Below are 71,630 nucleotides of genomic sequence, written 5' to 3' on the forward strand. Positions count from 1 at the left end.
AGATGCCTTTGATCGTGCCTGCGGAATCCGGGCACACCCCGGGACCTGCGGTGCGTGGTCTGGCAGCGGCTAGTAGAGCACGCCGACACGACGTCGTGGCCGCGTCTTAGAGGCTCGCCCCTTCGGGGCTCGTTCCTAATTGCAGGCATTAATAAAGGTTGTTCTCTCTCTCTCTCTCTCTCTCTCTTCCGGTCTTCGCGTGGGCTCGTAGCTAAATCGGTAAGACAACGGGCTTTCGCTTTGTAATACCCCTGTCACACGGCAAATCTAATGTCATTCAAAGTGAATGACATTTACTGTAAATGACATTCGGCTCGGCCGTGCGGGTCTGCACGGCGAAACAAATGTCATTTGATTGTGATAGCGGTGACGATTAGCGAGCTCGCAAAACCGCAAAAATTACATTTCAAGCGCATCTAGAATGTTTTCACACGCAATATAAAAAAAAAACGTAACAAAGGATTATTTTTTATAATAAATAACAAGAAAACCACGGATTTAAGTGGCATCAGTAGACCTTACTAGCCGAGACAAGTCTGCAAAAAATCCGGATTAGGCTGGCGCGCGCACTGGGTACGAGATTTTCTTTTTTTGTTAGTACTTGTTTATCTTTCTTTATTTGAACAACAACACAAAAAAGAAAATATAGGTTTACTGACAGTTTTTAGAAACAATATTCTCTGGTTTATTGCTGAATTTTTCTGTCGAGGCACGCGCTACTGCTGTCGAGGCTACTCATTTGGCCACTAACTGAGGTCCGGGACCTCAGTTAGCCGCTAAATGTCATTCGCCTTTAATGTCATTCGGTATTCTCGTGTAGCGCCTAATTAATGTCATTTAGAGCAAATGACATTTGCCCTAAATGTCATTAGATCTGCCGTGTGACAGGGGTATTAGTCTGCCAGTTCGAGGTTCGATTCCCGGCGGTGCCCGTAAATTCTTTTATTTGTTCGCTGGAGTTTTCTGGTGACACCAACGGTCGAGAAAGAACCCTTGGGGGGTAGAGGTAAAAAGCTCTGCTTTAAAAGCTTTGCTTTAAAAAGCTTTGCTTTAAAAAATGGACGCCATCCCACCTGCGATAGTGGATGTCCAGCGCAGCTGTTGTAAACCACTATGCATGCTGATGAGGGAGGGTATTAAATGTTCCTCGTTGTCGCGGCGGGCTGTCGCTTGCACTCGGCTTCTCTGGCGGCAAATGCTGTGTCCTTACGCATGCGCTGTGCGTCTTGGGCGACAACAGCTGGGTCCTGCCCAGCCTGACGCATGCGCTAGCCCTTGAATGACGTCAACACCCCTCCCCTTTCCCCTTTCAAGAGCAGTGGCAAGCCTAATCTTTACCAGGACACACAGAGGGGAGGGGGCATTGTTCACCGGCGCCTTATCATCACTCATGTGGTTTAGATGGTTGCTTTGTGGTTTTTTTTTCTTTACAGGAAAACTGAGCTCTATGCTGCACGCCTGATTAGCCGGACGCATGCGCTCGGCGCCGTGGGCGAGAACTTCTAGGTCCTGCCTGGGTTTTTTGTTTACTACACGAAATTTTCCGACCAACGAGAGGCTAACACCTTCGCTGTAAAACACCCGTGATAAATGCGTTTATATACCGGTCAAGAAACAACAGACACACGTCGTGGGAAAGTCGGCCGCGGGCGGTTTGGGCTGGTTTGGACGAGGCGTGAATCGGCCCCGCTGTTGGCGCGTCGCCCCGGGCAGCGAATTTGGGCTGGGCGCTCTGGCACAACATGGGGGCCCGATCACGCATGGAGGTTCCCTGTGGTGAACCGTGTTCCGGTCTCTCGCGGTGGCAGCAACCGCGGCCCTCGTGGACGCACGGTCGACCCCTCCCGATGCTTGAGTTGATCACCGGCTGATGGTAGGTGCGGACGTCATCCGTCGATGACCGCTGCTATATGCTCGGGTCCGAACGCCCGACAGCTATCTGGTTGGTTGGTTGGTTCGATCCGGAACAAGAATGGCGCGTACCCACTCTGTGGGATTCGCCAAGTCTTATTGTGATTTCACTGTTGAAGAAGCTTAGTAGTTAGTTTCAAATGAGGGGAAAATAGGGTACAGTGATGCTAACAATTTTGGAGCCAAAAAAATTCAATACTAAAGTACCAACAGGTATTTCAAAAAACGATTAAAAATTGGTTGATGTGATTGATTAACAAGGCAAGCGACCCGTTTCGGCAATAAATGAGTGAAGAGCGCGAAAAACATCCCCGTTGCACCGACCAAGCCCGACTGCCCCAAATGACAATAAATTAGGCACCGACAAGGCGAGACCCAGGCGCCGGAGGGGAACCTCCAGGTAACGATTTCGGAGGGAGGTGAACCGCCGGCAAGACAACAGGAAGTGGTCAAGTGTTTCCTCCTCTTGACAGCAGCCGCAGATGGCCGATGGCGCTATGCGTGCGCGGTGTAGATAAAAATTCAAATTAGGCGTTCGACATCGAAAGCAAGTCAGTGTGAACTCGCACAGCCGAGACTACGCAAAGTCACACTTCCAAGAGTACCGGAGATGCTTAATGTCAGAGCAGCCAGCGATGCTGATTGGTGGGAAGCTGTCCAGCGAACTGTACCTTCGAAACCTAGTTCCAGCAACATAAGCTATCGGTGTCACAGTATCAACGAGAAGACCATTCAGTGCTACTCCTGCCAGGTAATCAGCGGTTTCGTTAAGTTCAACTCCTCTGTGCCCTGGGACCCAGACCAGACGGATTTATCTGACATGTGCCGGTATAAGCATCGACAGCGATTCGCGAAGTGGAGAAATGGTTGGTGAAGATAAAGCGGAGCAGACCGAAAAAGAATCGGCCACAATGATCACCTGGGAATGCTCTTCGGTGAGTTTTTGTAGAGCGAGCGCGATTCCCAAAAATTCTGCCAAATATATTGACGTGAAATTTGGAAGACGAAGAGGAAATGCCCAGTCAAGCGCAGGTGAAAAGATAGATGACAATCCTGTTCTATCCAAAGATTTCTTTTTCTACTCTCAATGTTTTTTCTCGTACATCTTTTTTTTTTCTCTAAAATAAACCGGGTCACAGCCTAATTATTACAGGCAGCTTCTTGGCCAATCCCCAGCGTGGGTACGCGCCATAACATAAGGAACCAACCAACCAACCAACCAACCAACCAACCAACCAACCAACCAACCAACCAACCAACCAACCAACCAACCAACCAACCAACCAACCAACCAACCAACCGACCGACCGACCGACCGACCGACCGACCGACCGACCGACCGACCGACCGACCGACCGACCGACCAACCGACCGACCGACCGACCGACCGACCGACCGACCCACCGACGACTGCCCAGTGAGCCCAACTGTGGAGGACTCAAAATGCTAGCACTATTTTAAAACTTTTCGATTTTGGCCAATAAACCCTCTCAACAATTTTTACAAGACTAGACGTTAAGCTTATCGGCCTAATGTTATCCAATGAAAGACCTAACCCAGGTTTTTTAGGCAAGGGAACAACTTTCGACAGACGCCAATCGAGAGGCACCCAGGAAGCGCGCAGAGAGGGGTTCACAATATGCAGGAGGTCTTCAGGCGACTCCGTAAACACCATCTTCATCATTGGGACAGTAATACCATCTGGGCCTGGTGATGCATCGGGTGCACGCTGTAAGACGTCGTATATAACTCGCCATTTGTAACCTCTTCAATGTTAAGATGAGCCGGGCCCAGGATAGGGGAGCCAGTGGCCGGTGGGGCCAGTACTGGGTAGCGGGAAGTCAAACGAGCCTGCAGTCCTACAGCCAACTGATCAAGAAGAATTTTTAAGGCTGTTGGTGTGTGTATGAAGGAATCAAGGTTTGGTGAGCTGTGGCCCTCACCGCAGCATTCCACACGCGTGTTCTTCCTCTTCGCCGTCATCGCATCCCCCCGTCGTTGCTGGCATGTTGTCATTGGATGCTTGGCAAGACGACGATGATGATGTTTGGAGACGACGATGATGATGTTCGGGATGTTTGGAGCAAATCCCGTAGAGCGCGTCTTCATTATCGTGTTCACTTCACCTCATGGCAGCGACCCACTAGCTCATTTCCCGCAACAGAACCTATCATGTCTTACCAGCCAGCTCTGCGATTGGCGGAAGCCGGCAAAAGCAAACGCATATTAGGCAGAGCTTATGAGCTTGCCGAACGAGCTAGTTACGCTTAAATTTAGGGCACATTCTTTTTATAGCTGCAAGAATGGTGGGACAAACAGTGGAAGCTACGAAAGCACACGTAAACATAAAATTACCGACACGTACTGCTGTTGGTACTGCGCGCACTATGCTTGGTTTAGATGCACAGCACTGCGGGGCTTTGGGGTTGTCTGAGACGACACTAGCCGACTGACGCAAGCGACGGTGTCTTACGTGACCATATATGTCGATCGAGCACTATGTTGCACGAAACGATTATTTTCTCTATAAACAAAAACAAGCCACGTTTAAATACGGTCATAAAGAAACCAAAGGCAGAAAACGGCTTGCCGCGGTGTGGTTGCACCATCGAGGGTGACTAATAATAAACAAGTCTCCGCTCCACAACAACATCAGCTGAAAGACCTGTTCTTATGATGGAATTGGAAACATCTTTTAAACACACCTTTTGGCGCTGTAATCGACATTTTAACTTAAATTCATTACTTTCGCAGAGAATAAAGCACCGTTTGCTTCCGGACAAACGCTGGGGGCACTATAGAACACGAAATCCTTCGCAACTTATATTTTGTCTTCATGGCCCCTTTAAGGTGGAACAAGAGTGCGTTGATCATGCTTAGGCTTTATTTTAGCGCCTGTCGCGTGGCCGCTCTTTTCGTGGTGTTTTAGGCCGGCTGCTCACCACCTATGAAAATACGCAACAGTATCAACAACGCACACGCACACACACAAACACACACACGCATGCACACACACACGCACACTCACGCACGCACCCACACACACGTACACACACACACACGCACGCTTGCGCTCACGCACGCACACATACACGGGCGCGCGCACACACACACACAGGTGCGCGCGCACACTCCCGTACACACGAACGCACGCCCGCACACGCACGCACAGACGCAAAAACACGCACACACGCACATACACGCATGCACACACACGCACACAGACACACATGCACACAAACATGCACACACATGTGCACACGCACACCCGCACACACGCACACGTCCGCACACGCACGCACACACGCACACACACATGAACACGCACACACACACTCAGGTGCGCGTGCACACGACCGCACACACGAACGCACACACACACACGCACACACACACGTACACACACGCACACACACGCACATACACAGGTGCGCACGCACATGTGCGTGCACACACGAGCGCACACGCACGCACACACACATACGCACACACACACACACACGTACACACACATTCACACTCGCACACACAGACACACACGCACACATATGCCCACATACGCACTCACGCACACACGCACACGCACACACATATACGCACATACACAAGCACACACACACAGGTGCGCGCACATACGCCCGCACACACAAACGCACGCACACACACATGCACACACACGCACACACGTACACATAGACACACACGCACACACACGCACTCACGCACACATGTACACACACATATACGCACACACGAGGTCGCGGGTTCGATTCCCGGCCGCGGCGGCCGCTTTTCTGATGGAGGCGAAAAGCAAAAACGTCCGTGTGTACGAGATTTCGGCGCACGCTAAAGATCCCCAGGTGGTCAAAATTAATCCGGAGCCCTCCACTACGGCGCGCCTCATCGCCTGCGTTGCGTCGGCGCGTTAAACCCTACAATCAATCAATCAATATACGCACACACACACACGCACACACACATGCATGCACGCACGCACATTCACACACACGCGCACACACACGCACATATAGGTGCGCGCGCACACGCCCGCACACACGAACGCACGCACGTACGCGCACACACACACACGCACACACGCAGGTGCTTCCGCACACGCCCGCAGACATGAACGCACGCACACACGCACACACACGTGCAGATACACGCACGCCCACATACCAGAACGCACGCATGCAGACGCGCGCACACACACGCACGCATGCAGACGCGCGCACACACACGCACGCACGCACACACACACACACACACACACACACACACACACACACACACACACACACACACACACACACACACACACACACACACACAAAGGGACAGATATAATTGTAGGCCGCCTCGGTATGCCATAGCATGTCTTTGCGATATAATTCATTGTAATCCGACAACAAAATAGCCGTAGGCAATATAGAAAGCACATTCACCGAAACTTTTGTTATGTGTAAAAAAATCCCGCTTCCAACAAATGTTATTTTTTTTACTTTGAGTTTCTCCCAAGTTATTGCTGCAACTCAGTTCATGTCAGTTCTGAAGAAAGGAAAATGCGAAATGTCCATGCGGTGAAAATTCTGTGTTAAAGAACGTTGTGAAGAGAATAGCTACAATCATTGAATTCTATTACAGAAGCCCTTACAGAGCGTATATTCTATAGTCGCACCAAAACCGGCGTTATTATTTTCAACGAGCGCCTTCTATCAGTTAAAAAAAGGTTACAGCTTCCAATTAGTCCCTTTGTCGCTGTGATGTCGATGGTTAAGTAAAGAAAAGAGTAATTAGCTTATGCTTCGACACGCGGAGTTAATAAGAATTCAGTGTCCTTGCAATCTGTGAAGAAGGGTGACCAGCGGAGCTGTGGTGCGTAATGTTAGAGTTGTCTTAGCGGCTAATTTTCATATAATTTATTTCCCGATAGTTTCGGTAAAGCAAGAGTTGCAGCCGTGTTCTGTAACCAAACTTCCTCCGTGGACGGATAGCAGACAGTAATTCTGTATTGTTTACTACTTCACTGTTAACTCAATAACACCAAATTTGGGGCCGTTTTCTGTAATCATACTCCCCCGACGCGGCCAACCAAGCAGCACGAGAACATCCTAGCCGGGCTGGGCTAGCTCCCGCGCCGCATAACGGTGCTAGGTCGGCCCACGATGGACTGCTCTCATACAAAGCCGCTATCCCCCTTGACCACACGTCCCTCACCAGCGCGTATGGTGACCCCTCCAGACCAATTCCCGCATCACTCGTTCCCTCTTGCAAAAGGTCCATCCCCCTCAGTTCCCTTCCCTTAACTGACCACTCTATGACTCCCTTGACACTCTCACTTACACCATGTGGCCTGTCCTCTCAAGTCTCAACCTATTCCCCCCCCCCCTCAATCTGTAGCATGGAGCAGTGGGACGACGCGCTATGAAAATCGCAAAGAGTAAGCAGGGGTGCAGTGCAGGTACTTAAGGTTGATTGAGCCGCCACCGTCGCTGGCACGGCGGCCACAACGCCTTCATAAGCCAACTTGTTCGGAAAATAAAGTGATTTCTCCCTCTCTCCCTCCCCCAGTAGATGGCCTTGCTTCACGGCGCAACAGCTAATGTGGGAAAGCCAGCCTACAAAGACCAAGATTACACTGATCTTCTGAAAGTCGGCTTTACATCTAAGCCCGAAAGCATTGTTCGCAGACATTGCTGTAGGGGAAATATAAGCCGTCTTCTATAAAACATGAAGGCCATAGGACCACTTTATGGTTTTATAAATTCTGTCCTCACGGGGGTCCGGTTTCATCCGAGCGGAAAAACCTGCTCCGGAAGGAGCGCGACGCGACACCACACCCGACTGTCGCAAAGCCCAGCCCTAGAACAACTCCGCTATTAAAAACACCTTGTCTTACTCTGTAGCAGCGCGAAACTTGCTTCAATGAGGCCGCCCATATTTCTGAGGGTACGTGAACAGAAATGGACAACGTCCAAAGTCTTGACGGTTCTGGATAACTTCGGTTTGGATATTTACGTAAGGCCACATGATAAAGCTTACCATTGCGTTCTCGTGACTAATTTGGGGCTGTATTTTCAATTTAATATTAGCACTTTTAGGAGTTCTTCATATAGTTTTTGTTTTAACATTTTTTATCTATATTTTTGTGCACTGTTACTAGTTAGTGACGTCGAGCACTCACGACGTCACATAGAAGCAGACGCCTGCTTTTGTAGGCGCCGTTGCTTGTCACCGTATGCCTTCGTTGCGTATCGCGCTGCTTGCGTCTGCATGAGCCCGTTTCCTTTCGTGGACATCGTCTTCTGTGGTTCGGGCTCCAGCGACTTAGCATGGGGTTTTATAAACCATTTACGGCCCAGTCATTCAAGTTAACGGGACTTGAGCGCGCCGCTTTGAAGCCGGTTTTGGGTGATAGCTCATATACCTTGGCGGCGAATGTGAATGAGGGCGTAAGGCAGCTGCTTTATGCGCGTGCGGCGCGGGTTTAGCTTCTTGCTCCTCTCATAAGCTGTTGGAAGCACACAATGCGCCAGCGTTCTCTTACCCCTTGGAGCCCCCTTTGAATGCGTGCGTATTTGAATGAGTGCGTACTGCCGTTCCGTGTCGCCGGAAAGTGCTAGGTGCTTGCGCAGCCGACAGTTGAGGTGCTTCTCTCCGGAGCTCACGCAATACGAGCTTCGTCATGAAGCCAATAGCTGTGCATTCAGGACCAAATTTCCGCCCACAAAATTTACGCTAACCAGATTATACATCATTGGCAGTATTGTTTCCCTCCAAAAGGCAACGGGCCGGGATTTCATTTGTTTTGTCAGCGAAGCCGGATATTTCTTGGTTTCCCCTTTTGGTGTGCGCGATGAACTCTTCTTAGGACGGACATTTTCACGGAGGGAGTTTGGTTACTGAAAACGGCTGCCGCGCTTGTCTTATGGAAACTATACAAAAAACAAAATACAGTAATTCCTCGTTAACTCGAAGTAGTAAAACCGGGAAAAATTTCGAGATAAGCGGTATTTCGAGTTAAGCAAAACGCCGAAAATGTTTGCCCAGGTCACTGTAAAAAAAAAGCCAGTGCTGCCAAGAAAAGCTCCACTGCACGAGGGAGCTACCGTAGTAAAGGCACAAGAATTCGCAGGGAAAAAAAATTCCTTGATTAACGCGACTTTTCTCGCCAACGTCAGAGATTTGCACTGCTTTGGGCGGGACATCTTGGTGATATTCGGAAATGTCCGTTGCACAGACCACTCACTACTAATCAAAACTGAACTCAAGATGGGTCGCGCGCAGATCACGGGGAAAACAAAGAATACCAGCTCGCACATGCAAGGGCTAGGTTGCGTACTGACGGGCGCACGCTGCACACGCCGCCCCACCGCGCATAAGTCGCGCGCCCATGGAGGAAAGAATACTCAGGAGAGGCCCCTAGCATCCCAATGCATTGCAAAAAGTGTGGAGGAAGTTACGTCATTTTTCTTGAGCCCATGGACAATGTTGCTTACTTGTTTACAACTGCGGCGGCGGCCAAATTTGGGCAAGTAGAACGGACAAATTTTTAGGGCGCTTGGTATTTCGCTGCCTCGCTACGCTTGCAAAGCGCAGTCGCTACGACAAACGTTTTTAGATTAGGCCAGTTTGAAAACTCCGCCGTCGGAGGCGGCCTTAACTCGTACCTCGGACGCAGCGACGCTTACGTCGCGTCGAAATCGGCGGAGCGAGCCGCTGCCGCCGCCGGCGACCTGCCGGGAAAATCCCCTTCGCTCAGCGTTCGCGAGAGCCACAGTTCGTTCTTTGCTCACTTTGTGTTTCTTCGTTATGAAGTGAAGTGAAATTTATCGCTGCTGAGACGTAGCGCGCAAAGACCGCAGTGCTGTACGACCCCAAACAATGCTACCATCGTCTGCGTTCGCCATCCCGCAAGCCTGTTGCTATGACGACGACAAACGCTACTTAAGAGCTGAAAAATCGTCCTTCTATCTAGGCGGGTAAAGCTGGCTCAAAAATGTGTCTAAACACAGATGCCGCCATGATGCCACGCTGTAGTTGCCAGATCAGTAGTTGAAGATATGGCTAACAATTTTTTTTTGAAAATGAGGCACAAATTTAGGGCCCTAAGCTAAAATTAGGCAACTTTTATGGCAATAACTGAGTTTCTTTACGAGTTTGTGTGCTTTTTATTAGTTTTCTTGAAGTATTCATGCTTGACGAACAAAAATAAATGAAAGTATAAGCAAAAAGAAGACGTCGGGCTGAGGCGCCAAATTCAGTTTCGGTATATTGTGAGGAGCGTCAGTCGTGTGGGCCTAATTTACAAAGGTTCACTCTAACACGCCTTAGTGTCTGCTGTGTCACTTCGTTGCTTGCGAAGACAAGCTTGCGAAGACTGCCGACGATACGGAATAAAGCCGCCGCCGCCTATCTTCAAGGACACCTTCTCTACTTGTCCGTAGTGGCTGCTGCCGATTTGAACTCGCCGTCAGCCGGTCATATCATGTTACGCGAAACATGTCTGGGCAGATCGGCTCCTTTTAATCGTATATGATTCGTAAATTAAAAACAAACAAATGTACGAACCATTTTTCCATACCAAGCGTATAACTAGGCTCTTGTTTACGGGTGCTGTTATACTTTCACTGAACGGTGTTTTACTTGAGTCAGAGATAAAACAACCGCCAACTAATAATAATAATGGTGACTTTATTTGCACGATAAGGTGGTTTTCTAGAGGAGGACAAGGCGAAGCCGAAAGGTAATCCCGAATGTAGGTGCAGAAATCTCCTGTATGGGTGTGTGCGATTGGTGCATGCTCCTTCGATCGCTGAAACACGCAATCTGAAATTTTCGAGAATATATTTGATGCTTTGCATGACACATTTCTTAAATTCGGCGAATCAGCGACGTTGTTTAATTACGTATACTTGCACCTCTGCTCTCATATGGCCCATGTATATACCTGCACCGAGGAGGTGGGGGAGGAGTAAACTTCGTTCATGTGAGATGGGCACCCGTGTGGTGGGGCGTTAAGAAAAATTATTCTGTCCTTCCCTGGGTGCCTTCGCCAATGAACGGAAACGGCCACTTCTGTTCCCGCCCAATTATCAGGACCACCCCGCCTGCAGGCGGTTTTGCCTGAAATGCCTGCGGGTTCGGCCGGAAATCTGTCTGTCAACAGAAACCGCCTAGAAAGCATGTTGAGGTAACACAATTATGCGCTTTCTTGGGTCGCGATGGGACCGTCATGTATTTTGTGCAAGGCGAAGTCGACGAAGGATATACGTCTCGCTTGAAAAGTAAATTAATTTGAGTGCACCTATAAATTGTTATTGCCGCTCATTAGTTCAATCATAGTGGTTAATTTTGAACCAGCTGCCAAACATAACTATAGCAGGTGAATCAGACTGCCTAGCATGAGACTATCAATCGCTAATATAGAGTATTCAGACACTTAATGTGCATTGCATATGGCAGTCAGTAAGAAAGCCGACAATAAATTGAACTCTCAATTTATTATTTGCGACAGTTACATCTGCACGTATCGGTTCAGCCAGGGCCATCTGGAGACGTTCTTCAGCTGTATACACTAGATAAAAGGAAGGAATGCGATATGCGAATGCCATACGCGATAGAACGAAGGAATTCGATATGTGTAGCACAGCTTTTTATTTATGCCAACATCAAATCGGTGGCCACAAAGGTGCCACACCAGACCTTGTAGAATTTCCACGTTTCCATTCCAGCGTGCTCACAGCAACAAGGATGATGACGAAGTTGCATTACCGAAGCTGAGTTCCAGTAATGCTGTAGCTGATTATGAAAGTTCTGGCTAATGCTCATTCAGATTGTGGTCATCAGCATTCTTATTTTCATCAAAAATAATGGGCCATCGCAATGCCATCAGTCCGTGTATCAGAAGCAAAAATAAACACAGAAAAAGCAAGAGGGTCATATGTACAAGCAATTCTTATCCAACAAATTTTATTTCACCACCAGTAATACCACCAGACCTCTAGGGAAGTTTGTGATGGTAAGAGCAAGGCTAAGATGATCTAATGTGCGACTTCAAAGAAAGGAAGAAACTGTAGAAGAAAGCTAGGGAGGTTAACCAAGGAAAGGAGAAGAAGAACTGTCCAGCTGGCTGTGCTACATGCGGAAATGGGAACAGGAAACTTGAAAGGAAAGGGAAGGACTGGAATAAAATAGAGGATAAAAAATTCGGGAGAAAAAAAAAACATGGCGTGGAAATGGCCAGTACAAAGACAGCACCATGGGCGAAAAAAAGATAGGCATAAAAGAAGCAGGCAAAATGACAAAATGGGCAAATGAAGGATACTGCATGCTGGTAACACCCCTACAGCACCTGTTTCTGTTTTTCTCTCTTAATCACTGCAATCTGTTTCTTCAAGGCAAGAACTGATTTGGCTACTTCAGCTCCATCTTGTCTAAAACCACTGAAATATGTCTGATTTTCTGTGTACATAATGTAAATAGGGTACATAATTTCTAATTTTTTAATTAAAATTTCTCCTGAAGTGTCTGCTCCTTTGTGGAAGCTTTCGTGACTATTTGCCTCGTAGAATTGCATTTGCTTTGTTGATTTTTTGCTCTTTTATGCTGCCTCTGCTTGTACTTGTTTATTTCGTTCTTCTCGTCTGCTCCAGTGCTTAGGTTTTTATCATGAAATTGTTTTTTCTTCAAAAAGGTTTTTTGGCTTTTAACCCTGTCTGTTTATTGGCTTTAAACCTGCCATAGCGTTGCTGGAAATAGTTAGTTCCTCACACAATTTTCCTCTTTCTTTATTCTGGGAGAGGGGGCATGAAATTTTAAAAGGTAAAGAGCCCTGCAGCGACTAATGAACACTTGCACTACTTTCTTTGTGGTTGGAAGTACTGAAAGCTATAGTTCCACAAACCCAGAATGGAAATGCGCGTTCTAAATGACATCTTCTAGTCTCTGGTTTGCTTTTGTCGAGATTTTGTTTAAGCTGCTATTAAATAGAATTATTGCGACCTAATGTAACCTGACAACATTATTCATGTACCTTGTGGGACGTCCCCAAGCGTACAATCAATGACAAATCTTTTAAGCGTACCTAGAAAAACGGAAAATCTCTTGAGAGAGTTTCTTGATGCACATAACTTAGTAATATTAGGCTTGGGTATTTCACGGTTATTGAATCTAAGCTAATGCAAGGGCCACCACCTAAAAGCATTTCAACTGGAGAAAAAAGTTGACACGCGTGCTGCAGAGGCCTCGTAGACAGGCACAGGCACAGAAAGCGTGTTTGTTTAGCATAAAGTGCAGTCACAAATACGATTTCCATTTGCAAGCATTTCTTGGAAGCTTTGTCCAGTTTGAACTTCCATTCGCTAGAAAAGCAAGTAGTTGTAAAGAGAAACTCAATAGATTGCGAAAACAATCAGCTGAGGCATACAGGGGGGGGGGGGGAGGCGTGTGAAACATGTTAAAATAGCGCTGTACAGACGGGACAACAAAGAAAAGACTACACAGGACTAGCGCTGCATATCAAATGAACTCTTTTAGCACACACAAAATGATATATACAGAAACAGCGCATGCGCGAATACAGGGGAAGCCACCAGAAAAAAAATCAGGGGGGAAAAAGCAATCAGGGGGAAGTGATTTCTTTTTAAAGGAAGCAGGAAAATAAATGGACTGGGGGTATTATTAAGCTCTCATGGGAGCTCAGCTGCATTTAACACAGTCCGGAAGCGGGAATAGTTGGGGAAATAGGATAGGAGAAAGTAAAGTAAAGATTAAAAAGGTGAGGAATGAGTAGAGAAGAGTAGTTCCACTGTGGCCGATTCCGTCGCAACAACACACCACGAACACTGTTGGCTGGCGTAATGCTGCGTCCGGGAGACGAGAAACCTCGAAGGGAACAGTGAAGCGCGGAGACGAGCATGGTGCGACGAAGAGCGAAGTCTGCGGCGGTCCCGACCGCTTTGGAGACACGAGTACTGGGGGGGGGGGGGGGGGGGGGGGGGGGGGGGGGGGGGGGGGGGGTGCGGAGCTGGCACTCGACCGCCCACACCAGCAGAGCGAAAGCCGGGCGACGTCCAACGGCCCGCGCTTGCAACGGGCCGCCGAAATGAAGCCCCTCCGAAGCACAAGAGCACGAAAAAACACGTCCGCTCAACTCCGAAGCGACGACCGAACTCGCCTGACGCACCCGCAAAAGCTACCTCTCCGAGCGTACGAAGTACCCGCTATTCTACGCGCTAGCCTTCTCAGTTGCGGAGAATGCAAAACTGCATCAAACGCGGCAGCATGGCACAAAATTTCGCTACCTACCAGAGGAAAAACTTCACACAACGTTTCTGCACAGCAAAGTTTTCACGGCGCACTCACAGCAACGGTGGCTGCCATGATGGAATGAGTTGGTTACTAGGTGAATACCGACTACTGCCGCCAACTCTAGTAGGCGAAAAGGCAGCGGGCAACGCTGTGAGGGTGGCATCATGTCAGCGCCCGGGTGTAGCACGGTTTCAATGCACGGGCTGGCCGGGCAGCTTTTCCTCTAGAGTCAGTAGTATTAACTCTATGATCTCAAAAACGAAGGCCGTTTTTCGATTGAAACTTTGGGTGAGGGTTAGAATGGACAAATTGAAGGCGAAATCAACAGCTTAGAACATGATATCGCACCGAGGAATTAGCGACGAAGCTGTTTTCGCTTCGAAGCGGGAGGGCAGGGCGACGCCATATTAGTCAAATCAAACCGGAGACAGCAAAGGATGATGGGATAGAGTTCTGGGCTCCGTGGGCTCAAGTCATGGCGGGACTCGGCGTCACAAATGTGACGTCAGGGCCTCTCCTAACCTTTTCTTTCCTCCATGCGCGCGCCGGTGCGCACACGTGATCACTCCCACAGTTGCTTGACAAAGCGGATAGGAAACGGCTGCGTCCGCGGGAATTTCAAATTCGCCCTTCACGACCGCGTTCGGCATTATAGTAAGAGCTAAGCGTTCGCACGGAGCCCTCGTTTTCTGTTCGGAGTGGACTTTGCCTTCTGCCCTCCCAATCAAGATTTCTAGATATCCGCTGTCCCCTCCGAAAAACGTGTCGAGATAAGAGGGGGCAAATACATAGCACCTATGGGACGTTAATGCATGGCGAAAAAAAGTTTTGACTTAACCGAGATTTCGAGATATCCGAGTTTGAGTTAACGAGGGTGTACTGTATATGACAATCGGCTGCTCAGAAGATTCTATCTTAGATCGAGTATGTGTCTCAGGCCCTCACCAACGGTCCGTGTTCCGTGTATGTGGGGGAAGGGGGGGGGGGGGGGGGGCTTAACGAGGGACTATTTCGGCCCTCTCATTAGGCTTCCTCGCCTTTTCAACTCGCCCGTATCCTGCCAAGTCATCGACAATGAGCTCATCCCTAACGCCCTGAACGGGCCCTTCAAAGAGGGGTGCTACATCTTACAACAAGCTCCAAGCCCCTTACGAACATTCAAAGCCGTTTAGCGGATACTGGAAGAGCGCGGTATGTGGCTGTTCGAGTGGCCGCCGAATGGGGCCGATTTGCACCCCATAGAGAACATTTGGGGGAAAATGAAATATAACGTTAGTCATCTCTATCTTACCACGGCGACTGCCGACTATTTCCGGGTGGCTGTAAAGGCAGAATGGGAAGCCCTCCGCAAGAATCTAGGGCACGCTGAGCAACTGTGCGCCTCACTGCACCGCAGGATTCATTGCGCCATTGGTGTGGAAGCCGTCGTTTGCTATTGAACGTGTTAATTGCACACAACTTTATGGTAATGTGTAAATTACATTTCTGTAAATAATTCATATCAGAAATTTTCACGTAATTTTTGTTTCAAAACATGCAAATTATTTTCAGCTATTGAATACGTAAATGAATAGGGCAGTCAAGGTTCGGACGCTGCTTATTTATGCTCAAGCCCCATCCAGAATATGCACCTAAGTGCAACTACTTTCGCGCTGCTAGAGGGTGAGACAAGGTGTTTTTAACAGCGGAGTTGTTGTATGGCTGCGCTTTGCTCCACCGAGGTGCCCCCTGTCCCTACTGTGGCAACTACTAGTCAAGTACATCCTGCAGGGAATTGGGGAACCAGTCAACAATTGCCTACCCCTGCGACGAAACAAGCAGCACTCAGAACGAGACTGAGGAGGAGGCTACATGCACTCAACGCCGCATTTGCATGCCTGAACCTTGTGCGTGTGTGTGTGCGTGTGTGTGTAGCCACGTCTATCTGTTTCCTAATTATGAACCAATGAGCCCGGCAACTTCCCTTGCTACACTTAACCCTCTCTGCGGCCAACGATATGGGTGAAGACAGCCCCAGAGACAGCGCGACAGAGTGACATTGGTCATTCGCCCAACGGAATAATTATGCTGCTGATGTGGCGACAGCGACTTGTCACTTGGTTCATCTGCTACTCTCTCTGAAGAGGAGCAGCCTCTCACTTCTCACCTGACATAAGTGTAGGATGAGTGAAACGTTACGCTTCATTCGGCCTATGTATGTTCCCATTCTCCCCACAATTAAAGGCTATCGCGGGGAGCTTGTCATTTCCTGGCTTGGGAGGAGCATACATGTCACGCTAGCGAAGACAAACTTAAATTCGGGCGCCACACGACCAGCAGAAGCAAGAGACGAGGCAGGGCCAGATCGTACCAAGACAATCGTCTCGGCCTGCCTTTCAGTGCCTTAAATGGTCTACCACAGCGACAGTGTTTCGGCGGACCAGCCCAACACCACACTGCCCTCATTGTTACCAACGTGACGCACACTTTCACACGGCCCATTTGCCCACTACCCCACGCCCCAAGACTGGTAAGAGGTCTTGGGGAGCTCGGATCTGGCGATTCAAGAAACTCTAACCGCACGGGCCCTTACGGTCGCCGAAGCCATGGGGGTCTTCGCCATCCCTCCCCACTAAATTCCAGTTGTAAAATAAAGGGGTTCTCTTTCTCTGGGCCGCTAGGGGGACGCCGACGAGTGTGGACATGGAGACATCGGCTCGCGCTTCTTGAAATGGTTTCGGCCGGAAATTCTCTTCACACCTTCATCATTTTGGTGTCATTCGATGCATAAAGTCTCCAGGACCGCGTCGATACCAAGTTTGTGGCAGTGGGTAGACTTTTTTCCATTTTCAAGAAACAGTTCTGTGTGACCACGCCGCGGCCGCATTAAGCCTACCGTTCTAGTCCCGGCTCCCCGGCGAACGGTCGGCGGGTGAGCTTAGCGCGGCCCAGATCGGCCCCGACACGATGGCTGCGGCCATGCAAATCACCGTGGAAGGTGAAGATATCTCCCCCGAGGAATTTAGTAACGGCGCCGGATGGACTACATCGATCAACAAGGGCAAGTCGGCCAGCAAGGACGCGCCAGAGCAATGTCCTCTATCAGTTTGTTCGATCCACATCGAAGAAGCCCCAAATTATTTTGGTTCAGGGAACTACGACAGACAAGGTTTCGCTATCTGGTTACAAAGCTCACACTTGTCTGGGTGAGGGGAAAAGAGGCATCAGTATCCTGGTAGCAAATCACCTCACTTTCATATTAGAGTTTGGGTTTGGGCTAGTTGGTTGCGGTAATTGATGACTTCGTGTAGCGCCAACAAAATGACAAGAACAAAGGGGGGCGACGGGCACAAGCCCTTGTGCCCGTCGCCCCCCCCCCCCCCCTTTTGTCCTTGTCGTTTTGTTGGCGCTACACAAAGTCATGGATCACTTTCATAGTACACGACATCGGCTGCGAATACTATAAGGTTGAGCCCTCGCTCATTGAAGTCCTACCTGGAAGGCATCTTAAAAGACAGCATTTTCGTTCTTAACAGCTCACCCAACGACCATGAACAGATGTTCATCACTATCATAAATAAGGCAGTCAGACGGGCAGGGTGGAATCCGCTTTTAATGGAAGGAGACTTCAACGTTCCGTACCAAGCGTGAGGCTACCCCAGTCCACCCACAAAGAGGTAGACTTGTGGCAGGTAACATCCAACCACAACCTTCTGCTTCTGACGGATCCGTCGTTTCCGACTAGTGACTGGGAATCCATGCATGTACGAGGGATGCTACTTCAGACTTTTGTTTCGTCAGGGGCTTCAATTCTGCATCCTGGACAAATCTAAGCGAGAATCTGGGAAGTGACCATAATATTCTCGCCACAACTCTGGAGGTAGGATGTAGGGCTCCCAGGGAATTCGTAGTCACTGACTGGGACACCTTCAGAAAAGTCAGGAAAGAGAGTATCAAGCATGAGCAGCAGGGCAAGATAGCTAAATTGGAGGAATGGACGCAACAAACCAGGGAAAATATTAAGGCGGTGACCAAGAAGGTCCACACCGACCTCGAGGTCGAAAGGATGGATAGTCGGCTGGTGCACCTGTTTGAAGCAAAGGAATCGCTAACCAACAGGTGGAAAACGCAAAAGCTCAATCGATGGCTCAGAAAAAGATTGCGGTGGTCAAAAAGGCAATAGAGGATCACTGTCGGTTATTAAGCAAACAGCAGTGGGACGAGGTAAGTAACTCTGTAGATGGACAAATGAGGGTGCATGTTCTAAATGGAATCTTCTCAAGCACCTGCTAGACGAAACCAATACTAGGTCCAACCAGAGAAGAGTGCTGGAGAAAACCGTGCACGAGGCCGCACGAAAAGAAGACGCGCCGAAAACCTTGGATAACCTGGCCTGCAGCTACCTCCCGTTGGGTACGACCGGGCCGAATGACCACCCAACGCACAGGGGTAGCTCGTGCCCCGAGCTAAACGCTCCTTTTAAAACCTATGAAGTCAGGGAGGCCTTACAATGTCTCCATGCCAGGTTTGCGCCGGGGCCCGATTACATCACAGATAAGGCTCTCAGGAACTTAGAAGACGACTTCATACAATCGCTCACAGAACAAATCAACAAAAGGCCTGGCAGGCGGGCGAAGTTCCCCGGGACTGGAAAGTAGCCCTAGTAATACTAATTCCCAAGCCCGGCAAACGTCCCAACTTGTCCAATCTGGGACCGATTTCCCTCCCGCCTGGTGTCGGGAAGGTAGCGGAGCACGTTCTTAAAGGAGCCATGAAGACAATATACAAGTTTAGTTTATTAGAAAGACTGCTTAGTCCCGATAACAATGATACCAATATCATCGCCATCTTCGAATAAACAACGGAGATATTAAAGAAAACGTGTGAAGCAGTCGCGAACCCTTAGCCAATTTCCCGCAACTTTTCTATGACCTCACGGAACCTTGTTTGTGCGATTGGCGGCCGCCTAACTGACCTGTAGTGACGACACATGACTGGACGTCTGTAATTGGGCCTCTAGTTCCATTTGACCGCATCACTTGAATGCTAACGTGGAGTTAACGCACTGAAAACTATGTTTTATTGTTGGCCCGTATGACGTCATTCTTGCTCATAGCACGTCACTGTGGCGCAAAATTTGAAAGTTTTTATATACTTCCTGCTTTTTTTCGTTAAAAAACATCTTTTGCGGCTGTAATGAAGCTGAGTGAGATACTGAATCATAGTTCTTTCAAATTAAACAAAGTTGTATTTTCTCTTCATGGCTCCTTTAACAATCGCATAGCCAAGCACGTAGAACAGAATGGTCTCCTGCCCTATAACATTGTCGGCTTCAGACCAGGCATCTCAACACAAGATGCAATGAAACTCATCAAAACTCAAATCATAGACAACGGTACGAGGAACGTGCGGGCAGGTCCGTACCCAGAAATTTTTTTCGGGGGGGGGTTATGAATTTTGGGAAGGAGGCAGTTTTGCTGAAAGCAAGAGTAAGTATTGTTTACGTGCTGCTTGGAAAATATTTCGGGAGGGGTTTGAACCCCCAAACCCCCCCTCTGGGTACGGCCCTGCGTGCGGGGCATTCTCTGGCTCGACGTGGAGAAGGCTTTCGACAACATATCGCACAGACACATCCTAGAATCCATCTCGGAACTCAACCTAGGCCACGCCTTTCACGGCTATGTCAGGTCGTTCCTGGAGGGCCGCAAAGCTACGTTAAAGGTCGGAGAACACAAATCGGAAGAGTACTCGCTGGGGCCCAGAGGGACGCCCCAGGGAGCCATGATCTCGCCCTTATTGTTCAACCTGGCTATGAGGCAACTATCGGTATCCTTCTCGGGAATCTAGAGAGTTAATCATACTATATATGCAGGCGACATCACCATATGGTGTACCGGAGGCAGCGAAGGGGAGGTGGAATCGAGTCTCCAGGAGGCGGTAGACCGAACCGAAACCTTCCTCGAGGGCACAGGGCTAAGGTGCTCGACGGAAAAGTCTGAGCTACTTCTCTACAGACCGGTCAAGGTCCCAGGCTCGACGAGGTTAACATCAAGCTTCACACCAAGAGTGGTGCCAACATTCCTAGAGTAGACACTCTAAGGGTACTCACAATGTTCAGTGAATCTAGCGGAGTTAACATTACCACACTCCGTAAAATCACAACCAAGACGGAGTGCTTGATCGGACTGATCACTACAATTTCTAATGAGGGGGGGGGGGTCTGAAGGAGGATAACCTTCTCAGACTCTTCTCCGCATTCCTCATGAGCCACATCATCTACGTGGCTGCAATGCACAAGTGGTACGCATCCAAAAAGAACAAGTTGGAAGCGCTAATCCGTAAGATCATCAAGAAAGTATTTGGAGTTCTGGTAAATGCCAGCACAGAACGCCTTCTCCAGTTGGGTGTACATAACACATTCGACGAAATAATTGAAGCCCAGGAAACGGCTCAAATATCACGCCTCTCCAGCCCACCTGTGGAGATGGAGATCCTCGTGGTATTGGGAGTTGGCCCCACCGTAGCGGAGGAACGTAAATATGCTATGTCGGATCACCTAAGGGACAACATCATGGTTGTTCCTTTTCCTAAAAACGTACACCCGGAACACAATGCGGGTAGACGCAGAGCACGGGCTGTGGCACTGCACCGGCAGATCAAGGACTCCCCTCACATGATCAGCTTCGTGGATGCGGCTCAGTACGGGCGCACATCTATCTTCGTCGTAACAGTAGTCAATCACGAAAGCCAGGTCACTTGCGCAGCCACCATCAGAGGCTCCACCCCGGCTAGGCCGGAGCAGGCAGCGATCGCTTCGACACTCCTGGAACTCAAATCTCCACTGATTCGAGGGCGGTGGTCAGGGCATTCGCCTCTGGCTCCATCGCCGAAGAAGCATATAGAATCCTCAACGGTTGAGTACTCCATCCACACACAACCACTTGGTTTCCGGCACATCTCGACTCCCAGCTCGATTCCCTCGCCAACCTCAACGACATCGCACACGTGCAAGCGCGCGCACTAACCCATCGCGCGGAAGCGAATGCGAGTCCAGGTCTTGTTGAACCCAAGTTTGTCGAGTTCCGAGACATTATTTACACCTTTAATGAGGTAACTAAGCACTACACCTTGATAGGAGAGTCTACTATCCTCCCCACGGCATAGAGTTTCTCACTATAACTCACCTAGAGTGAAATCTGGCGCTAGCGTCAACGTGATTCGGCGAAGGCGCTCTACGCCTCCATGAGTGCCGCCATAGTGTGTAGTTCGGCCGGAAGTTTGGCGTGGCATGACCGGCAACGACTTTGTGGCTACGCAAATTGAGTTTTTGTTAAAAAAAATTGGTGCCAAAAGTGCCGCTGGTAACGAATCTAATTTTGTATAAGACACTGTTAGAGGGATTATGTCTGAAAACAAATTTTGGGGTTACAAAGAAAAAAGAAGGCAGAAGTGCTGCCTTTGGCTCACGCCGCCAGATACAGCGGGCCGTCCCGGATTTATTTTTAAATTATTACATACTTCAAACAGGGTGAGGTTTTCTATGACTTTTTGTGATATTTAGCTGAAAAAAATTATTTAGGTTGTCTTGAACTGTGTTCTTGCTTCCTCTTAATACAGTATTATTATCGTATGCTACGTGCTTTGGAAGGCGGAACAGATGCAACGTAGAGATGCAGGAATGATGTAATCGCGTCGTATTTATTTGTTTTGTCCAAGCAGGTATAAATGAACTTAGACGAGGAGCCTATTACCGCAAGTAAGTCTTCAAGCACGCACGCAAAGCATTATGAAATTGCATGAAGCTTTAAATGACAAATAAATAGTGGCTTGTCGAGTAGCTATGTATGTTGCCTCATTGCGCCTGGCCAAGGCAGTGCATGCTTCAAGGGGTAAGTAAATGCAGCGGCGGCGACGAGCGATGCGAAAATTGTAACTGAATGTGTACTGAAAACGGATAGTGTGGCCTAGCGTAGCTTATTTAGCGGCTGTAGTGTGGGCGGCGGCGGCAAGCGGTATGAAGCGGTATATAACAGGCCGCTGGGACCCTCGCTCGCTTTTTGCCGCCCAGAAGTAGCCCACAAGCGAGCGGCAGCGGCGATACAGTGAACTGTAGCGACGAGCGACGAGCGACGATGACAGATGACATTGGCGGCAGTGTATTAATTTTTTTTCGCTTGTGGCTGTCACCCTGTACACTGTGCTGTTGTACCTTTTGAGTTACGTTTTCGGCGTCGCTTGTCGCCGACACTGCACGTGGTCACCCCTTCATTTTAAGAATGAAACTCGCAGCTAATGCGAGCACATGCGTTAAGTGCTAATCACGCTGTTATTTAGACATATCTGTGATAGCCATTGAATGCCAGAAATTGGCATCCCGAAAACGGAAAAGCACACCGAAAACAGAACTAACAAGCACTTCAGAGCCGAGAAGCCTAATCCATAGCCCTTTGTACTAGCCACTTGCTGCCAATCCGATTACCACACTGCCCACAATTCCCATGGCGGCGTGCGAATGCAGCGACACTTTCCGCTCTTGGTGATATTGAGAAACTCTATGCCCCACGGTAAACTAAACAGACCACAGGCTATCACACTGCGCATGCTTCAGACAGGATCGTATCCAAACTTGGCTTTATTTCACTCCATCAATCAAGACGGCCCCGAGATCGAACACAGTCGGCCCCTGGTGGCGGCGTGACGAACCGCTCCTAGTGTGTCACGGCCGGACTGGAGGAGCGGCGAGCGCGCACTTGAAAGTGCGCGCCCGCCGCTCCTTTAGCCCGGCCGTGAGTCTCGCGCTCTCGAGCATGGGCCTGCGGTGCTCGCCGCAAAAATCGCAGCTTCTCATCCTGCCGCCCCCGGGGAGGCACCGGAAGGCGGCAAGCCAGGAGGCCGCAAGGAGCATCGTGGTGCGGACGAGCGACGGTGCACCGATCCCGCACGTGCCCGGGCTGAGGATCCTGGGGATGTTCGTGGACGGGGTCCACACGAACACCACGGCTCTGAAGAACATCGTGACAAAGATCGGGATCGCCACCCGCCTCGTGAAGCGGGTGTCGACAAGACACCGAGGCATGAACGAGAGGGGGCTCCTGCGTTTGCTGCAGGCCTTCGTCGTTAGCCAAGCAACATACGCGGGAGCCTTCCACCGCTGGACCAAGGCGGAAGAAGGCAAAATCGACGCCGCCATCAGAAAGGCCTACAAGAGTGCCCTGGGCCTACTACCCAGTACGAGAACGTCGGCCTTGCTGTCTCTGGGAGTACAGAACACGCTCTCGGAGATCAGCGAGGCCCAACGAATATCGCAGCTGACCCGGCTGAACGGCACGACAACGGGCAGGAGAGTCCTCGACCGCGCGGGGCTCAAGCCACCGGGAGATCGAGCAAGCAGCGACGGGGTGCTAGAAGAGCAAGTCCCCCTGAGCGACGAGGCGGCGAGGGGCATCATTGTGTTCCCGCTGCCCAAGAACATGGACCCGGAGAGGGACCTGGACCGACGCAGGGCGAGGGCGGCAGCTCTGGCCAGGCAATACCAACACGACGGGGGCGCTGCGTACGTGGACGTAGCCAAGTACCCTGGAAGGAGAGACGCCTACGCGGTCGCAGTCGTCCAGGCATCTACGGGGGATCTACTCAACGCAGGCACCGTGCGGGCCAGTACGCCCGGCCAGACAGAGGAGGCGGCGATAGGCCTGGCGATGGGGGTACCGGGCACCCGCACGGTGCTAAGTGACTCAAAGACGGCGGTAAAGAATTTCGCCAGGAGCACGGTCTGGCGGGATGCCGAGCGGCTTGAGGGGCTCGCCAGGGCCTCGCGGGCTGTAGGGAGCACCCCCGCTAGCCCGACTACCGTTATCAAGTGGTTCCCCGCACGCATGGGGGAGCTGCCGAGCGTCGACAACCACAATGAGGAGGCGGACGCGGCGGCCCGTGAACTCGTCAGATGCCGGGACGCCAGCACCAGCCTCTCCGCGGATGCAGGTGAAACCAACGCCGAGGAAGACCTCGAGCCCCTGACGGACTACGGAGAGATCCTAAAGCGATTCAGGGGCGAGAGGAGGGAGTACCCGGCCCCGCACCACGAACTATCCCGTGCGGAGTCGGTGATGCTTCGTCAGATGCAAGTGGAATGCGTGCTAACCCCGGCGTTGGCGCGCCACATCTGCCCCGAGGTGTTCGCAGACCCAGTGTGTAGCGTCTGTGAAAGGGAACTAGCGACACTAGGCCACATCATGAAGTGCGGCGGTGAAGTGCGCGATGGGGACGGGCAGTCCCTGGATGCCACGTACCCCGAGCAAGTGGAACGCTGGTTGCGCTCCATAGACTCATCATCACAGAGATGGGCGATCCAGCGGCTCGAGGAGGCCCTGGCTAGGCAGAAGAGAGAGGGGACCAAGGACCCGGTTACCGGGTGCCGTGGGACCCCAGTACCGGACGCCCTGCCAGGAGCACACCCCGAGATCTAGGCCCAGTGCCCTAGGACTTTTAATAGACTAGGGCATTAGAAGGGAAGCCCCGAGCCCTGCGCGGCCGGTTGGCAACCCCACGCAGGATCTGTAAATAAAGTCTGTTCTCTCTCTCTCACGTCGTCTGCTCGTTCACGTTGCGCGCGCCGCTAGACGCGTGCTGCACACGATAAAACAACTAATATGTGTACTTACTTGGCAGTAAGCAATGACATAATTACCTGTGCTTGCGAATTTCCTCTACAGACGCAATAATCGGCGGCCGTTGCGGGTAAATGCGCTGGTTTAATTCCACAAAACATCTTCGCCGGGGCCACCGCGTGAGTGTAAAACGTGTTATAAACGTTGCTTCGACACACTGCACTTTTCTTATTGATGAGTACAATCGTCTGCTGTTTCGGGAACGTCAAAGAGTGCTTTTTGAAGGTGGCGTGGGAATTATTTAAAGGATGAAAGTTTAGTACATGAAACGGCCAGGTAAGAAGCGACAAGGCCTGTGCATACCCGTGCATTTGCCACAACCCTTGCAAAATTACTCTGTGTGCTTATTTAAAGAAGAAAGAAACAAAAGCAGTTACTCTGAACAAGACGCGTGCGCTCTCGCCCATACATTACCGGAGACGTATTTTACACCTGCAAGCGCATGTGTGATCGAATTCTTCCCGCAGCTTCTCGGAAATAAATATCATTTTTGTTTTGGATAGTCGTTGCTTATACTGTGTTGCTAATTTTACGCATTATTTAAAATACGTTTCTGTGGACACGCAAGAGTATTTCGGGAGGATTTCTCGGTAAAATTAAGCAGCTGCGAGTTGGCGTCTGTTCTGTGGTATTACGTGTCATTTTTATATATCTCATTTTGAAATCCCGACATGAATCACCTTGTCCAGAAATGTGTTTCACTCAGCATATCCAAACTGTGAAACATGGCTAAGTAGCGCGGTAAGGACGGGACAAAAGTAGAGACCACACATGACTTTACTTTTGTCCCTTCCTTACCGCGCTACTTAACCATGTTACACAGTTCGAGCCAACTAGCCCACATTTACGCGTTGACAAGCATATCCAAAATGCCTAATCTGGTCACCTCTTAACGTCTTATGGTGGAGCTAATTTTAAAGAAAGAGGAAAAATCGCGTAATATAATTCACGCTGTTGCCCACATGTGTGGAGAGTGTGGGCCATGACTCGCTGGATTTTTTTAAAAATTTTCCCACAAAGCTTGCTTTGAAAAGGTGACCCAAAATTCCTGGACAATCTCGGACCAAAAGGGGGGTTAACCAGTTTTGAAAATATTGGCTTCTACTTGTTGAAGTACTGCTTTTTCACCGCTACGGAACACGACGTCTAGCGTACTTTCAATTGCAAGTAATACTGATAACCAACGTTTCGCTTTTCGCGCGTTCTCTTCTCGCTGCTCTTGGAACGTTGGCAAAACCCCCCGCGCCCCCCCCCACCCCCTTACCCCAGAGAAAGAAAAAAACGAAATGCAGAGAAAACTTTTATATTTGCCTTTTTTAACCAATCCGCAAGAATTAAATGCAAGACCAAAGTGAGATACAGTTTACAAAACAAAGTAGCTACCGGGAACCCGTTGCACTGTTTCGTAACGAGAAATAAAAAGGAACTTTTTACTACATCTGCTCATCTGCAAAAGGGCAACTTCATTTGCCATCTTTATGGATCGTAAGCGACATTAGGCAAGAATGCAAACACATCTCGCTGTTCAAGGCCCCTGTCAGAATTTAAAAGGAACGCAAATGGTCAACAGCGCACCCGTCACAGAAAATCTGGGGTCACTGTGAGGTCCCAGAAGCTTGGTCTACACACTGTAAACCTTCTTTTTACTGCAAGTGTAGGCAAACATGAGATGTTGATTGTACTGCGTGCGTTAGCAATTTAGTTCGCACGTTCACTTGCAACGAAAGCCGTAAATAAGTGATCCGACACCGTTATTCATCAAACCTGCCTTCAAAGTCGCTAAAATTTCATTTAGCTGAGTGCAAAAGACCCATTAAAACGGTTGCATTTGCATCTCTGCGCTGGTTAAAATTCAGTAATTTTATGTTGCCTTTCGAACACACAAAAAATATCGTATGCTCTTAGAAAGAATGTCGGGCAGTTAAGTGGTGTTACCATTTAAGGGCATCCCACAAATGCAAGAATGCACCATGCTACCAGTGACAGCGATTGAAACTTCTGTTGAAAACTGAATTCCAGGGATCGAGGCTTCATGATTAGGTTCTATTTATGCTTTTATTGAAGGCTCAAAGCCATATTCTGGAAAGATCGAGCTTGCTACGAGCCACGGCGTACAAGCTCATTGTCATTATTGCGGCTGTTCGGAGATTGCCGATGGGTCGCCGCTTCTTTTTCGTAGTAATGAAAACTTATTGCCGCTTCCATGCTATCTATTGAACGTTGAGGAACCGAACTGCAGCATACCACTCTTCTTTACACCTTTAGTGCGCACATACGGCGCGAAAAAGGCACAAAGCGCGCCCACAGTGTGCATTTTTCCGGGCCGCTCAGCGGAGTATCCACACTAGCAGCGAGACGCTGTCGCCGCCTACATGTCGATCTCGCGGTGAATAGTCCGGACTGCCCGAGATGTGGACAGAAAAGCAATTTAGAACAAATGCTCTGGGGATGCCCCTCGTTACAGAGGGGTCCGAATAGCTGCACCGAATAAGAGTGGATCTTTGCGCTACGAAGCTCCGAGTTTTCACGTCAGTTACGGGCTGTCCATAGAACCCACGATGCGGCCGTGTAGCTTGGACATCCCGTCCCAACGTGGGAGCGGCCTGCGGCTTCATCATCACCCTGAAGAGGGGGTCATAGGAGTCTTTCAGGACCATCAATAAAGCTCCTTGCGTGTCTGTCTGTCTGTCTGTCTGTCTGTCTGTCTGTCTGTCTGTTTGTTTGTCTCTTCCTTACTGAGGAGACAATAGTGACCCATCATTTTATGAGATGTTCATCGGAGTCAAGCTTGGACGCTGAGCCTTTAAAACGTCACAGTAACCTTGTCAAGGGCTGGAAGCCCGTAGGCCTGCAGGCGATGCGGGCTGCAGAATAAATCTTCTAGGGGATTTTGATGCGCGCGAACTATATGATTTTGGATACAAAACTGCACAGCATACAGCAGCGTTCAGCAGGGCTTTTCAACAATAAAATCTAAGGTGCTGACCCGTACACCGTCGTTTACCGTCGACTCGTTAGGCTATGTGCAGGATATAAAACATTTACGCGCATTAGGCCATTGACCGCCATTTTTCATAAGCTTACAACGAGATAGTTACCATAGTTACCATTTCAGTTGAAACTCTGAAGATATTGCCTTTACCACTTAGACGGCTGTAAGAAGTCTGTTGACCATTTCTATAAAAAGTACGTTTAGTGAGCATGTCGGCTTTCACAAGTTTTTTTAGAAGAGCATTGCAAAACAACACGCAGCGTTAAGTTCGCCACCCACAATCACAATTTCCTTATTCCAGTGTAGTTTTCATTCGGCAATGTTTTTACGCTCATTAATATCGCCCAGAACAGAATATAACGCTTCCCGCATCTGCGTCGTCTGCTACAGGTCTCTTCAATTTGTCGTTTCGGAATGTCCACGACTGCTCCAGAGGTGCACCACAATTTTTTTTATTCGACTGGCAGAATTTATATTACGAGCGCTGTCCCGGATTGCCCACAAGCTGCTCAGAACTATTCTGGATTCGCAAACAAGAGAAGTCAAGCAAGACGCGTTTGCAAGGAGTTCGCCACAGCGCCAGCTGCTCTCCCTGTCGGTGGTGTGCAGACGCCGGGTTTTCGCACGCGCCTGACCGGAAGGAGACACCGCTGACGTCGGCCGGAGGAAAGGAACGCCGCCATACATCGCGTGTCCATAGAGTTGCGCGTGTCCTCTGCGAGAAGACGCAGTGTGGCCCCTCACGCATACGTCAGTGCGAGCTTGTTGGGGATCGGAGCTCACGATGGCGTCCTTCAACGAGAGGCTCATCCGAGAGGTGAAGAAGTACAATAAGCTCTGGGACCAGCACTCGAAGCTCCACAAGGAGGCCAGCTCCCGGGAGACTGCGTGGGCCGACATCGCCGAAACGCTTGGTGTGACCGGTGGGTAGCGCGGCCGCGTCGGCATTCTGAGCGCCTGCATTGCTTCGGCGTTCCGTAGTCACGGAGGCAGCGTCCCAGTTATTGTAATGCCGTTGCATGACTTCCGAGATCAAGGTTGTAACAGCCGTCTCGAACCAGAGTTTAGGCCCGACGGAAAAGCTTCTGTTGGACGTAAGCTGCGTTGCCCGCTCCACTGCGAACACGTGCGGGGAGGTACAAATTGCGTCAAGTGTGTCCCGCCTGTGCCGTATCAGCTGATGGCTTTCGAGGTGTCTTGCCTGTCTGATAGCGTGTTGGCCCCGGTCTCATAACGTGCGATTTATGCTTCGGTCTGGTGAACCCTTTGGTCAGGTATTCCCGTATACGAAATCGGCAAAGCGTCTTTGTTGTGCTGGTCATGATGGATGCACGACGAAAATGTACTATTTACTGCTGGCCTTTAGAGTGCCATGATCGCATTCTGTGGAAAAATAAACGCTGAAAATTTTTCGCAGCACGAGAATAAGCTTGCGCGCTCCGAATTCAAGTGCGTTATGGCTTTCCCAGGCGATACGCAAGTATGCATAGCTGCTTTGAATGCGGAAGCGTTACGATTTCCATTTGTGCTATATAAAGTGACATTAAGTGTTCCGAGAAATGTTTTGTTTCCTTTTTTTGTGCTATACGAACGCAGTCATCTTCCCTTCCCCAGAATAGGCGTTCTCCGCGGCTGGGGTGCAGCATTTTTGTTTGTTCGTGACGCCGCTGTTCTCCTCGCGTGCTGTGACGTATTCTCCACACGCGCTGCTCTCCGCGACGCTTTTTGGTGCCGTTCGTTGCAGGGCCAACGGCGGCAAATCTTTTGACTCAAGAGGCATACCATTGTTTGGCTTAAAAAATACAAATGCTGACTTTGGATTTTGAAGTGTACCAGGGACAGGAGCGGATCTATTTGAGAGAGCTCACCGCTCAGTCTGTTGTTTCGCGGGTATTTGACAATAATCATGGCAGTTAACGGCCGCTATAGTCGGTGACAACCTTAGATAGCAATCAAGGGGAAGCTACGCAACCGATGTACATCATCTTTGGAAGCAGAAATAGTCGCCAATTGGCTTTCGAAATTAGCAAATCACGTGGCTGTTTTGATATAGTACAAAAAGGAGCCCACGAGCTATGAACAATCATTACGTCCGGTTTACGGTTGCTAGAACTACGATTATTAGACGTTTACTCTGGCGTACTTGGGTGACCACGGGTGGGGTGTCGATGTGTGCCGCTGGCTTCGAATCGCGCATGGCTTGGCTGCACGTGCACGTGGAGCGCGTGCACCAGGAGCTTGCTGAGACTGTGTCCGGTACAATAACGCCAGGCGTAATAGGGACGCCTGACTTGGCGGAGTGGCTTCTGCAAAGGCTCTGCTTCCCCACCCCTAGAACCTTCCCTCGCAAATAAAAAGTCTCCGAACAAAGATAGTTTCGGATCTGCAGGGGCTATCAGTTACCGTGCCTTGTTGTGGTCACAGGCGTGCGTGCAGAGGGTCTTAATTCCGTTCTTTCCCGTGCACCAAACCCTCGTTTAGTGACGCCAGTTTTTTTTAAGCGACGCTTTCTCGGCCTCACTGATGGCGTCCACGTCCGAGTAAATAACACGGAGGAAAGCCAACTTTACGCAATATGTTTCACAGAGGGCCACGTAACATAACAATGGGATGTCGTGGCACACCTACAGAACTTCTAGTAATACCCAAAATATACTTTCGCAGCGCACACTGTCAGCGATGATGATGATGAAATTATAAGCGGGATCGGATTTTGGCTTTGGACTTTCGCAAATTTCGAAATCCAAACTGCCAGAGTACGCTCAGCACTGGAGAAAACGTCGCGTTCTAACCTTCTTTCTCTTAAGAAAGGCTCTTTCGACTTTTTATGCTGCCATCACAGATTCTTTTACCGAATTTCGGAGCCAAACGCGTTACCTAGCTACACTGAGCAGAGGGCTTCCAGCAAAGCTGTATCCGCGCTGTGCTTCCCTCTGCAACTGCCCGATGTTCTCATTGAGGGTGCGCCTTACATGAGCAAAAAAGAGCTATGGACTAACACTTATTTTAGTTTTTTTTAAATTCTGGAAGCCCTATTAATACTCGGCTACGTACGAAAAAGTTTGCGGTCTCTACTTCTTTGAAAGTGGGCGTGCGTTGCAGTCTTGTGTAACGCCGGGGGTTATGACCCCTCCCCTCATGAATTATAATCATGGTTGTATTCTGCTCCACAGCCAGAAAATAAAACGCCCGCCGTACTCGTGCAAAGCTCTGTCTGGCCATTGGAATAGAAAGACGCAAATATCTGGTAATTTCTTTTGAGAAATTAAACGAATTGTGGCACCTTTTCACTGAACAAGTTACGTTGCGAAGTTCATCTAACTTGGGCGTCGGTTACGCGCACTAATTCACATGTGGGGCCCCCACTCGCAGTGAAGGAGTGCCAGACCCGCTGGCGCAGCATCCGGGACATGTACCTGAAGCGCAAGAAGCGTCTGCCCTTCTCCTCCAAGGGCCAGGGGAACGTGCTGGAGCACGAGCTCAGCTTCCTCGATGGCTTCCTCAAACCCCGCACGTGAGTGCACCTCTGTGCTGCGTTGATTTCCATCACGTGGGAAGACTGTTCCGTCAGCAGCCAATGTAGGGAGAGACAGACGTAAGAACCAATTGCCGCGGTTGAAACAACAGTGCAAATGTAATCCTGTACTTACACGCGCGAACTTGTGCCCATAATCATGTGGCTACACCTAACGGCTCTGGAGTTCCTCGTTCTCCTGTTATTCACCCCATTTTCCCTGCCCACTTTCGATGTCGTCATCTGAGCTTCCTTTGTGCTACGCCCCGCAGTTGAGATTGTGCGATTACAATAGCAGTGTTCAGCTGCTTGCCAGCGGATGTGGCGGTAAAGTTCAAGTTTATGCGACACATGAGTCGAGCCAATATAGCGGCACGTGCACATCTTGACTTCGATACAAACTTCGCATTTTCGTTCGCATTCCTATGTTAGCTCACTGATGTGCGGAAGCCTGAACCCCTACGCTTGAATTTCGCCGACCGGTTTGGACAAGAGGGGTCGACCAGAGCTATTGCAGAGCGCTCGGTAGGCTATCGGCGTCATTGTGCATGCGCGCAGCAGGTTTCGCCGCCTCTGCGCACGCAGCACTGGCACCGGTAGCCTACCGGGAACCCTGCCGGTCCGGTTCTCCGCTGTGCTATAATTTTTTCTTGTCTCACAACCTGCCCGTCGCTACGTCCGCGCCGTGCACCTTAGGCGAGTTGGCCATGAAGGACGTCGTTCTGCGCATCTGCAGGCGGTGCCAGCTGCGGCCCGTGGTGTTCAAGCTCGGGCTTGATGAAGGCGGCAGCCCTGGATGTTCCTCGGCGTCGTCCACGGTTCCGCTGCCGTCACCCCCGGAGTCTCCAGACCTGCAGTGGGTTTTGGTGCTGGAAGAGCCGCCAATGGCTCAGCAGCTTCCTCCAGCCCCGCCACCTCCGACCCCTCTTACTCAAGGGGCATCACGTGACCAGGACGAGCTGTTCTGCCTGAGCCTGATGGATCACCTGAGGCGCATCCCGCCAATGGAGCGCCACGTGGCCCGGGCGAAGGTGCTGCAGACCCTGCAACAAATCGAGTTTGGCCTGCCGGACAACTCGGTGGCCCCCGCTCTGGTGCCGTAGCCACAGCGTGCAGATGCTTGCCCGTCGGATCCGAATACGACGGACGTCACAGACCGAAGGGTGTCGAGCAATAAAAGGGTTCAAAGTTGCAAAGTTGCTCTCTACTGTCAAAGTATCTAGATATTTCGGTCCGTTCAACCTTTTTAGCGCGCCTCAGGCCGCATCCTAACGGTGGTTAAAAACCTAAAACGCCAAATGTGGGGCAGCATCTTGTAGTGAGTAACAACGTCGTAAAGGACGCGCCTGGCCTTTGGTTCGTTTAAGTTCCCGGTACAGATGCACTCAATCAGTGGGATACTGAGTCAGATGACAAGAGAACTTTGGATCTGCGGGCCATAATCTGGTTGAGCAGATCTTTGGTGAGTTTCAGTGAGGCGGCTGAGGAAATGCGGACGCCAGTAAATGCGCACTCGAAACTATGTGCAAAATAGTTCATCCAGAAATGAGCACGAACTCGCACGAAAAAAAATTCACAGCATATCCACGGGGTGAATGATGATGAGTGGGCGAAGCTCTTAGGGGAAATCATCGGTAAAACCGTGACTCTTCAGTGAAAGTTCGCCCACTACATCTGTGTCCGAACGTAACGTCTAGAAAGTCTCGCTTAAACCGCGCGTCGGCACCTTGGGGCTGAGCTCGCCTGATGCGTTTTGCAGACGCCTCACGAGCTCTCACTGCATCGGGGTCTGCCTGCCGATACGCGCGCTTTCTCGCCGCTTCCCGTTCTCTGACGTTTTGGAGATCATCTTCGCCCCGCAGCCGTGCCGCTTCGCGTACGGCAGGGTCCTCGCGCCGTTGCCGTGACGCTTGGGCCTCTCGTTCTCGAACGCTGGGATCTTGGCGGCGTCGTCGCGCAGCCAGACGACACGCTTCGGCCTCCCGCTCTCGTACGGCAGGATCTTGGCGGCGGCGTCGCGCAGCTTCACGGAGCGCTTCTGCCTCGCGGGCTCGCACATCTGCAGCCTTATCCATCGGGAGACTCCGAGCGCGCGCCAACAGCGAACGGATTTTATTACAACGCTCCCCGCCATCTAGTAAACAATCCAAGAACTAAACTAGAGGTAGCCACGTTATCTAGTAAACAATCCAAGCGCATCTTTTCATCATATACAAGTACCGCCATCTAGTAAACAATCCAAGAACTAAACTAGAGGTAGCCACGCCATCTAGTAAACAATCCAAGAACTAAACTAGAGGTGGCTACATACATACGTCGAGGATGGACAGACCCACGCCTTAAGGAGCTTCGCCCCTAAAAGTCGAGCACATTGCTTTCTCTGGCGCAGCGTGCTGCGTTCAGAAATCTGGTAGGACCATTTTAAACGACGTTTTTTTGCGGGTGGCAAGCCCTCCCTTCAAAAAAAAAAATTGGGCCCATCTCCTTGCGAGGGGGACTCGAGTAAATGCGTCGCATAGGGGGTGGGTGTATTGCGTTAACGTTTAGTGTTTGGGGAGTTGGCGGTAGTGAATGCGTTGTACCACAGCTTCTTGACGTAGTTTGAATGAGTCAAGGATATAAGGCGCGTTCGTAGCCTTTCATTGTGTGTCGGTTTTGTGGCGCACTGGGAAGAGCACCATGTACCTCGCGTTCCGCCCACAGGTAGTGAATGCGTTGTATCAGCAGCTTCTTGACGTAGTTTGAATGAATCAAGGATATAAGGCGCGTTCGTAGCCTTTAATCCTGTGTCGGCTTTGTGGCGCAGTGGGAAGAGCACCATGTACCTTGCATTCCGCCCGCAGGGTCCTGGGATCGAAACCTGGCGCCGGTAAGTATTATTTTTTTATATAGTGTAGGGGGAGGGGGGCGGACCTGTTGTTGAGAGCGAGGAGGGTAGCGTGATGCGGGAGAGGAGGAGTGGGGGAGAGGGCGCACCTGCGCGCTGAGCTGTTGCGGACGAACGGCGGACGCTACATGTGAGTTAAAGAAATGCTCTGCATTTAAAAGTGTCGTAGCAAGAAATACAATTAAGAAATAGTTTTTTTGTAGACAGTTGGGAATAGCTGACACCCGTAGTAATGCGTCACATCTCTCTGGAACTTAGGAGTGCTACTTCTGTGTACTGACGACAAACGCAAAAGAATTTTCTATACCTTCAATATTAACTGCTCGATTAAACTCTCACTGACGAACTTGTTTGCGTACCATTGCCCATAAAGGTGCAATGTCCTGGTAGAAAAGGGGGACATGTAATCGGGAAGTAGGCGTGGTTGTGCGTAGCCGAGATTGGCTGTCCTGAAAAACCTGAAAACAGTTTTCTTTGTTCTTTTGAAGGAATAGGTAAGAACTACGAATGTACAGAGTGTTACATTGATAATTGTAATACTTTAAAAGACTTTCGTGAAACGCTTCTCGGTTCGCACTTAAACTTCACACGAAAATCGCATTTTGTGGTCTATTTTGTTTGACACTGAGGACAACCACGGTACTTGCATGTTTACTCTGAAAATAAATAAAAACGATTTTCGCCTGCGGCAAAATGGCGGGCGATTTGGACCTGCAAGCCAGTGGAAGTTGATGTTAGAACGATGGCGCCACCTGCGGTGTGTAGAGCGAAATGCACGGTGGGGATTCACGGTAGGAAGGAGCCAACATGGCTACGAGGGCCACCACTGGAGAGGCCGGCGCTGCGACCGTTTTGATGTCACTTCTAGAATTCCCGTTCCCTTCTTGCTGCATAATTGGCTTGGAACGCGTGAGACTTCGCTTAGGACGCGCCTTCTGAGTGTATTTTCGTGTTAATTTTCGGCGTATGAAGTTAATTATCAGTGTGTGAAGCGTAGTTTGACCTCATGGGGATTTTATAAAAGTGTCAACTGAGCTAGGCTGCCCACACACGACTTGAGCTTGGTGGTGTATGCGGACGTATGCGACCGAACCCGATGGAAGCGTAAGACGCAAAATCTAACAGCGAGCATCCCAAGCTGCTTGCGAGCTGCTGGATAAGACCCTTTTCTAAAACTCGCCGCGCGCAATCTCATTGAATACAGACAAAAGCCCGAAGTGCAATTAAAAATTCCCATGGTGAGGTCCTGATTTAAGGTAAATATAGAAATGTCTAAACCCGCTCGAAGGTGTTGAAAACTCGCGTTAATACAATTCATACATTGCGGACAAGTCTCGAAAAGTGAACGTATAAGCCATACAGAGTACTAATGATCGTTAGTCAAATCGCGACATAAATATAAAAAAAATATTGAAGGGGAGATGGGCACTGCTTAAGCCAAACTGCAGATCATACCAGCACTTTTAAGCATGTGCGGCGAAGCACTCCGCTCACCGTTCTCACGTAATCATTCAATTACCAGGCAAAGCGAGCAGTATATATGCGCGGTGAGATCACAACTGAGCGGTGCGTTTCCGTGGCTGTTGCAAGGTCTATTTTTTTGCACTTTGCACACAGAGTCTCGTAAATATCAGGTCGCAAGTATTTCATAATGAATTAACAGCGTACATTTCTCGCCATCAATTGCATCGTCCTTGGCGTTAGCTGGCTGCGTAGGAGCTGTCGGTGGCGACGGTAGCAACTACCGACGCGGCGGTGTCGCCGGGAACAAGCGAGTCGCTGATTGCTTGTCCGGATTATGCGGTCTGGAGGCAACTTTTTTCTGTAAGTTCCACCAAAAACGCGAGGAGGGTGCACACGGTAGCCACAACAAAAAATCCCGGGTCATCTCCACTAACGCGAAACCTGGGGAGGGGCGAAGCATGCAATGTATAAGTGTATTCTTGGCACCTCTGCTTTTTTGCTAACGGAGATGAAATTGTTGGGGGGTAGAGGTATGCAGCTTTGCTGTAAGGCTCTTGTCTTTGAAGCGCAAAGCTGTCTAGCGCGAGGCGTAAAGGAGTGTCCCGGTGTTTTTTAGTACGCGTTACGTTCTAGCGCGAGGTGTAAGCGAGTTTTCTGGCGGTGGTGGTGGTTCCAAAGAAATGGCGCGTACCCACTCAGGGGGATTGGCCAGGAAATGGGCGCCTTACCGAAAGAAATTAGGTAATTTTTGAAGGGAAAGAAAATTTTTTAATTATTAGGATGGATTAGCAGTATATGAGTAGAGAAATAAAAGTAAGGAGATTAGAGAAAGAAAAGAAAAAAGGTAAAAACGAACACCATTTAATGAAAATTGGAAGTAAGAAACACGAAGAAAGTGGTACAGACGGAGCAGTGAGTCGTAATCGTCATTAAGACGACGATGAAGACGACAGGAAAGTGGCGATACTCGTAGGTGGTGCCCCGCTATGTTCTCGAGGCCAATAGTGCACTGGAAACTATTAGTTCACTGGGCGCCTGTTTAGAAGCGAAGAATCAAACTCGGGTAAAAATTTCAAGGTTGTAACTTCAGGACTTTTTGTACAAGTAGTACAAATGCTGCAAAGTTGGGAGAAAATAAGACTCTGAGCCAAGTTTGACATTTTATCACCATGCGCAGTGCTTTTTTTTTTTCGTTCTTTGAGTTTGCTTCGTTCGCGCTCGTGGGGTTTTTCAAGGAAGTGTAGCTTTGGTGGCTAGCGCTAGTGTCCCTAAATAAAGGTGCATTTATTTAGTGGCTCCAGCTAGCACGAAGCGGTCAAATTTGCCTTTCGCCGCGAAGCTGGAAATCGTAAATTGAGTCGAACGCGGTGAGAAGTCAGACGTCTCCGTCAGGCACGAGACTCCCGAGAACACTATCTCAAAGTAGGTTCTGAGCAGATGCCACTAAAGGATCTACCGACTTGTGCGTGCTGGTGATGATTGAAAATCCTGAGGAGTGCAACGAAGCAACCGCCAGTGTTCCCGAAGTTGATTGATTGATCGTGGGGTTTAACGCGAAGACACAACGCAGGCGATGAGGCGCGCCGTAGTGGAGGGCTCCGGATTAATTTTGACCACCTGGGGATCTTTATCGTGCGCCGAAATCTCGTACACACGGGCGTTTTTGCTTTTCGCCTCCATCAGAAAAGCGGCCGCCGCGGCCGGGAATCGAACCCGCGACCTCGTGCTCAGTAGCGCAACGCCTTAGCCACTGAGCCACCGCGGCGGGTAGTGTTCCCGAAGTGCGGAGCGAGCTGTTGTTGTTGGATCAACGGTCGGCGAGTTTGGGAGTGTCGCGACCACAGAAGAGTTAGGAAGACCATATCCTTGTACCGAGCGCTAAGTGAAAGCGGGAGAGGAAAGCGACGACGATCCTTTGCCTCCGAAGTGACTGGTGCGCTCGCACTAGTCCTGAGCTTCTTCGCAAATGCGAGATTGCCGCCTCAGCTACTCCGACCCTTCAGACAATAAAGGCCAGAATGGATGGAGCGAACTTTCACGAAGAAATTCGCGCGGCGGAAAATCTGACGTGGGAGGACGCCGTGTGTTCGTCGGGCTGAACTACAAGGAGCGAATACACGGCACCCGCAGCCTTTTTGGTACAGGGTGTTTCGGTACGGTCTTTTCGGTGCACGGACCTTTCGGGGCACGGGAGTTTCGGGGCACGGTTCATTGGGGACAGGGCGGTTCGGTACAAAGACGAATTCAGGTGAGCGCTGTAGGCTACGCGCGTTGTTGACTTGGAGGTTGCAAGCACGCAATTAGTATCTATTTATTGCAGATGTTCTTGTTCGCAACTCTGCGTTATATTGGCCCAGAAGGTGGTTATGCGGCCATGCCAAAAAGCGTCTGTTTATTGTTTAATATTAGCTGAAATATTTTAACCCTTTGGAAGCTTCACTTTAAAAAACGCAGAAAGCCAAAACGAACAACCTTGGCAGCACTGCGCATCCTTGGTGCCAAAATACCGCAGCTCCGTCAAAAAAAAAAAAAAAAAAATTGCCTCTCTGCCCTGCTTAAGATGATTAGAGAGGAAGCTGTTCAGCCCAAGGACGCGAGTTCGATACCCGGCCGTAGCGGCCGCTTTTCTGATAAAGGCGAAAAGCATAAAAAAAAAATCACGCATCTCCACGAAGGGAATCATGACAAGTGGGCGAAACACTGGGGATCGTTCTTACCGTAAATCGCTCGTGACATTGCCCACTCGCGCATGTAAATGAGTGACAACACGTGTGTACAGTATATACTCTGGGGCAGCTTGTTGTCGGTGTTGCCGTTTTGCCGCCGATTCCCGAGCTCTCGCCTCCAGGGTAGCTTGTTGTCTGCGTAGATGTTGAGACGCCGCATGGCGCACCTTACGTTCATTTTCATCCATGGCGGAAAGAGAATGTGTGGGCTAGAACGCGCATTCTACGCATTTGCACCGCAGCTCTCTCTCTCTCTCTAAACCTTTGTGAACCTTTTATTTTGTTCTTGTTAACCTTTTGTGAGCCTTTTGTTCAAAGATGTTTCGATTTACACGGAGCTGTGCCGTGAGCACGGACTCCGGACGGACAAGCCTCGGCCCTAAGGTGCTTCGCCCCTAAAACGCCCGTGTGTTCGAGATTTCGGCGCATGGTAAAGATTCTCAGGTTGTAAAAATAAATTCGGAGCCCTCCACTAGGGCGCGCCCTGTGTAGCGTCGGCGTAGGGTGCCTGGATGTTCCTCCTGCCGCCCCTCCGTGACGGGTGGAGACAACTGCGTCGTCTGCTACGGAAGCCGCCATGTTGTTCCCCGCTGCTGGGACAGCGCGCTGTAAGCACGGGGATGTGCTATCGGATTCTTATATGCATACGCATTCCGTGGCCACAAACCGCTTCCAGAGTGAAGGAGAACTTATTTGTGGGCTTGTTTGTACGTCTTAACAGTGAAAACACTGCGCTAGCTAAGTTGACAAGACGAAATAGCGCGAGAAACACGGCACACAGAGGTGCATCCGTGCGCTACCGCGTACGTGCGTCTGCCACTTTTTTTGTTTTGTAAACTTAAGTCAGCGCAACGTCTCTACACTTTTATATGTAACACGCATAATAATGCATCAATGAGGCTCGCTTCTTGATCGTTAGTTTTGGTTTTAAATCTCATCTGCGAAAAAGTTGCGTCTTATAAGTGCATTCGACCGGCAATGTATTGTGCAAAGACTTCGCGGGAGAGGTATGTTACATGAATCGCTCTGTTCTTCCACTAAGTCTGTCTGATTTCGCAGTTAAAAGATATTAATCATGAGCCTTCTTTGCCGAAAATCATAGCCGCAAAAAGCATACCTTGTATATGCAAGATAATGCGCAAATGGCGAAGCGATGACTCAGTTGTTTCAGTAGTGTAAATAGTTGTTTCTCCAAGGGGAAAACAAAAGCTAAAAGTGAATGAACGAAATAGCAGAGGCTTATCTAAAGCACCGCGGTTAACACATAAAGAAAAAAAAAGAAAAATCTGCCAAGAAGCCCCAAATGTAAACGCTTTGTAAATGAGCAAAACTGCCTAATCGGCGAAGCCATTTAATAGGTACAGTAAATAGTGGCGCAGCATGCAGAAGTTAATTTTGGGTGAGGACCTTAGAGCTGTGCACGGGCCGAAATTTCTAGGCCCAGCCCAATTCGCCCCCATAGAGACATGGCCCGGGCCCGGCCCGGGCCCGAGAAATTTATAAAAATTGAGCCCGAGCCCTGCCCGAGCCCGACGAATATTTAAAATCTGAGCCCGAGCCCGGCCCGAGCCCGACAAACTTCTAGAATATGAGCCCGGCCTGAGCCCGCCAGAGTGTTGTTAAAAATCATCCCTAGTCCGACAAGATATAAACATGAACTTGAAGAAGTTTGCTGTTAACCTAAAAAGCGTAAGCACAAAGTGAACACGACTACTTTAGAGTGTTGTTAAATATCATCCCTAGTCCGACAGGATATTAACATGAACTTGAAGAAGTTTGCTGTTAACCTAAAAAGCGTAAACACAAAGCGAATACGACTGTCTAAGATTTAAATTTCCTTTAAACTTGGACCGAACTTTGTACAACTTATCCTCACTTAGAAGCTGTATTTTCGGTAGCTGTGTAACTTCATTTGCCACTTCATTTGCCAGTCTTCGAAATCAAGGCACACCCGAGGATACCTTAAATGATTCCGAGTAAGGGGATTTTTTTATTATTGTAATTCTTCAACAGATATTGCACCTTGCGTTCTTCCATTCCTTGCTGAAATTTGATCAGACGATGCGTCCGGTATCACCATTTGAATTTTGTCTTTCCCTCAAGTTACGTTGGCAGCATGATTTTATCTGCGCTTCTGTTCTTTCTTGCCTTTAGTCATGGCTGTAAAAAAATTCTTGCGCGAAATAATTATGGGCTCTGCTTAGAAAATTGGTTCTTCAAACTCTGCACACACTGCGAAATCCAGGCCACGTTTGTTCTGATTGTTTTAGTTCGAAAAGGAGAGAGCAAATACAATCATGTTGTAGTCGGTTGCTGGAGTGCCCTCGTTTTCTGGCCCGCTCTCTCCCACTAAGCTGATGGTTTGATTGATTGTAGGGTTTAACGCGCCGATGCAACGCAGGCGATGAGGCGCGCCGTAGTGGAGGGCTCCGGATTAATTTTGACCACCTAGGGATCTAACGCGCGCCGTAATCTCGTACACACGGGCGCTTCTGCTTTTCGCCTCCATCAGAAAAACGGCCGCCGCGGCCGGGAATCGAACCCGCGACCTCGTGCTCAGCAGCACAAATTAAGCTGATGGGACCCAGACGTTTCGTTTTTTGATGTGAAGGCTTTCTAAGTGCAATCGTCTTTTTATCATATCTTTTAACGGTGCGGTAGTGAATCAGCACTTCCTTTTTTTTTTGTTTTCACTTTACCTGAAATATCAACAAGAAAACTTTCTCTTGCCAACAATTTAGAATTTGCTGCACAGGATAGCCGTGCCTCAGGAACTGCCCGGGCCGGATCGGACCGGCACGGCCCGGCAAAATTTTGGTTCAAGCCCGAGTCCGGCCCGGGCCCGAAATAATGCGTGCTACCCGACCCGAGCCCGGCCCGCGGGTCGGGCCGAGCTCGGGCTTTCGGGCCGGCCCGGGCCCGCGCACAGCTCCAGTGGACCTACCCTCAAAAATGGAGGAGGGGAACTTCAAAGAAAACTATCAGAAAAAAGAAAAATCGATTCACAATCGATTCATAATTAAAAGTAAAAGAGTTGGGGATCATTTGGTAAAAAGTTAAAAACAAACAAACACAACCAAACAAAGCAAGAAGTCATGAAATATAATTCAAAGGGAACTGATTACGACAGCAAGTCTCCCAGTTTGCTACACAGAGCCACATCTCGTTATAATACTCAAAATGATGCAATGAAATCCCAAAAGTACGTGACTGGTTCAGCACCTTCACTTGATCAATTAAAAATATTAGACAAGATACCACCACAGAAACATTCGCCAACATTCGCCAACCATTCCTGCAGTGGTTTGTGCACAGAGGCACGCAGCAACAAGGCATTTTGAGCCGCTAACCGCGGCCAGACTGCTACAGCACGTCAACCGCGGTTCCGCCGCAGTAGCGGGCGGCGATCGTAATGGCGGTCGGTGGCTCCGAAAACCGGTCGAGGCGGCGAGGGACCCTGCAAAGGATGTCTCCACCCTTCACGGAGGGGCGGGCGAGGAGGAACATCCAGGCACCCTACGTCGGCGCGTTAAACCCCTGTTGCCTACGTTGTCATCCCACCGCTGACAACCCGTTGTTGCATCCGGGAAGGCCGACCTGAGCCGACCTCCGTCACCTCCGACATACGTGTGGTAGCGTGGTTTGAAGCGAGCTGCCAGCCAATGTTGCAGCCATGAAGAAGTCCAGGAGCCGTAGGCAAACATAAATGTTTACTTCATAGCGAGAGATGAGCTGAAGCCAAAGAACAATGCCTTGACGGGCGAGGTTACAGTAAAGGACTCGAGCAGAGTGACAGCATTGATTCACTGCTCAAACAGGAATGAACTACAGCGCTTGGGGGGGTCTTATTTATACCCAAATCGCCAACGGTCGAAACAAGCATTCCCTCTAGGTTGTGCACACGTCACGAACGGCACAGACACACACAACACTCCTTCCAGAGTTCTTGAACAGTCGGTAGTAGCGGCGCACGCTGTGTCCAAGAGAGGGGAGAGAGGAGGTCTCCGCAGCGGACGCGGGGCCTTCGTGTCTTTGGAACAGGTCTCGGCCTGTTGCGTCGGCACGGCATCGAAGTTTGACCACGCCGACAGATAGGCGCCAGAGATCCAGGCAAGTCGCAGCTTGTCTGAATTGCCGGCTGCAAGTGTGAGTCACCGACAAGGAGGGCCTGTTTGAAAGGCGCACGTAGTGGAGGCTTCGCCGCACAGGCGAGGAGTGTTGAAACAAAGCCCAGCGGAGGGCTCATTCGTAGCACCCCACAACCAGCTTCAGTCAGGAAGCCGTTTGAATACCAATGAAACTGATGTCACGAAACGAATCACAAATGCGCTTGAATTAGAATCTCTCAATACGGTCGATTCCCGTAAGACGAAGTCCACGGGGACCGCACAAATCTTCGAACTAACCGAACTTCCATTTAAACAGAAAGCACAATAAGAACATGGCAAGTTGTAAGCAACACGTCCCCCTTGATTTTGTTCAGAACATCGACTTTTATGGCTCATTCGAGGGCATGACACGGTTTGCCCTCATAGTGCGGACTTATCGCTACAGTCGAAGCCGGAATTAGCGATCAGCGGGCAAACTGTCACACGAAATAGTGCGCGACAAAAAAAAAAAAAAATTGAGGACCTGAAGAGAGAGGGATACGTACCCTGGCGCGAGTCTCAACTGACCTGGCTGCGCGCGCACTCGGTAATTGCGATGACGCTGTCATAATACAGAGCACGGTGGTGTTTTGGCGCTTAAAAATTTTGAATTTCATCAAGCAATGACGGCCAACTGAATGCTTTTTGTTCCAAATAACTTCCATTATCTTCTTATTATCGAGAAATTGATTTTATTGAATCCCATGTATAACCACCGGGACCAGAACGTCACTTCCACTTAACCAGAAATGACAATTAAGCGACTTTTAATGATCGAGAGTCGATTGTATCCTGTTTACTAATGCATCGACCGGGCACAGTCCGAACAAGCGCAAGGAACAAAACATGATTATTTTAAAGACGATAGTCTTTCTTGGGCTACTTAAACGCAGAAATTTTGGTCTGTCTGTCTGTCTGTCTGTGACTTGATTCAGCCACCTGGCCAAAGTGAAACAGAAGCTGCGCAATAGTGTTATATATCCACAGTCAAATGTAGCGTCTAAATCCGGTGTCAATGTTCATACTCGTCAACATTGTTGAACAAGAGCAGGACATTACGTAAATTTAAGGCAGAAATTCAATACATGAGTGATATATGCGGTGTTCTTTTATTAAAAATTTATGGATGCTTGGTTTTTTTTATAGCAAATAAAATACTACATCAACTGCAGAAAACCGTCGTCTGCTGCTGCCCGCGCTGCTATAGCTCCTGGCGGTATTTAAGAAATCAAATCGCAACAGCAACGAAAGGTTCCACTAAATTGGTTCCACGTTTCGCTTGAAACACCACTCGTGGAGTAGGGCAACGAGGTTTGATAAACGTTGTAATCGGGTGCCTCCATTTACGCGCGTCTCCGCCGTACGGCAGCGCTGGCATCGAGGCACCCGACTTGGAGCAGTGGAACGTGGTAAATTTAAAGGAACTTGAGCAAACCTCTAGTGTGTTACCTCAGGAGGAACGGGATAGGAGAGGAACAGCATGAGAGATGACCGGGAAATCGAAGGGAGGCATTTACTTTGCAGGGACACCAGTCGACTGTCGTCTTTCGTCAACATTTCCAACGAAATGAGCAGATACGGGACTTTATTTTCGTTTTAGTCTATTTTTTCAGTCCACGATAGTAATCAAGTTGAAAGGGCTGCAGTTTTTTCCTGATAGACAAAGATGCGGCTCCCTGTTTCACGTTGTCTTAGGGACGCTAATGGAATGTCTTAGGAGCAGCGGCTTGATGTTATTTGTATTAAAACTGCGACTGGTGCGACCAGTGATATTGCCTGAGATAAAACTCCCCACGATTATGTAGCCGCTTCAGCAGTCAAACGTCATATATACGTTTCAGGGTCTTTTCAGAAAAACAAGAGTCGCAGCCGTTTTCTGTAACCATTCCCCTGCCGTAAATGTGCAGGCGAGCTCAATATTCTTTGGTTTTATCAACGATGCGAGAACTGCGGGAGCATTTGTGGGTGATAGTTCAAGAGAGTGAATTGCTGGGCTAGTTGGTTCATAATGTTCAGAAAAGGGAAAACCAGCGAGCAGAACGCAGGACAAGAGGAGGAGGCACACACACAACACCGCTGGACTAACAACTGGTTTATTCGGCAGAAACACATCACATTTATACACCAAAACCTGCGCGCGCGCACACTTTTGAACAACGAGGAGAGCCGAACTAAAAAGATAAGAATTCAAATTCCTTTTCTGTGATAACAACCGAAGGAACACTAACGCAACTCTGTTTATTCTTTCTTATAAAATACGCTTCTAGCAGTTCTCGCTCACGTCTCGTTTTCCCACGACCGATAATGCTAGCGAGGTGCAACCGTGGGGCACAATCCTGGCAATCTTTTACATGCAAAGCTAGATTGCTTCCCGTGCCCGAGCCTAAGGTACCTCGGTGCTGCCTCAGGCGTTCATTTAGACACCCGCAAGTCTGCCCAATGTATATTTTTCCACAGGACAATGGGATAGAATAAACCACCCCCACTGCGCACATGGTGAACCTCGTCTGGTGGTTAGTTTTGCAAGTGTCAGCTTGCCTCTTCCCACCCGAGATTTGGGGGCACAGACCAGAAAGTTTGCGGGGAGCCGAGAAAACCATGTTTTTCTCTTTTTAGTTCGGCTCTCCTCGTTGTTCAAAAGTGTGCGCGCGCGCAGGTTTTGGTGTATAAATGTGATGTGTTTCTGCCGAATAAACCAGTTGTTAGTCCAGCGGTGTTGTGTGTGTGCCTCCTCCTCTTGTCCTGCGTTCTGCTCGCTGGTTTTCCCTTTTCTGAACATTTGTGGGTGAGTGCGTCCTGGCGTGCGCGTGCACGGGAATCAGTGCGTGGGTTAGCGCCATTGCAGGAACAGCTATTATCTCTACGCCGGTGGGCGTTTGGGGCCACTGTAATCATTTTCTAAGCATCGAATTTTTCTGCCGAGGAATTTTCCTTCTCCTTCGGCGGTATTTTATTCAGCATTGAAACCCAATGTGCAGAAAACACACGCACGCACGCGCTTTGTTAGATTGAACACACATACTCTCCTGTCCTTTTCCAGCTTCTCATGATCATGTGCGCACCAATGGCAAAGTGCATGCCTTGATATCGAACCAATATATGGGTTGGAATTATGCGATAAACTGTGTATAGACGTTCCTCCATTAGTGTATTTATTTATTTATTTATTGAGATACCCTAGGAGCCAAGACGCTATTGGGACCAACCGGCAAGCCGGACAGGCGACTCATACTGCAACACGTCACCCACTGGGACCACTTCCGGCACTGCCTTTGCCAGGAGGACCTGAGGGAGGGAGATGAGCTGTTCGCGGGCCTGATTCGCCGAGCCAAGCGAGCCACGCGGAGCTGCTCCATTGCCAAGGACGCCACCACGCCGGACCTAAAGCTGCTGCAGCTGTGAGTGGAGCAGAACCGGGCTGGGAGGAAGGCGCAGCGCACCGGAGCCAGGATTGAGTGGACGGCGTACCAACGCGTGGACGCGGCCTGCCGACGGCACGCCAACCGCCTCAGCAGGCAGCGTTGGGCCGAGCTGTGCGTTAGCTCGGAGGCCGACCCATGCTGCCGCCGCCTCTGGGGCATTTTCCAGTCGGTCCTCAAGCCCCGTGGTAAACGCAACCCCCTGGCCGCACTGGCCATCAGGAGGAATTCCAGCTACGAGGAGCTGGCCGGGCTCTTCGCGAAGCACTTCCTGACGCCACACCAGGTGGCAGCTGGGCAGGTGGTTGCAGCGCCGGAGGAGTCAGAGGGACGTCCATTCAATGACACCCCCATTACGGAGGCTGAACTGCGTGGGGCGTTGCGCTTCTGCAAGCGAAAGTCGGCACATGGGGCTGACGGCCTCACCTACCAGTTACTGCGCAACCTGGACGAAGTGGGGTTTGCGAAGCTTCTGGCAGCCTACAACCGCATCTGGGCGACAGGGCGGCTGCCACCCGATTGGCTGCTGCCCATCGTGCAGCCCCTCCCCAAACCAAGCCGGAGTTTTGGGGCACTTACGCCCTACCGCGCCATGGCCTCTTACCTCCTGTGGCTGCAAGCTGCTGGAGCAGGTGGACCTGCGCAGGATGCAGGCCATCACAGCGGTGGAGGAGTTGATCTCGGAGCAGCTCACGGGCTTCCGGAGGCATAGGGCAGCGACGGACTCCATTGCCGACGTGGTGGCAGCACTGCAGCATGCCCGTGAGACCAGGCAGGTGGCAGCCCTGCTGCTACTAGACGTCAAGGGCGCCTTCGACAACATGCAGCGCCCTTCCATCTCCATGGCCATGGAGGAAGGTGGCATTGCGGGCAAGCTGCGGAGTTTCGTCGAGGTGTTCCTGACGGGCCGCACGACGTGGGTGCACGTGGGCAGCGCCCTGTCGGTGCCCCCGTCCAGTGGACGTGGGCCCCACGCAGGGCTCAGCCGTCAGTCCCTTCCTGTTCAACCTGGTTATGGCAGCACAACCAGACTGCCTGCCCAGAGGAGGGGCTCACAGGGTGTACATGTCTGTGTACACCGACGACGTGGCCCTTTGGGTGCTGGGTCCCAAGGGGAGCTGCCGAAGCGTCGTGCTGTAGCTGCAGGTGGTGGTGGACGCGGTGCGGGCCAAGCTGGTCAATGTTGGCCTACAGCTGTCCACGAGCAAGACGGAGGCGATTCTTGTGCGTCCGGATGCCCAGTCCCGTTGCAGGGCCAGGTGCCTGCATATCGATGGCGAGGAGCTCAGCTGGAAGACCAGTGTGCGCTACCTGGGGCTCACACTGGACCACTGCGTTAACTTACGGCAGGCCACGAGGGAGCTCCGAGCCAGGGAACAGATGGTCACCACGGCCGTGCGAAGGGTGGCCGCCCGGGACCGCGGCTGCTCGTAGAGAACGGCCCTGTGGCTCTACAATGCCACAGCTGTGGGGCTGCTAATGTACGGGGTGCCACTGTTCACGCCGCCCAAGTCCAGGTGGCGGCAGCTGGAGGGCGACCACCGCAGGGACATCCACACCTTCCTGGGCCTGCCTCGAGACTCGCAATGTGCAAAGACGCTGGGAGAGGTGGGGGCATGTACGCTCCAAATGCCGCGGACCAGCGCACTCTGGGCCAAATTGACCGCCTGCGGAGGGCTGAGGGAGGCAGCCCACTGCTGCAGCGGCTGCATACACACCGCCACTAGCGTATGGGGCGCATAAGGTGGTGGCTCCCGTGGAAGCATGTCGGGCCCTGGAGGACGACGTGTGCACGGACATCCCGGGCCTGCGCAGTAAGCCGCGGACGTCGCACTGCGGGCAGGTGCAGCTGGCCCGGGGCGTCGTGTGGGGTGACTTGGAGGGCCACACCCTGGTCTACACAGACGGCTCCGTGCGGCAGCGGGAGGGTTCGGCCACTGTAGCAACAGTGCTGGGGAGGCCACCAGGCAGGCCCGGCTGCACTACGCCGCATCATCCGCCACGGCCGAAGTGGTGGGCGTAAGCCTTGGCCTGGACGTACTGCTGGAGCTGGAGCCGTCCCCCAAGCGCTGCACCCTGCTGTGCGATTCCCGAGTAGCCCTACTGCGGATGCGGGAGGGTGACCCGCTCTCCCTCCTGGTGCGGGCCGTGCGGAACAAGGTGGCCCGGCGGGCTGAACGGGGAGCTCGCATGCGGTTGCAGTGGGTTACAGGCCACATTGGGATGGAGGGCAACGAGAGGGCAGACAAGCTGGCTGCCGACGCCCTCGAGCTGCTCCTTTCGCCCACGGCGGCCCAGGCAGCTGCGGATGACGCCCGCCTGCTGATCCAGCGGCATGTACGGGCCCAGCACCCTGACCCGAGGTTGGCTGCTGGAGAGGCCCCACCACCCATACGGGCCACACGGATGCGCCGAAAACAACGCTCGGCTCTCCTGCGCTTCCGCGTGGGGTGCTTGTGGACGGCCGAGCGAAAGCACCGCCTGCAGCTCGTCGACGACCCGTCTTGCCAGCACTGCCGGGTGGCTGTCCAGACCCTGCCGCATCTGGTCCTGGAGTGCCCCCAGTTTGTGTCAGGGAGGACCGAACTGTTGGCAGCCTTCGGGGCAGGAGCTCGGGACGTAGAAGAATTTCTGTGGCCGCCAGGAAGTGCCGGAGAGCGGGACGGAGTCCATAAGGCTCTGGGGTCCTACCAGAACGCCTCAGTACTCCTCCCGGCTCCACTTTCCCCCCAGCTAAACCGAACTGTGGCCGTTTTTGTGTGTGTGTGTGTGGGGGGAGCTTTTTCTTTTTGTTTCTCCATAGTGTTTTAGAGTTTAGCTTGTATATATTGTACACATGTCTTAGTTAGTCCTGTATGTATGCATATATGTATCCTCCCTATCTCTCTCTTTTCCCTTTCATGTACAACTTGTGGGATGTGTGAGAGGTTCCTCGGGGACCTTGCCAGCACTCTGGGGTAGGCCCCCACGCTAGCTCCCGGAGTGTCAACCACGCGGGCTCCCATGCCTACGGCAGCCCAGCGAGGTTCGCCGATACGAGAACACAGTAGACAGTAGTGCCGAAGCACAGCCGTGTATATGGGTAATCCCAAAGCATGTGAGCACAAGGCTCGACGGCGTTCACGAATCACGCCGTCCGGGTCGTGACCGCGAACGGGAGGCAGGCACTCATGGCGCGCGACAAACAAAGCTCCCACCTCAGATACATGTATCCGCCGACATCGCCGCGATGTTCCGCCGAAACAGCCTCGACCTGGTCTCCGACAAGACTCTCATCGTCTCCCTCTCGCGCACACGTTCGCGACGCCCGCACGCCTATGCCTATGCCCGCACGGACCGGTGATGCCATGTCTCGGGGGCGCCGACGAACCAGCGGAGCGCCGGACCGGTTTCAGCGCACAAGCGTCTCTCCCGATGCGCAGCCGGCTCGGGATCGTGGGCCATGGTTCTCCGCGATTCCCACAAACTGTGTTCCCCATTCCTCACCCCCCCCCCACCAGCAGGCATTCCGGTGTCCACCCTTAGGTAAGAGAAACTACGAGTGCTGGTGGTCTTTCCTTTCCATGTGGACAATAAATTCTATAATTCCTCCATTGCGCATAAAACAAAAAAATTGCATACAAGTTACACATGTCAAATTGATTGCAGGGTGAAAAGCCAGCACATACATTGCAAGGTTGTAAAAAAAGTACAAAAAAATATTGGTACAGAACGAGAGCGTATGTTCACTTCCTAAAAACGCTAACAGAGCACTCTGGAACGAGGGCAGCTCGGCTAGGTTTGCCACACTGGCAGGCAGCATATTCCAGTCGGCAATACTAACTGGTAATGGTGAATTTTGGTATTTGTTAGTTTTGGAGCATATGGGTGTGACTTCATGCACATGATCGATGCGTGCTGATACATAAGTAGCTGGATGAACATGACTGCTTGAAGGCAATAAACCACTGGGATAAAAAGCATTGAAAAATGATAAGCGACAGTATTTTCTTCGAATTTCCGAAGTTTGAGAGGCGCATTTATTGCCGAAACACTCTCATAGCGGGAAAAACATGAAGGAATCAACCTAGCCGCTTTGCTCTGTACTCTTTGCTCCAGGAAGGCTGTCAGATATTACTGGAGCGTGTGCCATGTAATAGAAGAGTACTCTAACGAAGGAAGAATTAAAGAACTGCGTGCATGCCGTTTAGTTTCAGAGTTTCCAAGCTGTAAACGTCGTTTTAGAAGGCCCAGTTTTTTAAAAGCTTTACTATATGAGTGTTCTATATGAGTGTTCCAGGTTAAGTTTGAACTAACAAAAATACGGAGATACGTAAACTGGACTGACTCTATAGGGACCGGGCAGCTTGACGGGTGGCGCCACCACTCGGCGCTCCCCTCGTCAGTGTAATGAGCCGGTGCATTGGACTACACAGCCTCCTGTTATTTTTGTCGTGTTTGCTTCGGTGCTTTGAATGTTTTAGTGGTGTTGTGGGCGGACATGTGAGATGAAACGAGGTTTAGACAGATGTGTTGGGTTGTTAGATGCAGTAACGGCTACATAAACTTGTCGGCGTTTCTAAAGTTGTGTATCGGCTACAATGGCATGAGCGCTTTTTGCAGCGATCTACGCTTGGCTCCACCCGTTCTAAGATCGGGGAAAACTACTATATTAGTATTAATTTCTTCTTAAATGCACTAACGGCTACATAAACTTATTTGACGCTTCTAAGTTTGGGAATGGGCTACATCGACACGAGCGCTTTTTGCAGAGCTCTGCGCCTGGCTTTGCGCGATCTGAGTAGGAATAAAACTCTTAATATTAGTATTCATTTTTACCACTTCAAATTATCTTCACTGGTTTAAATGGCTACAGTTTTCACGCCAGCCTTAACGATGGGATACCTCGATACGTGTGCTTTGAAGAGAAAGGCACTTGCGTACGAGATGGATTACAGTGTGGCCGTATAAATGTTGAGCTAGTTTACACTTTCTTTCTGTAACCGTGAGCTTTGTGCCTTCGGTTTTGGTGAGCGACACTGTGACAGCATGGGAGCCTGAATGCAAAAGTGGAACTCCCACGTTTGTGGTGGTCATTTTATCTGCCAAAGTTATTCACCCACCGAACTGCCCAAGCTACAAACTATCCCTCCTCGCCTTCCCGTTTTGCCACCTGCGTGGAATAAATGCTGGCACCGATAGTAAAAAAATGTGGCAGTGTTAACGTCAGCGGGTGTTTTTTTAATGCTTAAGTATTCTGTACAGAGTACCTAAAAAATCGTGTAATGCCTTGTGAAGACGCCAAAAACGCGCGATTAGTCGCCTCAAATATGGGTGCATCAGCCCGAGTCCTCCAGCACAGACGCATTTCCGACAAGCTGGAAAAAGTTTATATTTGGAGAGGAATACATGGCAGTTTAAAATTAAACAGCAAAATCATCTAGCCCTCCGTCCAATGATTACAATGGTTGAACGCAAAGCTTTCTTCGCGCGAAATCGAATGGGAATTGGTCAAAGACGCTGCGATCAAAAGACCAAACTGCGTGCTAGTCAAATTCGAAGCTTGCAAAAAGAAAGTCAAAGTTTTAATCCAGAAGGCAACCAATGGAGCCCACACGAGAAAGTTTTGCGAGAAACCATCATCGTCGTTAGACGGAGAAGTGCATAATTTTTCAAGGGTACGTGGCAGCTTGTAAAACGACCGCAGCATTCAGTTGTGAAACTGAGTACAGGTTTTCGGCACCCTCCTGTCTATCGTCCTTCAGCCACACAGGAATTGGTTTTTGAAAAACCATTAACCAATACTAGCCAGCAACCATTGCAATTCTTGTAAAGCAATGCTTCTCCACGACAAGCAATAACATTTTATCATGCGGTATTTATTCTGTAAATAATTCCCGATGACTGAAGTAAGAGAATTTCTGTGAAATTAAACACGTTTGAGCCGTAGTTAATGAAGTTACCGATGCGTCGTTCATTAACTTCGGTTTTGAAGTAAATCTTAGAGGGCACCCCCCAACTTTGTCTTTCGCTTGTGCACGACGCCGTTTCGTCATCAATTGCCAAAGGCCAGCGCCGTAGCATTCCTGGATCGGTTGCACACACCGGCTTTTGTGGGAGCATTTAGGTGCAATATACTACTCGATACGTGAAACTGCATGTAGGCATGAAATAATTGCATGAAGGAAAGGACTTTCACTTCCAGCTTGGCGCATATTGTCTGCTATTTGTAAATGTATACTGAGCATGGACGTAAATCTCACACATGGCATGCCTCGTAAAGGTCACATCCAGGCTCGAGATTTACCGATCTGAAAAAAGTCCCTGTCCTTATCTACGCTTTGCAAGCCGCACCGCAGAAAAACGACAGAAAGCCATGCACACTAACGCTGCGCTGACCGCCACCGGCATTCCACTGAGGAGCGGTTCGCCACGGGCGGCGCTATTCGCTGAAGCGACGGTGGTGCCATGCAACGGCCGCCCGGTCCCTATACGGGTATTGCGAGTAGTGTTCTGATTCGGAGTTAAATATTTAGAGGAAGTAAACGTTACATGTTTAGTGTTATCTGTGTTAATCTCCATTTGCCTGGAGCAACACCACTCTGATAATCTTGTTGAATCTGTCTGGAGCGTAGTGACATCAGCCGGATGTGTTATTAGGCTCATTTGTTGACTTCTCCGTCACTCCTAGCCGTCCGTTATCAGCCGTGCTCATCAAACGTCCGCGGAAATACGTCATCGATGCCACCCGGAAGCTACGACTGAGGCACCAAGATTCGTGGGCTCACCCCTCGCATCTCGCTGGAATCAGTTGGAATATGGCACAGCGGCATGAAGTCTGGAAATGAGGAAAACGACACTCCGGCGGAGAAGAAAGCAACGACACGCATTTTAGCGGGTGCCATGCCTCTGCAGTGCAGTTCGTCTTACGCACATTCGGTCGTAGCATGCTCAGCAGACGCAGTCGCCAGCCGTGCCCGACACTGGCGTCATTTTCACCAAAGCGCCTCTCCACAGCAAGATATAAAAAAATAAATTTTCGGTAATTCCCGTGCCGAAGCAACAGCTCCGACATAAGGCGCGCAGTAATGTAGGGATCCGGATAAATGTCGACAACACGGGGATCTTTAACCTGCGTTGAAACCTCGACAAAGACGTTTTCGTTCCCTGCATCCATCGGGAAAATGCCGGCGCTGCCGGGAATCGCACGGCGTTCCTGGGCTCAGATGCGCAACGCCTCACCCACTGAGCCACCACGGCGTGTTTTCTACCGGAACTGATGCCAGCCCCTGCATTGGGTCAGCAAACTAAAACATGGTGCAAAAAATTAACGCCAGTTTCGCAAAAATCGAGGAAGGCATTTATTATGGGCAGAAACAAATAAAACGTTTTGTATAGCGTCTAATTACACAAATTTTCGACCTACTTTTCGATATTGCCACAGTTTTGTTTGAGCCGCAAGCTGTGTGTGGGAAACGACGGATGGCGCATGCAGCCAAGTTGAAAGTCGCCCTCGAAATAGGTACGCACGTCCTCCCTGAGAACAGTCACGTAAGAATGGTCGGCGTGCTCTAGAGTAAAGCGGCTGTGTCGATCTCCCAATCACCAAAAAAATACAAAACCTTTAGACAATTGCCACAATATTGCACACCTTGTCAAAAGAAGAGCAGGAACGAGAGAAGAAACGGTAAGACTCATGCAGTCATTGATCATGAGCCGAATACTTAAAGAGCCTGTCGTTCTAGAAACTTATACGCATTGAAGAAAAACAAATGAAGACCATCATAAGGACAGCATACAAGGCAGCACTCCTGGTTGCAGTTTTTACCGTGAGGTGCACTAACTATCTGTAGGTTGCCAGAGTAACAAGATGGACACCCGCAGACGGGTCAAGAAGAAGTGGAGGCATTTAACACTGTGGAGGGAGAAAATAAAAAGCATTCGGAGGCAAAGTATTGACTCGGGAGAGATAGAGAACATTTTAATGCTGGAGCTCAGAGTGAAACCCTAGTCCGGGAATCCACGCGTTGCCCTAGCCGTCTTGGTCCGTGTCACCAGGCAACTCTGGTCCTCCGGTTGACAGCTGGTCAACAGTCTCTCCCCCAGCTCAGGAAAGCAACGGGTGGAGAGGGGTGATAGGGCTGGGTTGTGAGTGCATCCCAGAATTATATGCTGGAGGATACTTAGCTGTCGACAAAATTTGTCTAGAGCGATGTACTGTGTAGGAAACAATAAATTCATTCGAACCGGGTGTACAGTAAGGTCCACGGTTAAAGGGAAACGGCGAGCGCGTTCACTACTGAGCTCAGCGAAGTTCTGGCGCTGAGAAGTAGCGAGAATCGGAGACAGCCGGCGCATGCGCACTGATCGCACGAGGCGGAAGAAGCCGATCCGTCGTCTGCTACGGCGCTCCGCTGCGGGGCTCAGCTTGCAACAGCTGAGGGATTTCGCCCTCGAAGGATGTGAGCGGGCGGGCGGCGTGAATGACAAACCTGGCCGCATAGACGCACCCCATGTGACCTTCATGTCCGGTGCGTTTATTATACTAAAGTTTAAATCAACGTGTAAGGTTAATTAAGCCTTATATTAAAATATATTTTGCTTAAAGCTTTGTTAAAGCCGATTAGAGGCTTTGTAAAGTGGTCGCCACCGTTGTTATGGCAGCTGTATAGGCAAATGGCGGCACCCTGTTTTTACGCTACGAGTGATATACGGACGCGTTTGGTCGGCATCAGCAGAAGTGTATCTACAAAGGCGTGGCGTTTTTAAATGCAGAGCATTTAAGTAACTCACGATGTCACCCGCGTTGGCGTCCGTAGTCCGCATCGCTCCCCGTCGGTCTGGCATTGGATTGGATTGGCATTGGATTGGATTCGATTGGATTGGCTTAGATTGGATTGGCTTGGCTTGGATTGGTTTGGATTTGGATTGGATTGGATTAAAGTGGATTGTGTTGGATTGTGTTGCGTCATAGCCGCGTCACGTTGCGTCATAGCCGCTCCACGTTGCGTCATAGCCGCGGCAGGGGGTTCACGGCACGTTTCACGTTTCACCATCGACTTCATCGACAATGTCTACGCGGGAAGAGAAGGCGGCGCGGCGGCGTGCTGCGGATGCTGAGCGCAAGCGCCGCAAGCGAGCCGCCGACGCCGAACTTCGCCAGCGAGAAGCCGCAGCCATTCGTGAACGTCGGGCGGCGATGCGGGAGGGAAAACAAGCACAAAAAGAACAGAACTCCTGCTGGCGCAGTTTCCGGCAGGGGGCGCGCGAGCACTGCGAAGGCGGGAAATTTGAAATGCGTCGGGTGGTAGCAGTGAGCGGATAACGGCGCTACAGCCCATTATGGCGAATCAGTGCTCTGCATTTCCAACAGTTTTCACGTAGAGTGGAACGGCTGTAACTTTTTTAAACCTATTGCATAGTAACGCTTTCATAAAATTTAGTAAGGCGTATCAGATAAACGCGCGAAACAGCCAGCTTTTCCGTAATGCCCATCAGTTCTCTTGAAACGTCGGTGGAAGGTCCACTTATGAAATCAGCGGCCAGGCGCCCGGGCGGCGCGTGAGAACGCGCCACTGTCTGACGACGTAGCACTGCCAACACTGCAGAGCAGTCAACGCCAATTCGTCACGGCGCGCACGGGAGACGGATTGTCTGGCCCACCGCATACCACAGGGATAATCCCCCATTGAGAAAGCAAACGGCGCCGCCGGATTCCGGGAACCGTTGACGTGACGCGCGGAGGTGGTGGGATTACCGGCATCGAAGCGCGCGCCGCGCGAGACACCATTGTTAACGCGCCCCGGCCGGCACAGTGCACCGTCGCCGCCTTTCGATCTCACCCCTAGGGGTCGCGCACACCTGCTCGTCTGCGAGCGTGCCGTTGACCCAAAGATGGTGGCGCCTCATTGAATATTCCGTAGCGTGCTGAGCGACAGCTGTCTACGTGAATTTGGGCACTCCCTTACGCGTGTACGAACGCTGCAGGGGCGTTCCCGAGAGAGTGTGATCTAGAGGTGTTATAACGCCGAACTTGGCCGTTAGAAATCGTTTTTGTCTGAGCGCTGAGCTGGGCAGTTCCCGGCGGGACAAGGAGTCTCGACCGTTAAAGCTAGGTTGGGATTTGTGAGCCCCCTAGGTTAGAGGTTAAGATCGCGTCGGAGGTTTAGGGTACAGCGCCGTATCGGGCAACTAGACTGATCTAGCGGCGAGACAGAGTCTCAGCCGTCGTTTCTCGAGCGGTTTGTGTACGCTCCGAGAATAGGAGAGTTAGACGAAGTTGAGGAGCGCGAGTGATTTGTGCGCACTCGGAGCTAGCGTCTAGCTGAAGTTCGAAGTTTTAAATGCAGAGCATTTCAGTAACTCACGATGTCACCCGCGTTGGCGTCCGTAGTCCGCGTCCGCATCGCTCCCCCTACACTATATAAAAAATACTTGCCGGCGCCAGGTTTCGATCCTACGACTCTGCGGGCGGAACGCAAGGTGCACGGTACTCTACCAACTGAGCCACAAAGCCGACACAGAGCGGAAGGTTACGAACGTGCCTTATATCCTTGACTCATTCAACCGTCGGCCAGAGGTGCGCCCTCTCCCCCTCGTCCTCCTCGCCTTCTCTCCGCTCGCAACGCCCTCTCTCGCCGCGTTCGGTTCTGGCGCACAACAGGTGGGGACGTGCGCAACACCCTCTCTTGCGGCGTTAGGTTCGCGCGCAAGAACAGGTGGGGCGCTCGCATCGCGCTCTCTCGCCGCGGTCGGTTCGCGCTTAAACCACATATGTCGTTCGCGCGCGCTGCGGTCGCTAACATCTGTGGCGTGATCGTGACGTCAGCATCACGCGTTCGCGTGGTGGCGATTTCGGCGCTATAACACTCTCTCGCGAGGGGCATTGGATTGGATTCGATTGGATTGGCTTGGATTGGCTTGGATTTGGATTGGATTGGATTAAAGTGGATTGTGTTGGATTGTGTTTCGTCACAGCCGCGCCACGTTGCGTCATAGCCGCGGCAGGGGGTTCACGGCACGTTTCACCATCGACTTCATCGACAATGTCTACGCTGGAAGACAACAATTACAACAACAACAACCAATACGTAATCCATACGACTTGCAGGCGCGCCCCCCCGCAGAAATGCTCTGCATTTGATCGTGCCCCTCGCGAGGGGGATGTTTTAAGGGTGTTAGCCATGGGACAAGATTTTTTTTGGAGCGAGGCATCCGCGTAGAGGATCCTGGGTTTCTCTTCCAGCTTCCGGGCCATTGCTTTTGACCGCGCGGTGCGTCTCTCGTCGTCCTTGCCCGGCATCATGTTCCGGGAAAGGTGTTTGGTTTGAATGCTCATCTTCCAGTCTTCCGGAAGGGCTGCCTTGATGGGTAGTGGCTCGATCTGCCAACCTATTTCTTTTCATTACTCATGTACCCAGTTTTCCTACTGTAAATAGCTGTATATAAACTCTTCGTTTCACTTAATCAACCCCAACGCCTCGAGTTCGTCAATTCAACCGCCGTCTCCAAGAACTTCAACACCATCGCCCTGCCAGCCACCTGTCAAATCAACCGGAGCCCGGGCGATTGGGTTCCTGATCGACACCGGACTTCGGGGAAACGAACCACAAACATTTTACTGGCGTAGTCGGCAGAATTTGGCAGAAGGAATCACCGGGCCACAACCAGGGGCAGCAAGCGGGCGCAAGCCCGCCTTCATCGGCAGCCGCCGAGCTCCGCGCGGAGTGGAGCGGCAGAGCCAAGCCAGCGCACGGGGCCAACGACGCGGCGGCCGGCCACCGAAGGTGCGGGTGAGTGGGATTTCTTGCGCTTCGTTGTGGCGGTGAAGTCTGAGTCTGGGGTTGCATGGTAGTCACGCGGAGCATGCTGGCGAATATGGCGGAAGGAGACGGAAATGGTCAGACACATGAGGCGCCACCTCAAGGAGGAACAGCGGCAGGAGGGTTGGTCCAAGCGGAGTCTGAAACAATAATTCTTAGACGAATGGAGTTAGAGTTTCAGGAACGGGAGAAAAAAGAAGCGCGGGAAGCGGACGAGCGAGAGAGAAGAGAGGCGCGAGAATCGAAGGAGCGCATGCAAAAGCTGAAGCTGGAATCTGAAGAGCGGTTGCGAAGGTATGAGTTGGAGCTGGAGCGGAAAAGGGAGACGCCCGGACGCTCGGGCACCCGCGAGCAGAAGCAATGGGGCACAGACCCAGCACGTCGTATAGCGACAGCGAACTTGATTGGTTCCGGCCAGTGTTTGGAAGTTGAACATTGCGATGACAAAGTAAGCAGCCGTGACTCCCTACACGAGGCTAGCATTTGCGCCGGTGTCGAACGCGTGGAGATTGACATTGGGATGAGGAGCGACGAGGTAAGCGCATCCGGTGATACCGTAGAGCGGCGTAATGAAGCGATGCTCGAAAATGACGAGCAGCCTCGCGGGCGAAATTTGGGGATGGAGCTGCAGCGCACGAGACAGAACCCTTCGAACAGGCCCAGTTATGCACTGACAGCAAAGTTGAACGGGGGCAGCCTGTTTTTCAATTTGAAGCCGCGTGAGAACGAGATAAGCGGCCGTGGCTGCGCACAGGAAGCGAGCGACTCAGCTGGGAACAGCTGTTCGGAAAGGGAAGCGAGCATGAGGAGTGTTCAAGCGGGCGCGTCCGGTATAAGAGCAGAGTCAAGGGGTATCCCTGTTGGTGCGAGTGTAGGGCCGCAAGTTACGTTTGCACGAGACACTGAGCCAATACATGCCGAGAACTTGCTAGCGCGGGGAGTACCCAAACTCTAATCGGTGGACCGGTAGAGACAGGAAAGTCTTGGGGTCCGCCGCGCTCCAAATTCCTCTCGAAAGTTGCAAGAGAAGGTGAACTCCGTGTCGGGAGTTCAGGCGCTCGCCCAGAAGAGAAGGGAGAGAGAAGACGAGACAGCATGTGGCGAGATGGAGCGAAAAAGAGACGGAGTTGACGATCAGGCTGAGGAAAAGTAGGAGTTAAGGGCGGATAAGGGAGCTGAGAAGGTATACTGGGTTGAACATGCAGAAAAGAGAAGAGAAAGTGAGGGAGAACGCGAGAAGGTGGAGGACACGGAGCTGAGAGCATGTGACGAGGGTAGGAACGATACGGAGATGTCGCGTGGATTAGGTAGTCTTGATGGTGAAAGTGTGCCCGAGGAGGCTGATGGAAAACACCAAAAGGCATGCGTGGGGACTGCGGAACAAAGAATAAGAGCTCCCGAGGAGGTTAGGAAGGAGAGAGAAAACCATGTGAGGGGACAGATGTTGAGGAGACAGGGGAACGAGACGCAATCAGCGGTCTCGCAATTCCGGTGTCTGAGATGGAGCTTCGTAGCCTTACTGTCGGTTGCGGCCATTACCGAGATTTAGTCGGGCGCCGCGCTGGAAGGGTTGATGCACTAAGTTCTGCGACCTGGCAGTGTGTCACAGGCCCTAGTTCTGAGTGGTGGCATAGTAGGTCCTTTCTGGGACACCTGAAGAGCCGTCTTGGTCATGCCGCTGCGCAGAATGCACCTAGCGTGCACGAGTTGTTTTTTGGTAATAACAGGTTCTTGAGAGGTTGTTGTTGTGGGGCAGTCTGTGCGTAAGGGAAAGAATGATCCCGAGGAGGTTGTCGCGCTCGCGGGCCGCCATTCCACTCCAGCATCAACCCTTCGCTCACGCTGCCAGCACACAGCATTGTCTTACGTTGGGGCATTGGAGAGGCATGGCCACTTGGCCTATAGCACAGAAAGCGAAGTCGCATTTTTCGATACCACTCCGTCTTCCCCGAAGTTGTGTTCGCCTCATGGGGCTAAATTGTCGAAACGTGCGTTGACATTGCAACGCTACAGTGTCTGGATCATCCGCAGAGGGGGCTGGAAGTACGCGAATGCACTCCCCTGCTTTCAGAATGTTGATTGGGGAGGCTAGTATTGAATTGCCTCCGAGCCTTAACACCGCCACGACGGACGTGAACGTTCCCGTTCACCCGTCTTTTTTCGTCGGTGGTTTGTGTGTGTGTGTGCAGTGGTTGTGCGCGACGAGAGGCCTTGGGTACTGGATCCGGGCACCGAATTGATCCGCGGACCGAACTGAACCTTCTGTGCACCGCAAGTGAGCGAAAGCACAGACGAACATTCTTGAATGAACGCTATCAGGCTACGCCGTCAAGGAGGACATTTGCGCGTGTGCGCATAGTGACAATGGAAACTTTCTTAACGTTTTATTTTTGTTGACTGCAAAATTGCCCGTGTTTTTTGCCAGTCCTTATTCCTTTTGTTCTTGTTGTCGAGTGCCGGAATGTTTGTGCGTCTTTGCAGTTATAGCGCGCATCAGTGTTATAGGTTGAGTTGTCTCGTTGTTCGTGGCGTTTACGCGCCCCGGAGACACGACCCAATTTCCTTTTACTCGCACTTAGTGTTTTTAGCATTTTTTGTGTGTTTCCGGTTTGATAGAGTATTCCGTCCTTGTTGAACGGCTAGTGAATAGGTTGTGTTTGTAGTTTAGGTGAGAGAGGGTTCGGATCAGCTGCAGAAATGGAAGGGGGCTCATTTGTGGTTATACCTACCTCCTTCCACGTGTTTTTTTCTGTTGTTCGTTCCATTGTTATTGCTGAAGGAGAGATGAAACGAGTGGCCCTTTTAAATTCTTTTCGGATTGACTGAACCAAGAGGTCCAGTAACCCTCTTAAAGGGGGGAGTTGTAAGGTCCACTTATGAGATCAGCGGCCGGGAGCCCGGGCGGCGCGTGAGAACCCGCCACTCTGTCTTACGACGTAGCACTGCCAACACTGCAGAGCAGTCGACGCCAATTTTTCACGGCGCGCACGGGAGACAGATTGTCTGGCCCACCGCATACCACAGGGATAATCCCCCATTGAGAAAGCAAACGGCGCCACCGGATTCCGGGAACCGTTGACGTGACGCGCGGAGGTGGTGGGATTACCAGCGTCGAAGCGCGCGCCCCACGAGACACCATTGTTAACGCGCCCCGGCCGGCACAGTGCACCGTCACCACCTTTCGCTCTCACCCCGCAAGGTCGTCCGCACCTGCTCGTCTGCTAGCGTGCCGTTGACCCAAAGATGGCGGCGCCTCATTGAATATTCCGTAGCGTGCTGAGTGACAGCTTTCTACGTGAATTTGGGCACTCCCTTACGCGTGTACGAACGCTGCAGGGGCGTTCCCGAGAGAGCGTGATCTCGAGGCCGAACTTGGCCGTTAGAAATTGTTCTTGTCTCAGCGCTGAGCTGGGTAGTTCCCGGCGGGACAAGGAGTCTCGACCGTTAAAGCTAGGTTGGGATTTGTGAGCCCCCTAGGTTAGAGGTTAAGATCGCGTCGGAGGTTTAGGGTACAGCGCCGCACCGGGCAACTAGACGGATCTTGCGGCGAGACAGAGTTTCGGCCGCCGTTTCTCGAGCGGTTTGTGTACGCTCCGAGAATAGGAGAGTTAGACGAAGTTGAGGAGGTCGAGTGATTTGTGCGCACTCGGAGCTAGCGTCCAGCTGAAGTTCGAAGTTTTTCTTTTCATTACTCATGTACCCAGTTTTCCTACTGTAAATAGCTGTATATGAACTCGTCGTTTCACTTAATCAACCCCAACGCCTTGAGTTCGTCAATTCGACCGCCGTCTCCAAGAACTTCGACACCATCGCCCTGCCAGCCTCCTGCCAAATCAACCGGAGACCGGGCGATTGGGTTCCTGATCGACACCGGACTTCGGGGAAACGAACCACAACCATCTTTACTGTCTGGATCGAGCTGCTCAGCTGGTCAGACTACCACTGCGTCCATCCTGTCGCTGGAGCCTGCGAAATTACACCGAGGCTTCCAGTTCAGGCACACTTCATCCGCTGCGCCTTGTCGGAGGCGGCTGTTTCGGAGTGGTGCGTCGAATTGTTTGGCCGGTACAAATATGTCTCGGGATCGCCTAGAACGTCCAAAACACAGCGCACGCGGTATCACTTGTAGGTAACTAGTTCCAATGACTTTAGTAGTAAGCAGTGCCTCCGGCACCGAATTCACATTTCGGCTACACAGTTCGGAGCGCGCGGGTAACTAATTCGGAAATTTTGCCATTAACCCGGGCAATTAACTTGGACGAATCGACAAGAATTGACTGTATGTAATCATTTAAACACTCCTGCACACACGGTAGCCATGTCCTCACATGCTTACAGATGGAGACCTGCTTCTGTAAAAATCCCTCAGTACCTCTTGGGAGTTCTTAAATTGCTTTTATGACTATGGCGCTAATGGGGCGTGCTAAAAGGTCCTAAGTACATCTGGTGGCTTTACTTCATCGCACCGATTTCCTACATGCCTTTGTCATGCTCATAATCCTTTTCACATACCTTTTTCCATTGTGAGGAATGAAGCTCACTAAAAGCGCGAGTGAAAATCTCAATTCATGTTAAAAACCTTCTTGCACTTTTATCAGTGTGCCCATAATCATCTTCACAATGCTGTTGATGAACTCGTCAATCTCACAGATTCATCAACATTGTTCCCCCACTTGTGCACTGAATACAGCGTCCACATTTGACTGACAGTGGTCCTTGTGCAGTATCTTGACTATCAGAACTAGGTCATTGGCATCCCTGTGCTTGGAGGACAAACTGTTGCATGGACTGCAGCCTATGCTACATTGCTGGCTGGCCTCAAGGCAAGTGTCTCAAGCACTGTTTCCTGATAACGCCGAAATCATTAGGACAGCAGACAAAGGAAGTGAAAAAGAAAATCACAATGCCCAGGCAATAAGCTTGGTGAGGTGTCGACCAGGCCTTCGGTGGATCAACCAGGGTTCCTGTTGGCCAAAAAAAGAGCAACCAAGCGTAGCCATTCACTCAGCCTTTGCACTCACAGGAACATAGCTGGTGCCAAAACCCAGCAGGGTAAAAATGATTTACTTGGTTTCAATGATGACGCATTTGTGATGTGGGTAAAGTTTCAATATTTTAACGTTTAAATTTGGGTTTTATACCCCTACGTTGCATAGTACGGGTATGCCGTGGTGAGGGGCACAAATTATGTGAATGATTTTCCGGGATGCTAAACTTCGTCAGCAAGAGGAGGAAAGGTGTGGACAGTTATTGTTGAATGCATTTATTTGACATTTTTCTGCCATTACGCTGCTCTGAAAAAAAGATAATAACAAAAACCTGAAAGAAAAGTAAAAACACGTTCTCTTATTTCATCACTGTGTGGCCACGACACGCTCTATTTTTATCTCTGTGTATGTGCCATGCAAGCCTTGAATTGCTGTCAGGAACTTCTGGACCATCAATAAACGAGTCCAACAATTGCCAAAACCCATTGTCAACAACTGCGGTAGTATGCAGATCTTGTTTCGCCCAGTTTAGGAGGGAAGTTGGGCCCCCCAGGTGCAAAGCCACGGCCAGAGCTCTGGAAGCTAAATGTAGCAGGCAGATCCATAGTCAGCGCTCAAGGCCGGCCCGGGTGCCACTGGGTGCCAGGGAACGGCGGCTTTCTTTGCTGCAAAAAAAAGGGAGCGGGTGAGCAGGATTACAGTCTGTAGCCACCAGATTGTAAGTTGCAGCCAACGGGTAGCAGACGTGCAGGGAAGTAGAGGAATGTTAAGAGGATTGGAGGCGCTGCGGAGATTTCTCCGTCGGTGCTGCTTGTCAGAAGCTACCATTACTGTAGGATCTAGCTACTGATTGCGTGCCTGTTTAAGTCAACGGATTGGAGAATCGCTAGGGTTGTTTTTGAATACGTGGATAGCAGTCCTGTGCATGCTAGTCGATGGGCCCAATTGTTTCCTTGTATACAGGAGCACGGTCACTCGATATCCGCCCTTTTAAAGGGGCCTGCTGATTCGTCTTGCAAACAAAAGAACATACGTCAAAGGGGAAGTTGACTCACTGGCCATGATGGGAGGTGGGAAAACTGCCTTGCACATGCTTGCACTGCCTGGTGTGAAGGTGGTACCCTTTCTACTCTGTGACACTTCTACTCTACCGTCGTCTGGTCAGCATGAGAGCTCAATGTTTTTCAGGACTGCTGTAAGGTTTACCAGTCTGTGAATGAATTGCACTGCACGCGATGCCTAAAAATTGTTGCGCGCTGCTTTGCAAGTGGAATGTCTCAGAAAATGCGGAACTGTGCTACCATGAGCTGCTATCAAGAGAAATCATTTGAAATGCCTGGCTGCAAAACATTTTTTGACAAGGGAGTGACAAGAGAAGATAGCGGCAGCCTAGCCCTAGGGCCGTCGTGTCACGTCAAGGCATTAATTTTAAATAGCGCTTCGCTCCCTGCAAATTAGTCTCAGGAAGGCTCACCTGCTTCGGTGGCTTTTGTGTGAAAGAAGGGGACATGGGTGGTTTTGGGAAGGGATTAAGCAAAAAGTATCCATTGCGCATGGATTTCGTGACTAAGATTTGAAAGGTGTACCTAACTCGTTCTCGTTCGGCATGGGCCCTTACACTACCCCCTTAGCAAGCACTCACGCGACATAGATAGGAGAGAAAAAAGAAGGTAATGAAAACGGTACTCTCCCTTACAAATTGAACTAGAAGCTTTCAAGCACGTCAAAGGAGTCACATGGCAACATCATTCCTAGGAGAAGTTCTGTTTTTATATTTATCCTGGTTAAAAGTAACCTGTTCCTTCAAAATTTTTTTCATGTACGTTTTTTCAACTGCTTGCATCTATACATGTAATAAAAAAAATACTCATTATTCCCCTTATTTGATCTGAACCACCTGATTGAGAACTTTAAAACGAAGCTGCTTTATTTCTGCCGCTTCTTATTTCATTTCTGAGCTGCCAGAGCTGCGTTGCTGATAGTAAATGTCACAGGAGGAATGGAAGAGAACTATCATTCTCACACGCAGACAGGAGCATTCGGCAGTCTGTGCCTAAAGAGGAAATCGATTGGCAGTGGCAGGAGTATCCTTGAATTTAATGCAGATGCTAGTGGTAAGATTGTTTTGACAGGCACAATAGACTCCTGGGAGTGTGTGCACACACGGTAATGATGGCTGAAGTTTCCCTTCACTTTGTGTCGAACCAACCTGACGTAGTTTGCAAAGTCTACGATGGTGCACAGTTCAGGAAGGCAACTAGAATTTCAACATGCTGCGTGCTGAACATAACTATATGCTGCCACTGAGGAGACGCATCTCGTCACGTATACTTCTGAGCTACAGTGTTAGCAATAGACGGGACAGGCAGGCAAAAAAATTTGCCAATGATTCATGCCCAGAGCGACCGCACAGAGTGGTGGCGCTACGTTCAGTACACTTCCGTCAATGTTAAGGGGACACGCACTGTTCACCACCTGCCTCTTCTGTTGGCCCGTCACACAGGGGCTACACGAGGTCTTCTGAATCCCACTGCCGCTTGTATACGTTGTAACATGGAGTGTGCAGCCAGTGCAGGATAGCAAAAAAGGATGGAAAGGGATTGGCGGTGCTGGCGGACAACAAAAGGAGGCAAAGGAAGGCAAAACCGCAGCTAAAGCGAGCAAACGTGACCCCTAAAACGGTTAGAGTACAAAGCATGATGTACAGCCGGTAAAAGGCTTGTCTATAACACAGCGTTCGTACTCTCAGCCCTATCCTGCCCCGCCGGAGCGGGATTTGAATAAAACTACTGCGGAATTCTGAAGTCTTAGCCCTTCGCTTTTGCCTCCGACATGTTTGGAACGAGTATGTTTCGGCAGTTTTCGGATGTAGCTGGTTGAAGTTGAAATCGCTGTTATAGACAAGCGTTTTACCGGCTGTACGAAGGGCACATGAGAAACACATGCGGCGGACTTGCAAACCCGGAGAAAGATGTGTGCATAGGGCTGAGCCTCAAGTTCACAAGGGAAAAAGACAAGTTGCATTATCATTACACACTCAAATATTCAATTATTTCCTCAATTATACAACCCATCCTCCGGAAAAAGCTTTGATTTTTCAAAGACATTAAAATCATACACACAATGACCTTGAGCATAACTTCTCGGATTGAGATTGATTTGTGTTACAAGGGATATTCCTAAGTACTCCAACACTGCAAGCCCCACAGCCCACGTGAAGCGTTGGCACATAAGGCATTATTAATAGGGACCCTAAGCATAATAACCATTGCTTTTCGTCTATTCTCTTTCACTGCTTGTTCCTTTTACTGTGGCTGTCCTGCTTCGCGAACTTGCACTTATCTATTGGCATTTCGGTGAGCCATATCGCAAGTAATCGGGGAGTCAGAATGACAAGCTGGCTTAGATTTGAATTTCACATCATTCGGTTACAAATTATAGACACAACAGCAATGAGCTAGCATATGTTACGGCTTTCTTAGACCCTGGTTAGGGCACAAAACCTTGCGGTATTGGTTTGCTTTCACCACTGGTGCTTTGCCGCACGGTTCCGTTATCACAACTTGTATCCAAGGCATTTTGCATTATAGAATTAGGTGCAATAAAATTGTGGCAAAAGAACATTTGCAAGATAACACATCAGACACCCTTTGTAATAGCAAGACTGTCGAGTCAAACTGCTACGTCTGGTAGCTTTACTAAAGGTAAGCGTTGCTAATTTCTAGGGGTACTTTACGTTAACACGTTTAGTTCCATCGAAAACACAAACAAGACTTACCTTTCTCAAAGCAGCGTTTGGTTTTCAACGTGCGCCCATTCTCGCACAGGTGCTGGAAGACTTGCTTAAGTATTGAGGTGGTGGTTGATTGCCCCCCCTGTAATATGCCAACAAGACAGATTTGGGGCACAAAAAGCCCTTTGCCTCACCGTACATGTAAAGAAGCTGTGGTACACCCAAAGTTAAAGTGCTTAAATAATTTACTGCTTTTTCAAGCAAAAAGTTAATCTTATATAAAGTTACCTAAAGGCTGTTGCCAAACTTTAGAGCTACCTTATCAGGAGATAGCTGCTTGTATGCACTTCTTTTTTAATGCCACAAAACATTGTCAACATTTAATAGTCGTATTTGCATCGGCTGGATAGCCGGTATGCTTATCGCTTTACGTCCCACTACTTTAATTTCCACTGTTTCCCAGCATAGCTGATTTTAAACAAAAATTTGTTCTTCAACACACAGGTATGTTCGCCTTGCAAAAGGTGAGCACTCCAGCTGCTGTTTTTGTGCTCAACTTGACAGGGCGCCATAATTACTCAGATGTCGGACTGGTATCCCTTAATCCTCGACAAACAAATGTTTCATCAAAGTTACAGCCCACAGGCGAGGCTTCCAAAAGTATTGACAAAATACTGCACTGGCTTTCAACTGTCGCATTGCCTGACATGAGACACAAAGCTGGCAGTGACCCTGTTCACCCCGTCATCCAAGCACTGTCTCCAGGTTTCCCGCGGCTTACTTGTACACAAGGCCAACTCAGGCACATTAGGAAAGAGTGTCCCCACGTAGCCGTATAACCCTGCTGTGGTGCTATCAGAACCAACTGCATGCTGCTGCTCCTCAGCTAGGTTGCATGGGATAGACTGTGGTACATGCAAAAAGGCGTGGTGGAGCTGTCGGGAAAATTGAGTGTTAAGCTTGTGTGCACGGGATGCACATAAAATGAATTTGCAAAGAAACACTACGTGTTTAGTCCATAAGTGGAATTGTAAAGAACAGCAGGTGTTAAACTCACTGGAATGCTACAGTCAAGTAGAAAGATCACAGTCGTGTGCTAGAAGTGCACACAGTGTGAAGTTCATTTCAAGTGTGTTTTGAAATAAAGGCATTTACAGCACAGAAAAGACGCCAGGCAATGACGTGATAAAGAAAATAATGGTGAATGGGAGAACATTTGCATAACAGGGCCCACTACTGTGGTTTGTGGAGCTGGTTAGTGCTGGACACACGAACCACTCACAATGTAACACAGCTCGCGTGTGGGGTGCAATTATCCATGGCGTTCACCGAAGGTAAAGGTTCTCAGGCTCGGCAGCGTCTTGCACGGCACGATCAGCAACGAGCTGACACAAGGCATTTAGGAACGCGTCAAGCACCAGATAGATTTGATTGATTGTAGGGTTTAACGCGCCGACGCAACGCAGGCGATGAGGGGCGCCGTAGTGGAGGGCTCCGGATTAATTTTGACCACCTTGGGATCTTTAACGTGCGCCGAAATCTCGTAAACACGGGCTTTTTGCTTTTCGCCTCCACCAGAAAAGCGGCCGCCGCGGCCGGGAATCAAACCCGCGACCTCAAGCACCAGATAGAACGAGCCAGAATGTCAAGGACAAGTGGTAGCAGCGAAGCAGTTTGAGCATGAGCAAAAACAACCGAGGCACCACAAACTCGGGTACCGCCGCAACAGGTATGCAGGCTCAAGCCAGAGTGGGATGACACAGCAGGGTCCTAAAGTCACTTGACCCATCCTGGAGGCCAGGCCCAGGCGATAAGATGCCTTGGTGACCGATGGCAAGGGTCTTGGAATGTAGTGGCTCATCGATCGAACGTGAGGCACAGATATCCGCCATTCCAACCATGTCCTGTTCTGGTTGTGCTTGTTCTCCCCAGGCTGCAAGATATTTTGTGTAAAACCTACAAGACATTCAATTATGAAAGTACACAGAAAAATGCGGTATCACTAATATCCTGCTACATTGAGTATGTAACACTACTAGATTCCAACAGTGGTTTACGGGAGAGAGCTCAGTCTTGAAATCTGTATGTCCCTTCCTGCATACTCACTGTTAGCACGTATGAATGCTCATGTTGCATAATTGCACTTCGCAAGCGGTAAAAAACTGTATTAACTCCCGTTCCCTTTCAGTACTGTGAACATGAATACACTGAAAACATCTCAAAGACAGGATGGAACAAAGGACAAACACCAGCACTGCCCGTCTCAGTCCCGTCTTTTTTGTCGCCCCGTACTCGCACTGTTTTCGTGTGTTCAGTTCATACTAACTAGCCCAACATAACACTCTAGTACGAATAATTGGAACATGTTTGAATTTTGAGGTTGAGTTTTTGTTACCGTACAGGATTGAGAAGGTAATTGTATGTATCTAGCAGGCAATTTTTCTAACTAGTAAAATGTTCTGCAAAGTCAGCATCGCGCAAATAAAATCTTCTCTTCCAACCACATGCCTGGTTTTTTCACCACAAACAAAATCGTCTCTTTGCCCAAACTGTATGTTTTGAGAAAAACAGGGCAAGCGTGGCATGAAGATTGAAAGAAAAAGTGCAAAATAACTCTTCGCCAAAGAAAAACAGAAGAAGATCGAGAAGTTTGTAATGGTTGAAAAAGCGTTGAAATAACAGCGACGAAGAAAGAAGCAGCCAACGCACCCCTGCTTGAGCGCTTTCTTCACCAAGGTGAATTCCAACTAGCCCAACATGCCGTACTCCGGCAGAGAGTTCAGGAACCATATGACACACTGCACGTACGTCGCATCAGCCTGACAGTAAACTCCAAGGGGCATTCCTAAAATTCTGCCTGTGGGCACATTACCAAAGCCTTTTTATATCGTTCGGATACATAAATATGACTTTTGATAGCGAAAAATTTGATCGTACGTGCGTGGGTGTCACGTAGTCACTCCACTGCGATTCCATCCTACTAAATACACCTAACGCGCAGCAGCTAAAACCAAAAAGCAATAAACGTTATTGAGAAGTATAGTTTTCTCTCCCGCTCGCCCAACATACCATGGCATGCAAGTAGTTAGATACCAACCTGTTCATAGATCTGGGCCTTGGCATTCGCGCAGATGAAGACGGGAGGCTGTGTAGTGTATTGAGTGTGGTCTCGGCTGGCGTGCACTCTTTGAAGCTTCAACAAAAGCTACTTGCATAGCGTAGGTCCAAACACCGCAAACACGGCAAAGAAGACTAAGATGTTTTTGAGGGTCCTGGCGGACGCTACGGTGTAGCGATAAAAGCGATTTGCATGGTGTACGTAGCACCAAAAACACTAAGTACCATCACAACACGATGAAGATGTAAGGGCACTTGAGAGAGTAGCGGTGCAGCGCAAAGTGCTTCTAAATCTAGCCGCGTAGCAACGAGCGTGAGCCACGCCGCGTCAATGGGCGCCGCGTATTAGCGAAGGCTGACTGTTTCTTTCCTCCATGGGTGGATGGCACGTCTTTTGTGTCCGGGCGCCCGCTTCGGCGAACGGCAGCAGGAGAGAGGACGGAAGAAATCTGGAAAGTCCAATCCTTGAAAACAGCTTCAAAGTTCTTGATCTGCTTGCGGGCGCAGGATATTTGCGAGGCGCTTGTGTTTGAGAAACGTAGTCCGCGGACGTGTTGACATCTTTAAAACACATGCTTTCGTTAGCGAGAGAGCGGTTCGGAGTGTAACAAGCGGCGCGCCAGCCCACTAATTTGTTCGGTTTCTTCTTTTTTTTTTTGTAGAGGCGTGAAGCAGTGTCAGGCTCGTTCTTTCTTTTTGTGACCCTGTGGAGTAAAGATGAGTTGCTAATCAGCGCTTCAGTTTGTCTTTCTTCATTTTTTTTCTTCGTTTGTTCGTTCAGTTCGTGTGAGCGACGGCGCCTTGGACTGGCGTACGGAGTTCTTTTGCCGTGAAAGAACTGTTTTCACCTGTTTTAGTAGAGCGTAGATGCGTGTTTGCTCCTTGTGGGATTCTCTGCATTCCACATTGCTGTTCTACTGTTGTTATCATAGCAGTTCACGGTATCCTCAAGGAAAGTTATGTATGACGGGGAATAGAACTCGCGTCCTTGGGCTCAGACCACGGCGGGGTGTGCGAGTGATAACTGGAGTAATGAAGTTCACGAGTGAGCGACGTTGAGGACAAGCCTGCGTTCGCTTAATTTGAAGGCTTGTTTTAAAAGTTCGCTGTGTACAAAAATTTAATTGTTCTTTTTTCGACGTGTAGGGATTTACCAAAGTTTTGCTGTTTTTTTCTGAGTATTTATAGGCACAATTTCGTCACTGGAATAATCTTGTGCGTTTGGGTTTGTGAGATAAGTATTCATTTCTACAAAACAGCGTTGTTAGTATCGTGCCTCCACAGAAAAACACTGAATCATCGCACTAGGATGCGATGTCACATATGCCTTTTGTAGATGTAGCAGATGAAATCGCGTTTTAAATGTACCTCCTTCCCACCTCCCCTTCGTGGAACACAAGGTAGCACAGCATTGTATGTGTAAAAAGAGTTAGGGGAGTGACGACTTTTTTTTTTGTCCCCAGAACTTGGACCCGAGATGTGTAGCCTCCTCCCCCCCCCTCCCCCCGCCTTTCCGTTTTTTCCCGGCCGAGATATGCATGCTTCATGATTCCGCTCCAACTTTTCCGGAAGACTGACTTCGAATATGTCCACTGCCGCTAAAGCGGAAGCTTAGCAGTAGTGGAGATTGCTCACCCATTATGTCAATGCGTGCTAAGGTATAAAGAAGAAAATCAGCTGCTATAGCAAGGAAACGATTCCGCGGGGGTCACGTGCCAGAAGAGATGAGTCACTAGAGTTTTGTCAATGTTTATTTTCTCCATTGTTTTTTGCAAAGCATGTTGCGGCAGTATTTGAAGAAATGCAGTCAAAAATTGTCCAATATAATTGATTTCCCCACTTAGCAGGTATAATTATTATTTGTGCGAAGATGCTGCTGGTAAAGGCTGCTGGCCTAAGGAGTTTTATCAGTTTTGAAAATTAAGCTCTAACCATAAAACATGGACAAAAAGAAGGACACTGGTATAATTTT

General features: G+C 50.1%; 2 protein-coding genes across 2 annotated transcripts; both read left to right on the forward strand.

Moving 5' to 3' along the window:
• The first annotated feature begins 28,555 nt into the window (after positions 1-28,555).
• On the forward strand, positions 28,556-32,523 carry LOC144163543 (uncharacterized). Its single transcript, XM_077694414.1, has 3 exons — positions 28,556-28,784; positions 31,234-31,375; positions 32,112-32,523. Exons 1-3 carry the CDS (start codon positions 28,646-28,648, stop codon positions 32,476-32,478), a joined length of 648 nt encoding a protein of 215 aa, XP_077550540.1. The 5' UTR covers positions 28,556-28,645; the 3' UTR covers positions 32,479-32,523.
• Positions 32,524-44,538: 12,015 nt separating this feature from the next.
• LOC144162708 (uncharacterized) lies at positions 44,539-49,362 on the forward strand. The gene is made up of 9 exons (XM_077693381.1): positions 44,539-44,561; positions 46,116-46,554; positions 46,640-46,982; positions 47,041-47,117; positions 47,166-47,243; positions 47,454-47,637; positions 47,723-47,958; positions 48,069-48,317; positions 49,288-49,362. The coding sequence occupies exons 1-9, from the start codon at positions 44,539-44,541 to the stop codon at positions 49,360-49,362; spliced, it is 1,704 nt and encodes a 567-aa protein (XP_077549507.1).
• Positions 49,363-71,630: the final 22,268 nt, after the last annotated feature.

The sequence above is a fragment of the Haemaphysalis longicornis genome, unplaced genomic scaffold (assembly GCF_048455015.1).
Source record: "Haemaphysalis longicornis isolate Haplotype H1 unplaced genomic scaffold, Haemaphysalis longicornis Haplotype H1 scaffold_1, whole genome shotgun sequence".
Classification (NCBI taxonomy): Eukaryota; Metazoa; Arthropoda; class Arachnida; order Ixodida; family Ixodidae; genus Haemaphysalis; species Haemaphysalis longicornis.

Coding starts and splice junctions, on each gene's coding strand:
- LOC144163543 (XM_077694414.1), top strand. CDS start 28,646: ATGGCGTCCTTCAACGAGAGGCTCATCCGAGAGGTGAAGAAGTACAAT. Junction 28,785..31,233: donor CGAAACGCTTGGTGTGACCG/GTGGGTAGCGCG, acceptor CCCCACTCGCAG/TGAAGGAGTGCCAGACCCGC. Junction 31,376..32,111: donor GGCTTCCTCAAACCCCGCAC/GTGAGTGCACCT, acceptor GCGCATCTGCAG/GCGGTGCCAGCTGCGGCCCG.
- LOC144162708 (XM_077693381.1), top strand. CDS start 44,539: ATGCGAGAACTGCGGGAGCATTT. Junction 46,983..47,040: donor GGTGCCCCCGTCCAGTGGAC/GTGGGCCCCACG, acceptor TGGTTATGGCAG/CACAACCAGACTGCCTGCCC. Junction 47,959..48,068: donor AGCGGGAGGGTTCGGCCACT/GTAGCAACAGTG, acceptor GTACTGCTGGAG/CTGGAGCCGTCCCCCAAGCG.